Below are 72089 nucleotides of genomic sequence, written 5' to 3' on the forward strand. Positions count from 1 at the left end.
ATTCTGATTCTTGATTAAGCTGCTGGTTACACGAGAGCATTCATCTTGTGAAAATTTATCAAGCTGGGCACTGTCTGGTGTATTTATACTGTTAAGACAAAGAATTTAAGGAAACTCCACTTGGCCTTGAAATTCAGGGCAAGTCCTTCCCCGAGCAGACTAGCCCTTCCCCTTCCTATTTTATGTCATCCTTTCTGTATCTGCCTGGGACCATCAGGTTGTGTCCACCACGAGTCTGCCTCCCTGCCAGTCTGTGAACCCCCTGAGGGCAGAGATTGTGTCTGGTAGACTCCATGATCTCCCCTGCTCTCTGACCCATGCCACCACAAGTTAGGTACTTGGGAAAGCACATGCTGAGTGAAACGGCATCGTCGGAAAAGAGTGTGAAGCACAGGTAGACCTGAGTTTCAGACCCACCTCAGGGCCTTTGCACCTGCTGTTTCCATTACCTAGAGTATATTCCCTGATGTCCAGGTGGCTTCTTTCTGCCTCACTTCATCCAGATCTCTGCTCAAAATCATTTAATCAAAATACCCTTCTCTGGACCATCCTCTGTAAAATAACACTATCCTCCTCATTCCCCCAGACCCACTGGAGCCTACAGAAACCTCAAACACCATACAGCAAAACTGAACCCAGCATCTTCTCCCATGCTGTTCCACTGCCCCCTGCATTCATCATTGCTGGCTTGGGAGTCATTTTTGAATCTTCCCTCACATCTTCATCCAGTCGGATACCAGATTTGCCCACTTGAGTTCCCCAGTGTCTCTGGGGGTCCATTCACTTCTCTCCTCCGCTTCTGCCTAGTTCAGACCACCACCATCTTCCAGATGACTCAGTGCAACTATTACTGAGTGTTTCTATTAGATATGGTACCCACTGAGTTGCCACCACAACAAAAAGTGTCAGTGTCTAAAGCCAGAGAAAAGTTCATTCTTCTCTCATCTCTCACTCTTGATATAGATAGGTTGCCAAGGTGGGTAGGTGTCTCTGCTCCCTGAAACCACACAAGAACCCAATTTCCTTCCATATTGTTACTCTACCATCCACTAGAGCAGAGTTGAGCTAATTTCCAGAAGCAGACAGACAGTCAATTTGGCTTTGAAAGCCATGTCAATCTGGGTCACAACCATTCCACTCTGTTATTGTAGCAAGAAAACAGCCACAGACAATAGGTAAATGAATATATAAGTCTGTGTCCCAATCACACTTTATTTACAAAAGCAAATGGGATGTTCTTAGTGGTCCAATGGCTAAGACTGTGCTCCCAAAGTAGGCAGCCCAGGATTGATTCCTGATCGGGGAATTAGATCCCACACACAACTAAAGATCCTGCATGCTACAGCAAAGACCCAACACAGCTTAATTACTTAAAACATTAAAAACAACAACAAATAGCCAGCCAATACTGGTTCAAAGGGGCTTCTCAGGCAGCTCAGCGGTAAAGAATCCACTTGCCAACACAGGAGACTTGGGTTAGATCCCTGGGTTGGAAACATCCCTTGGAGGAGGAAATGGCAACCCACTCCAGTATTCTTGCCTGGAAAATCCTGTGGACAGAGGAGCCTGGCAGGCTACAGTCTATGGGGTCACAAAAGAGTCAGACTCTACTTAATGACTAAACAACAACATGGGTTCATAGGCAGAATTTGCCCATCTCTGCATTCATCATTATGGTTGAAGCTATCTCCCCTTCATCAGGAGCACATTCAAAACAGATTTTTTTAAAAGGAGGAAAATAGGGTAAACAGCTTCCTTTTTAAGGAGGCAATGTAAAAGTTGCACCCATTACATCCACTCACATTTGATTGGTTAGAACCTAGTTACATGGCCACACTTAGATGCAAGGGAGGCTGGGAAATGTAGTCTCTAGATAAGCAGTCTGGTGACCTGTTCAGTTTCAGGGGAATCTATCACCAAGAGGGAGAAGGGGAACTTGGAGAATGGGGGACTGTTCACAGCACTGACCACAGTTCCAACCGGCTCTCTTCTTCCTCCAAGTCACTGTTCACCCATCATTCGTCCGGAAGGACCTTCTTAGAATGCAAATATGATCTTGTTCCTGCATTCAAGATTCTTCCCTGTCTTCCCAAAGACTTCTGGAATCAAAAAGCCAGTCAACAAACACGTGCTGGGTCCTGTTTTGTGATGAACAAAGGGTTAGGAAACGAGGCCTCACTGGTGAGAGAACAGAAGACATAGTCCCTGCCCTCAAGGAACCTTCAGTTTGGTGGGAGCTGAGTACCTGGGCCCTGACTAGGGAATCTGATCCCTGCCTCACTCCCCACACCTCCTGCCACTCAGTCACTACCTCACTTCAGTCGTGTCTGACTCTGTGCAACCCCATGGACTGCAGCCCGCCAGGCTCCTCTGTCCCTGGGATTCTCCAGGCAAGATACTGGAGTGGGTTACCATTTCCCTCGCCTACTCAGTATATATCCCCTGCAAATACACACCATACCCCATGGTGCCTCTGGGTCTTTGCAAATGTTGCTCACTCCTACGTGGAAAGTCAGTCTTCATTCCATCTCCAATCACTGGATTAATACCTATGTCTTCTTTAAGAATCAGCTTGGGACATCCCTGGCAGTCCAGTGGTTAAGGCTTTGACTTCCAATTCAGGGAGTACGTGTCTGATCCCTGGTCCAGGAGCTGAGATCCCACATGCTTTGGGGCCAAAAACCCAAAACATACAAAAGAAGCAAATTCAATAAAGACTTTAAAAATGATCCACATCAAAACCAAATCTTTAAAAAAAAAAGAAGAGGAAGAAGAACCAATTCAAGCATCCCTTCCCGTTAGAAGTATCGCTGACCATTTCCTGGCTGCGTCAGATGCCCCTTCTAGTCCACGCAGCTTGCACCATCACAGCACTGATCACTCAGGGCTGTAATTCTCTTTCTCCAAATAGCCTGCAGGGCCTTCGTCAGTATAGGACTCTGATTTATTCGTTTCGGATGCCTAGGACTTTACAGTGTGGCTTGTGAAGAGCGGGGACTTAAAGTTTTGGAACACACAAAGACAGAGGAATGGAGAGAAGAGGTGAAGGAAGGAGACAGGGAGAAAGGAGGGATGGAGGGAGAGAAGAAAGGAAGGAAGGGAGGGAGGAAGAGAGGAAGGAATCAGGATACCTTCTGAATCCCTGGGCCTTGACCACTGGAGAAAAGAAATTAGTGACGTTTCCGCTGACATTCTTAAGTCTAAGAAATGACAAGTCACCAGCAAGGGTTTTGTTTTTTGTTTTTTTTTTCTCATTGTCTCCCTTTGCTTTTCTTTTTTTTTTGTCCCCCGTGTTTCCTCTTCCAATGCTTTATTTATCTCTGTCTACTTAATGATGATACAACTCACATCCTCCTTTTTTTGTCCTTAAACTTCTGAATTTTTAATCAAGCAATGTAAACTTAATTTTCTGTGTCTACCGGATATGAGAGGTCTTAGACCCTGACAGGAAACCGAGTGATGAATTATGCAGGCAGCAAGCGCCAATCTGACTTCTGTGATGTGTTGGGTTATAATTGCACAAACTATTGCATCCCCAGATTCGGGAAATGTGCTTTTACACTTTCTCAGACATCTTTACAAAAGGGTGACGGTGGATTCCACAAGTAGAGAAAAACAAGGAGACTGGACTGCTTTGTCCAGGAACGGCACGGACAGGGAGGCCCACCTTCTCCTGGCCCTTCAGGGTGTGGACTCAGCTCCCTTGCCCATGTTTGGCAGGAGGCCCCTGGTGTCCAGTCCAGCTGAGAAATAAGGAGTCATGCCTTCCCACAAAGGTGGCCATTTATCAGCTGTGACACTTGGTGACTCAGGGGACTGGAAAGGGGATATGGCATCTCCTCACTGAGATTGAGTCAGAGTCTATCCATTACACCAGCCCCAAGTAACATGGGACAGAATTCACTTATTCAGTGTTTCACTGCACTGGTGCTTATTAAATGCCTTTTTTTTTTTTCGCCAGTCACTTATTTGGGCATTGGAAATACCCCGATGATCAAGACAGACACAGCCCAGCTTCCACGAGGCATATGTTTTCATGCTGGAGACAGAGAAAAGAATAAACTGACTAGGTAACTCCATCTGGTTTGGTGAAAGCTGAAGAAGCCCAGAACAATGTAGGGTGTGGGTATGGGGGATGGGGTGGGTGGCATATTTCAGACGGATGAATAGGAAAGCTTCTTTGTGGAGGTGATGTCTGAGCTGACACCCCACTGAGTGGAGGAGAAAGCAAGTCACAGGCAGAGAAAGCATTCAGTGCAAAGGCCCTGAGGTGGGGCTGAAAATGGACTTTTTTGCTGGACAGAAAGTCTAGCCAGGTGGCTGGAGCATAGCAGGGAAGGGGTTTTTTCTTATAAATCTAACCAACATTGAGGTTCAGATTTAGACATGTCTTTTTTTTTTTTTTGAAGAAAGCATTTGATATTGCTACTTGGGAGTCACTGGATGCCAGAGCGAGGACTTCAGAGGTAGGTGATGCATTTAAGCTGTGAAACTGACTACACAAAAAGGATGGAGATGTTGACTTATCAAGGCACTGGAATTGACAGCATCCAACAGTCCAGATATTACGCTTCATGAATCGCTCTTGTACCTGTGATTTCAGTAAGACCCCATCCCCTCCCGGTGAGGTGGGCCTCTTTGCTCCCATTTTACCTATGAGAAAGCCAAGTTTATGTGAGATACAGCGGCACAACATGCTCACGTGGCTAGAAAGAGGTGATGCTGGAACTAGGATCTGAGTGTCCTGCCTCTGTGTTCCCTTCTGTTTCAAGACGCCCAAACCTCTGAGCCTCGTCCTATAATGGGGAAACTTCCATGTTGGAAATAAGAACAGTAGGATTTTGGTTCCAGCACTGTTTCTCTTCGGCTGTGTGACCTTGACCAGTTCCTTTCCCTCTCTGAAGCTCTTTCATCACCTGTATTGATAACAATGACTGCCTTATCACAGCAAAGAGATTAGTTAAGTCCTTGGCCACAAAAAAAAAAAAAAAAAAAAGCGTTAGAGGCGGGTGAGGCGAATTGAGAGATTGGATTGACATATATACACTACTGATATTATGTGTAAAACAGACAGTTAATGAGAACCTATTGTATAGGTAGGTTCTACCCTACTCAGGGCTCTGTGGTAACCTCAATGGGAAGGGAATCCAAAAAAGAGGGGATACATGAAAACATAGAGCTGATTCGCTTTGCTATGCAGCGGAAACGAGCACAACATTGTAAAACAACTAAACTGCAATAGCGATTAATACTGTTAAAGCATTGGCATTTCATGGATGAGAGCATAGTTAGGCAGACTTGAGTTCTGCTCCTTACCTGATTGATCACTTTAGGAAAAGACTTTAGTTTCATTCCTTCATATGTAAAATGGAAACGATAGTAAGTAAGTCAATGTGTAGTTACACAGGTGGAAATAATAAGTGTAGAGCTATTGCAAGAATCATGTGAAATAATGCATGTAAACCACCTGGAAAATTATACAAGTTCTAGAAATGGTATCATCGCCATCATCATCACCGCCACCATCAACCATCACCATTATCTCCATCACGGGCATCATCTTCATCATCATTATTCTCTTCGTCATCACCACCATCATCTCACCATCATCATCTTCACCATGATCACTTCTCAGTATCAAGTGCTATCTGAGTTGTGATGCGCAGTCCAGACACAAAGAATCATTTTGACTGAGTTTCTTTGCTAACTGCCATCCCTTCTCTCACACGGAGTGTAATACCTGAGAGAAGCTTGGCCATGAACTTCTGTACCCACTCATTCCTTCATTCAACCAAATTGAAAATCACCTCTGTGCCGAGAGCTGGGGCAGGCGACAGAGACCCAGCTGTGAATAAAGATGAACATAGTCCTTGCCCTCATGAAGCTCACAGGCTGAAGGGGGAACCCACGAGTAAACAATTAAACCCACAAATCAATACCCTAATTACAGGTTGCTGTGTTATTTAATTACAGAGGGTGATTAATGACTGGACTGGGAGGAACTTTTCAGAACGTGTAGTGCCTTGGAGGTGACAGGCACAGTGAGTTCTTAAATCAACAAAACATTGGCATGTAGTCAGACGACCTCTCTGGGGGGTAAGGGAAAGACCTGTATTAAAAGCTGGTGAATGTGGCTTTGGTGTTGGAGCCAAATATACCACACTCACAAGATGCACGTTAAAAGAAACCCATTTGCCTCACTCCAGCACTGCAGGAAAAAGAAGGAAGGGAAAGAATTAAATGTATCCTTGGCACTGTGTTTGTGCTGCTTCATTTAATGTTCATTTAGAAGTATTAACCCCATTTAACAAAGCAAAGAACTGAAGTGCCAAGTGGTGAAGACACCACTCCAGGCTCACACAGGTAGGCCAGCCAGAGGAAGAAGCCCGTCCTTCTGTTGACTCGGGGGTTCCAGACTGTAACCACCAAGCAATGCAGCCTCCCTTTCCTGAAAGTCCTGGATGGGTTAGTAAAGGAAACTTGCAAGAAATTCACAAGCGTACCTTTCTTCTGAGCTAGAGAGTGACTTGCAGATCTGGAATGGATGATTCTCCAGAGAAATCCTGTGGAGTCGGTGGAAGTCAAGTCAGTCCTCTCTAAAGACACACCTCCTGAATTATTGCCTGAGCAGGATGGGCATGGAGAAAGCAGGTACAAGTGTTCCTGGGGCATGGAGGGCTAGTGGGGCTGCTGGTCAGATGCTATCACCACACACATACCATCTGGGGGCATCACCATCCACCTCCTGCTGGAAGAAAGGGAAGCCCTTGGCCCTCCGTACTGGGTGACAGTGGGCATGGTAGACCAGAGCTCCCTGTATCATCAGCTGAAGCCTCAGTAGCAACTGCAAGGTGGATCAAAGTCTTGTCTCCACTAATCTTCCCTTACTTCCTTCTTTCATCCATACCCTCATTCCTCGCTTCCTCCCTTCCACGTGTATCCCCTGAGAGCACTCTTCAGTAAACCTTCCACAGGCAATCTTCCATCTCAGAATCTGTTTCCTGGCAGCCCAACCCAAGATAACCCCGTGAGCTTCAGGTTCACTCATCTAAAACTGGGGGCGGTGAGTGTGTGGCCGAGCCATAATTGGCGCTCAGGTGATATATACTAAATGACAACATGCTTAAGTGTCCCTCCTGTGACGGGTTCATTCTCTTGGGTTGAATGAGGTTGGTATGAACATTTCCGTCTAGCCTACAAATACCAGGCTGGGCTCCAGGCTGGGGCCTGGGATACATGATAGTCCTAGTTCTCGGTCTAAAATGCTAGTTTCTCCTGCTGCAGAAAGTCTGCCCTGGTTCACCGAGATCTTATTCAATATTCACATGGATGAGTTCATCCATAGTCACATGATGGGCATTTACTGAGCACCTACTGTAGATCCTGCCCTATGCTGGAGATTTGAGATATGAAGATGAAGGAAAAAAAAAAACCTTGAGCAGCTTATGGTGCCACAGAGGAGACAGACAACGATAGCACTGCATGATATATGTGGGACAAGAAAGATTGCATCAGGTGGGAAGCCCATATGCTTTGCTCTAAGTTGCCTGGGTTTAAATCCCACACCCAAAATCTTCCAGCATCCCACCTTCAGGGTAGGTTACAAATATTTATTGAGCACATGCAATGGAGGAAGACCTGTGCCAACACAGGAGAGAGAATAGTGAGCAAAATAAGTGTGGGGGGAAAAAATGGTTCTTCCCCACCTGGAGCAAAGAGTCTAATGCTTAATGCTGCCTTTCATGACTCACCCAAAGTGACAGCTCTTGGTTGCAGGGCACCCACAAGGTGTGGGTTTCCTGTTTGCCCACAGATAACAGTGGGCCAGGAGACCCTTCTTCCAAGGCCCAGCTGTGGGTCTCCATCCCTAGACTAGACCCCTAAACTCAGAGAGTGAGCACAGTGGATCTCCCTGAATGCCAAGTAGATTCCCCATCTCCCCACCTCCATACACAGCATAGCCCGTGAACAGGTCCTCATGTCAATGTGGGATTCCCATGTTGGAGTGTTCATGAATGTCTAATCAGACACTGTTCACCACGTGCTCCATTTTAACAGAAATAAACGTGGACCGTCTTAGCTTGTCAAGATGGGTCTTGATGAGGTGCCACCCGAGAGGAACTCTGAATTCTAGGTGCTCGTGGAGACCACAGTGGGGATCTAATGGAACTATCTGCCTGGAGAGCCATTGACCAGACTGCTGACAGATGGGTCCTGTTCATGAGCATTGGTTTTTTAACTCAAGTGTGACTAATCCCAGGCCCATCAGCATACTGGCCGGGAAGAGCTGCAGAAATGCTGGCTCCATTACACTTAGAGTGTAATTCACAGGAGCACAGAAGCGTAGTTCAACACTACCCTTCTCACTCTGCATAGAGAAATGCTGGGGCCTTTTGCCTCTGTACCCTGTAAGCCTGATACATGAATGGAGATCTGACAAAACAGACTTCCGATATTCCTAAGCAGAGTTTCCTTCAGATGTGACTGTTGTTCAGTTGCTCAGTCATGTCCAACTCTTTGCGGCCTCATGAACTGCAGCACATCAGGCTTCCCTGTCCTTCACTATCTCCCAGTGAGTGAAGTGAAAGTCGTTCACTCGTGTCCGACTCTTTGCAACTCCATAGACTATACAGTCCCTGGAATTCTCTAGGCCAGGATACTGGAGTGGGTAGCCTTTCCCTTCTGCAGGGGAACTTCTCAACCCAGAGATCGAACCCAGGTCTCCTGCATTACAGGCAGATACTTTACCAGCTGAGCCACAAGGGAAGCCCAAGAATACTCCGAGAGTTTGCTCAAACTCATGTCCATCAAGTCAGTGATGCCAGCCAACCATCTCATCCTCTGTCATGCCCTTCTCCTCCTGCCTTCAATCTTTCCCAGCGTCAGGGACTTTTCCAATGAGTCAGCTCTTCACCTCATGTGGCCAAAGTATTGGAGCTTCAGCTTCAGCATCAGTCCTTCCAATGAATATTCATTGTGATTTCCTTTAGAATTGACTGGTTTGATCTCCTTGCAGTCCAAAGGACTCTCAAGAGTCTTTTCCAACACTACAATTCAAAAGCATCAATTCTTCAGTGCTCAGCCTTCTTTATGGTCTAGCTCTCACATCTGTACATGACTACTGGATGGAAAAATCCAGAGGCATCTTAGAAGAGTGGAATGTTGAGGCAGGAGGTAACTAGAAAATCATCTTTACCAACCCCCATTTTACAGATGAGAAGACCGAGGCCAAGAGCAGGGAAAGGAGAGATCCAAGGTCACACAGTCCAGGACTCCTGACTACAGTCCAGGACTCCTGACTTCAGTCCAGAGTTTTACCCAGCAAACTCCATTATCCTGTATTGACTTTTCATTCTAACTCCAGTGTGCTTCCTACAAATCAATTGGAATTAAGCTTCACCCTTTATTCAAAGGAGAGAAGAGAGTGCCTTCAAAAATCCTAATGGAGAATGTACCGGGTGAGGAATGGATAAACAAAATGTGCCACAGCCATACAGTGGAATATGATTCCGTCTCAAAAAGGAGCAAAACATTGCACGTGCAACCATATGGATGGACCTCAAAAACCTGACCCTGCGTGAGAGAAGCCTGACACAGCAGGCCACATGCTGGACAAGTCCATTCACATGAAACATTCATCGTAGGTCAGTCCATAGAGATGGAAGCAGAGAAGCGGTTGCCAGGGGCTGGGCGAAGGGGAGTAGGGACTGAGTGCCTTTGGGGTGATGGGAATGTTGTGGAAATGGATAAAGTGCAAGATGCGTGTGATTGTACAATACTGTGGATACACGAAATGCCACTGAACTGTACACTCAAAAATGGCTAATTTTATGCTGTGTGGAATTTACCTTGACAAACACACACATGCACACACACACACCAGAATGTACTGAGACCCTTCAGAAGTCCCATATTTTGGAGACCTGTAAGGTGGGTGTCAAGACCCTATTTAACGTGGGAATAAACTGAGTCAAAGAGTTTTAGCATTGAGTCCAGGAAGGCCCAGCCACCAAGCGGCGGAGCTGGGACTGGAACTTGTGTCTAACAGCCCAGCAGCCTCCTTCCTCTTAGTGCCTGCCATTAAGGACTACACATCCGGAGGCAAACACTGAAGAGGTGACTGTGATCATTATCTAGAGAGTCTCAAATTCATCTCTTCTGGGTACACTTGGGAAGCTGGTGAATCTGAGAAGATGGAACATAGAAAGGATCTTTAAAATCAGAAGAAACTAAAAGAGCAAGTAGTCTTTTGATTGTCAAAGAAGGAGCAGCGTGGGGAGACAGCCCACTGAGATAAAGCTAATACTTCCCAAAGAGTTCGTTCTTTGTAGCACCTGGCTAAGTGGATCTGTTCAGAAATCTTTGGATGAAACAATATTCAACAGACTTTATCACTGCAGGCCTTCTCAGAGCCTTTAACTTCCCAATGTGCCCTGTGATTCTCCAAAAGCCCCCTACATCGTTTGCAGCATTTCCCAACTTATTAGGCCCCAGGCCCCTCTCTTCCCATTCCCTGACCAAGAAGCCCTGGGGCTGGGGTTAAGTGTCACACATTTGGGGAAACACTGGGTTAATGGCTGCCATGGTTTCAAGGGAAGAAAATAGGACGAGCAGGCAGGCAGTGGCAGGGACAGTCAGAGTGCACATAGATCCCAGCTGGCCCCTCTGAGCTGCAATAGCATATTCCATTTTCCTGCCAGAATCTCATGTTTAAGCTATTCGTTCAACTAGCTCTCTTTTTCAGGAAAAGAGAAGCGGCTGAGTGAGGGAGATACAAGGAAAGAGGGAGGGAGAGAAAGAGGCAGAGAGAAAGGGAGAAAGAGGAAAGGGCAGCTGAGGGGAAGGGAAGGGGAAAGAAGGGTGGAGCCTTACAGACAAACAGGAGGATGAGAGAGAGAAGAGGCCCCCAGAAAACCCCAAGTCAACTGGGTCCCCTCCAGGTCCAGCATCATCAATCCACTGCAGAAAAAGACCCCAGCAGCTACGGCTGCTCGAGAAGAGGCAGGCAGCTGCTAAATTAATGAGGTATTACAAGATGAAGGAAACAATTAGGACATTTAGCACCAGAGATAGAGCAAACATTTTTTCCATAAAAAAAAAAAAAAAATTAAAACTAATTCAATTGGAATAGAGGCAATGGGGAGAAAGTCTTGGAAGCCCAGGGAGGGGGAACAAAGGGCCTGCTGAGGAGCATGAAGAAGAGATTTATCCAAACTCAAATATGTGCACAAGGAGGACAGGGGAGAGGGTTCAGGGGCCTCCCCAGCTGTGCTTGAATAAACAAGTCGATGTCAGCTTCTCCTTTCGATAAGTGAGAGGGTGATGGGCAAACCGCACTTCCCCCAGTTGGCAGACTTGAAATGAGTGATCGATAGGGCAACATCACTGAGCTAATTAAATCAGAGCACCACGGGGCTGATTTCTTTATAGCCCAGGACCAGTGAGAGACGGATGTGCAGGGCAGGATGGTGCTTGAATATCTGGTCCGATCTCCTGCCTCCAGTTCTATATAGTTGAGGCTCTCCTGCCTCCTACCAGGCTTACCCTTTCCCTTTCTTCCCTGCACCACCCAAGGCAGCTCACCCTGCAGTTTGGAAACACCGAGAATAACAGTCATACATAGCCCTACACTGGGTATCTCTGAGCATCAGACTTTGAGTTTAGTGCCCCTTTATCTCGTTTATCCCTAAGACAACACCCTGCAGGGGGTACAATGATCACCACCATTTTACAGATGAAGACGCTGAGAGCCAGAGAGGTAAAGGAATTGAACTGAGGTCACACAACTGGAGAGTATTAGAATTTGTATCCAGATTTTCCAAAATCCCAACCAGGAGGTCTTGACCTCTGATTCTGCAAAAGTCCGGTGAAACTGGCTTTCTGGCGGCTTTAACCCACCAGTATGTTAATTGCCCAGTCGTGCCCAACTCTTTGCGACCCCATGAACTATAGCCCACCAGGCTCCTCTCTCCGTGAAATTCTCCAGGCAAGAATACTGGAATGGGTGGCCATTCCCTTCTCCAGGGAATCTTTCTGACCCGAGAACTGAACCCAGGTCTCCTGCATCACCAGCAGATTCTTTACTCTCTGAGCCTCCAGGGAAGCCCAATGTGCAATGGACTAACTCTGACTTACCAAGGCCATATTTTATTCATTTTTTCATTCTACACGATTTATAACCAGAGCAGATCCCACTGCCATTTTGCAGCGGTAACAAAATGGGAAAAAGGCAGACAGGGCCCTTGCCCTCAAACTAGAGTGGGATAATGGAATGGGACAAAAAGGCAGCCAATTAGTAAAAGGTGATTACAAAGTGAGGTAGGTGCTGCGTGGAACAGAAAGGCCTGTGACGGGGTGCAAAAGGGCCCAGCAGAGGTAGTGTGATCAGGGAGGACTTCTCGGAAGAGGCAGTGCTCATAGGGCGGCCCAAAGGATGAGAAGAAGCCAGCCAGGTGCGAAGTGGAGGCGGCATCTGTGAGCACCTCAGGGTGGGAATGACCTCAGAGCTCACAAGAGCAGACGGAAGCCTGGAGCGGAGAGATTGGGGCGGGCAGTGATGGGAGATAGTGGTGGGCGGGGCACCGCTCTGCAGGAACACCAGGGTGAGCCTTGGAACGTACTCCCAAAGGTGGTGGCAAGAACTTGGAGGGCCTCTAAGCTAGCTAGTGACAAGACTCAGTTTGCGCTTTTTCATCCCTACTCTCGGCTTCGAAGAGGGGAAAACAGACTCAGACACAACCAGCGATTGTCTCGGAATAACAGTGCAAGTCCCTGGCTGCACCGGCCCAGAGCCCGGGCTCCCCGACGTCCAGCCCGTGGCTCCTTCATCCGGCCCTGCAGCCTCTCCTGCCGGACGGTAAGTGCCATGGGAACAGTCACCGTGTCCCTTTTATCTGTCAGCAAATCCCCAGCACGGAGTCCTCAATCTGGTACATGCAAAGCACTCACTGAATGTTTGTTGAGTGAATTAATGACAAGAAAAGGAGGGCTGAAGAGATGGACAGAACACCTATTGAGCACCTATTGTGTGCAAGGCACCATAATCATTACGATGGATCGGAAGTGATGGAAGGGCCTCTTTATGTTTTTAATGGGATTCTTAGTTTTACCGTCTGCCACTCCCTGACTCACAGCCTCCACTCTAGCCGCACCGCCTCCTCTGGGTCTCACTATGTCTCTCACGCACGAATCTCCTCTCCAGTTTCCTCTACGCGTGCTGAACCCTCACCTGACCTTCGTTGTTGTTGTTCAGTCACTAAGTCACGTCTGACTCTTTGCAACCTGATGGACGGCAGCACGCCAGGCTTTCCTGTCCTTCACTATCTCCCAGAGTTTGCTCGAACGCCTGTCCGTCAAGTTGGTGATGCCATCCAACCATCTCATCCTCTGTTGCCCTCTTCTCCTCTTGCCCTCAGTCTTTCACAGAATCAGGGTCTTTTCCAGTGAGTCAGCTCTTTGCATCAGGTGGCCAAAGTATTGGAGCTTTAGCTTCAGCATCAGTCCTTCCAAAGAATATTCAAGGTTGATTTCCTTTAGGATTGACTGCTTTGAGCTCCTTGCTGTCCAAGGGATTCTCAGGAGTCTTCTCCAGAACCACAGTTTGAAAGCACCAATTCTTCAGTGCTCAGCCTTCTTGATGGTCCAAATCTCACATCAGTACCTGACTACTTGTAAAACCATAGCTCTGACTATATGACCTTTGTTGACAAAGTGATGGCTCTGCTTTTTGATACACTGTCTAGATTTGCCATAGCTTTTCTTCCAAATAGCAAGCATCTTTTAATTTCATGGCTATAGTCACCGTCCACAGTGATTTTGGAGCTCAAGAAAATAAAGTCTGCCCCTGCTTCCTCTTTTTCCCCATCTGTTTGCCATGAAGGGATGGGAACCGGATGCCATGGTATTCATTTTTTTTGAATGTTGAGTTTTAAGCCAGTGTTTTCGGTAAAGCATCTTCCCACAATTTGGGAGACCTGGTTTCGATCTCTGGGTCAGGAAGATCCCCTAGAGAAGGAAATGGCAACCCACTCCAGTACCCTTGCCTGGAAAATCCCATGGATGGAGGAGCCTGGTAGGCTACAGTCTATGGGGTTGCAAAGAGTCAGACATGACTAAGCGACTTCACTTTCTACTTTCTTTCTTTTTCACTCTCTTTTACCTTCATCAAGAGGCTCTTTTTAGTTTTCCTTTACTTTCTGCCTTTAGGGTGGTATCATCTACATATTTGAGGTTGTTGATATTTCTCTTGGCAATCTTGATTCCAACTTGTGCTTCATCCATCCCAGCATTTCACATGATGTACTGTGCATATAAATTAAATAAACAGGACGACAATAAACAGGCTTGATGTACTCCTTTTCCAATTTTAAACCTGTCCTTTATTCCATGTCTGGTTCTATAGCTTCTTAACCTGCATACAGGCTTCTCAGAAGGCAGGTAAGGTGGTCTGGTATTCCCATCTCTTTAAGAATTTTCCATAGTCTGTTGTGATCCACATAGTCAAAGCTTTTAGGGTAGTCAATGAGGCAGAAGTAAATGTTTTTCTGGAATTCTCTTGCTTTTTCTATGATCCAATGGGTGTTAGCATTTTGAGTTATGGTTCCTCTGCCTTTTCTAAATCCAGCTTGTACATCTGGAAGTTCTTGGTTCATGTACCGCTAAAGACTATCTTGAAGGATTTTGAGCATTACCTTCCTAGCATGTGAAATGATAGCAATTGTATGTCAGTTTGACCATTCCTTGGCATTGCACTTTTTTGGGACTGGAATGAAAACTAACTTTTCCAGTCCTGTGGCTCACTGCTGAGTTTTCCAAATTGCTGGCATACTGAATGCAGAACTTTAACAGCATCATCTTTTAGGATCTGAAATAGATCAGTTGGAATTCCATTACCTCCACTAGTTTTGTTCATAGTAATGCTTCCTAAGGCCCACTTGACTTCACACTCTAGGATGTCTGGCTCTAGGTTAGTGACCACACCATCATGGTTATCCAGGACATTGAGACCTTTTTGTACAGTTCTTCTGTGTATTCTTGCCACCTCTTCTTAATATCTTCTGCTTCTGTTAGGTCATTGCTGTTTCTGTCCTTTACTGAGCCCATCTTTGCATGAAATGTTCCCTTGGTGTCTCTGATTTCCTTGAAGGGATCGTTAGTCTTTCTCATTCTATTGTTTTCCTCTATTTCTTTGCATTGTTCACTTAAGAAGGCTTTCTTATCTCTCCTTGCTATTCTTTGACTCTGCATTCAGATGGATATATCTTTCCCTTTCTCCTTTGCCTTTCACTTCTCTTCTTTTCTCAGCTATTTGTAAGGTTTCCTCAGACAACCATTCTGCCTTCGTGCATTATTTCCCCCTTTGGGATCGTTTTGGTCTCTGCCTCCTATACAGTGTCATGAACCTCTGTCCATAGTTCTTTAGGCACTCTGTCCATCAGATCTAATCCCTTGAATCTATTTGTCACTTTCACTGTATAGTCATAAGGGATTTGATTTAGGTCATACCTGAGTGATCTAGTGGTTTTCCCTACTTTCTTCAATTTAAGTCTGAATTTTGAAATAAGGTGTTCATGGTCTGAGCCACAGGCAGCTCCAGGTCTTGTTTCTGCTGACTGTATAGAGCTTCTCCATCTTTGGCTGCAAAGAATACAATCAGTTTGATTTCGGTATTGACCATCTGGTGATGTCCATGTGTAGAGTCATCTCTAATGTTGTAGGAAGAGAGTATTTGCTATGATGAGTGTGTTCTCTTGGCAAAACTCTGTCAGCCTTTGCCCTGCTTCATTTGTACTCCAAGCCCAGGTACCTCTTGACCTCCTGCTTTTACATTCCATTCCCTCATGATGAAAAGGACATCCTTTATTGGGGTTAGTTCTAGAAGGTCTTGTAGGTCTTCATAGAACCATTCAACTTCAGCTTCTTCAGCATTAGTGGTTGGGGAATAGACTTGGATTACTGTAATGCTAACTGATTTGCCTTGGAAAAGAACTGAGATAATTCTGTCATTTTTGAGGGAGAGTAGGGAGACCTACTTTCCCTCAGTATATTCAGGGGAACAAATTAGTTCAGTCCTCTATGACCCTCCTCCTCTGTGAAGCCCTCCCTTCACCATTTCTCTGGACTCTGTCTGCATACACTATCTATGTCTCTGTAACATGTGAGGTCACCAAGAGCCCAAGCCAAGGACCCTATTTTCTTTGCAGTACTGGGCCTAGGAATGTGGATGAATAAATCCTTGCTCAACTGACTCCTAAGGATCTTGAGCAAGTCACATCCATTCTTTGAGACAAAGAATGGATGTGACTTACCCAAGGCCCTTAGGAAACCAGAGGCTTCCATAACTGAGAGATGAGACCAAACTGTAACAAGGATGGCAAATCTCTAGTATCTGTACCACTGCATCTTCTCCCTGAGTCAAAGCAGACATTACCAATCAGTCACTGACAATTTTCCCCCCTCTGACTGGATACACATTTAGAATACTAACTCCAAGCAGCCATTACTAAGATATGAAAACTTTGTGAGCCAGATGAAACCTACTTGCCGCTTCTTAATACAATAAACTCTAAAGTATTTTTCTGTTTGATCTTTGGTCATCTACAGTGAACCTGATGCAGAGAATATGAGATGAGAAGACTGAAGCATAACTTACATAAGCCTCAATTTCCTTTTCTGTGATGGGGCATATCTTATGTGTTCTGTACACCTAGCACTGCTTTTTACCTGTGGTAATAAGAAAAATCAGACTGTAACAAGGTTATTATGCTTGTTATAACTGTGCATAACTATGACATTATTGGGGCTTCTCAGATGGCACTAGCGGTAAAGAACCCGCCTGTCAATGCAGGAGACATAAGAGACATGGATTCGACTCCTAGGTTGGGAAGATCCCCTGGAGGAGCGCACGGCAACCCACTCCAGTATTCTTGCCTGGAGAATCCCATGGACAGAGGAGCCTGGTGGGCTAAGTTCATAGGGTCACAGAGAGTCGGACATGCCTGGAGCAACCAAGCATGCACGCATGCACGACATCATTAGGCTCCAAGGCAAGAAGCCTGAAGATTCTCCCAGTGAGTTTCTGTGATGTACCTTCTGTGTGTGCTCAGTCACGTCCAACCGTGTGTGACCCCACGGACTGCAGCCCACCAGGCTCCTCTGTCCATGGGATTTGCCAAGCAAGCATACTAGAGCAGGTTGTCATTTCCTTCTCCCAGGGAACTTCCCAACCCAGGGGTTGAACCCATGTCTCCACTGCCTCTTGCATTGGCAGGTGGATTCTTTACCACTGAGCCACCTGTAAACCCAGGAAGCTCCAAGAAGTCCTCTAATAAATGTCGGTTGCTTCTTCTGCCTCGGCAGAAGTAGACTGAATAGCAGGACTCCACACCTCAGGGTGGAAAATCTTCACACCTCAGTGTGAAAAAAACTCCACACCTCAGTAACGAAAAGCTATGACCAACCTAGACAGCACATTAAAAGGCAGAGACATTACTTTGCCAACAAAGGTCCATCTAATCAAAGCTATGGTTTTTCCAGTAGTCATGTATGGATGTGAGAGTTGGACTTTAAGGAAAGCTGAGCGCTGAAGAACTGATGCTTTTGAACTGTGGTGTTAGAGAAGACTCTTGAGAGTCCCTTGGACTGCAAGGAGATCAAACCAGTCAATCCTAAAGGAAATCAACTATGAATATTCATTAGAAGGACTGATACTGAAGTTGAAACTGCAATACTTTGGCCACCTGATGTGAAGAATTGACACATTGGAAAAGACCCTGATGCTGGGAAAGATTGAAGGCAGGAGAAGAAGGGGACAACAGAGGATGAGATGGTTGGTTGGCATCACTCACTCGATGGACAGGAGTTTGAGGAGGCTCCAGGAGTTGGTGATGGACAGGGGGGCCTGGCGTGCTGCAGTCCATGGGGTTGCAAAGAGTCGGACACAACTGAGCGACTGAACTGAACTGAACTGAATACCTCAGTCTCCTAAGCCCACCAGGCAACAAGTCCCTTGAGGGCAGAGGCTCTATCTCATACACAGCTGTATCCCTAGCACCCAGCCCTGGGCCAGAAGCTTCATGGATGCTCAGTCAAGATTTGTTGAATGAATGGATGGAGGGAGGAAAGATAGCGACACCATTTAATTCCCCTACACTGTGCATTCCACATGCGGAGCCTGTGCACACACACTCCTCTCACTCGGACACAATTATGTTAAAAGAGCAATTAGCAACCTTTTAAGCCTGATTGCCAACTCCTCCATTAATCACTAGCAATTATAAACCCCAAATCTTCAAAACAATTGGTCCCAGACGCCCACTAGAGAGAATCGCTAATAACCTTCCTTCTTCATCTGGAAAGCTCTGCTCAGCTGGAGTCTCTGGGTCACAGAAGGATGGAGAGGCCAGGAGCAGCCAAATAGCCTGACGTGGGAGCGGCCACCCTGCAGAAGGGGGCAGAAAAGTCACCCTACGGGGGCCAGAGGACATTCTGGGAGGCCGCCCCATTGTCCCCCTGCCTGCCTCCACCCCGTTACCACTGCCAGCCTGAGCCATATATCTCCCTGTGCTTTCACCAAGCCACTCTAATTCCACATTATGAAGACACTCTCTCTAATTACTGCAGCTAATTAGCTCCTTACAGCCACCCCAGTTGAGGTGCATGAGAGACAGAGGAGCCCGCAAGGCCTCGGACGTGGCTGGCCGCCTCCAGCCACTGGCCGCCACTTTGCTACCACTATGACACCCTGTGAGCTGACCCCCATGTTTCAGGAGAAAAGGAGGAGGAGGGTGAGAGATGGCAGGAGGCTGCTCGGCCAGTCTGAACCCCCTCTCTCTGCCAGTCCCCTGCTGCGGGCAGCAGGCAATTCAGACCTGAGTGCAGCAGCTAATTAAATCAATATGAGATAATGAACGGCAATTAGAGGTCCGGCTAGGCACATCTTCTCTTGTAAATACTGTTTCTCTCCCAACGGGGAGCTCTTTTTTAATAATCTGTTTGTGTTTCATTTCCAGGAGCCCTAATTCCCCCAAGAAGCACTTTGGGAGAGTGATTTGTTTGTCTGTATAATCGCCAAAGCATTCCGGTAGACTTGTTTGTTTTGCTGAGCGACTGCTACTACTTGAGAGACACAATTTGCTTCCCTCCTCTTATTATTATTTTTTTTTTTAATTTCTATTTCCTGTCTAAGTATCCTGATGTCGGACTAGGTCAACGGAATGCACTTTAGAAGTCTCATGAGCTGCTTCCTCTCCCCTTCCCTGGCTCCCTCACCACCATTTTGAGGGATGAATAATAAAACTTGAAACCCTAAATGATCATGGAAGGACTGGAGGAAGCCTGGTGATTCCCATTCTATAGATGGAAAGACTGAGGTTGGGTGTGGTCACCAATGACTGACCGACCGACAAGCTAACTATTCTCCTCTTCTCCATTCAAATATCTCAGAAATTTCATGCAGTGCCCAGAGAGAGGCTTGGGAGGGCATTGTATGGAACCCTCTGCCCTCAAGAAGCTTGCAAATGTGTCTGGTGAGACAGGCTGAGGCACATATCAATTAGAAAGCAATTAAGTGCCTAATTGTGTGGCACCAACAAGCTCAAAGTGTTCAGGGAAGGAAAACATTCTTTGGGGAATAGAGTATAGAAAGAGAGGGCATCATAACCATTTGCATCTTAACTCTATCTTTATCCTTCATCAATTCCTGTTTTCTCAGCTCTGGACTTTCGTGTCTTCATTTGGATTCCCTGTGGCCCCACAAAGTTCAAAATACCCCAAAACCAAAGCATTACATCTGCCTCCACTTCCACTTGTTCCCATGTCTGTGCTCTTTGCTCATAAGTGGACCTCTAGACACCCTGTTTCCCAGTCTAGAAAACTCAATTCCTTTTGTCTTGGCATCTACATCCAGTAGTAGACAGAACCATGCAAATGTCTCTCAATTTTATTTGCTTCATTGCACCCCACTATCACCACCCCAGCCCAGCCACCAACACTTGGCACTTGCATTCTTACAACATTCACCATACTGGTCTCCAAGTCTAGTCTCCTTCCTTTCCAACAAATACCCATGCTGCAACCAGGGCCGCTTTCTGCAGTGCATCTGATCAAGTCATTTCTCTTGATCAAAACCTTTTTAGGACCTTCCCTAAAAAGGTCCAGTGGTTAAGAATTCACCTTGCAATTCAGGGTGCATAGGTTCGACCCCTGGTCAAGAAACTAAGATTCCACATGCAATGGAGCAACTAAGCCCAGCAAGGATGAAGCATGACAAACTCCAAGTGAAGCTCAGTTTACAGATTACTCCGATTCTTTTCAACAAATTTTCTCCTCCACACAGTCCACAGGTTATGAAGGGAAGGGACTTTCACCACCAAAACTATCATCATCACCTCCAGTTTTCAGATCAGGGAATAGGGGCACAGATGGATAAGGAGGAAATGTTGGGTGAGCAGTTTTGAGGAAGAAGGGTGAAAGGGAAACTTTGGGGTTGAAAGATCCTTTATACTAACATTTATAAACATGCTGTTTATGGAACCTGCTTCCCTTAAATATCCTATACATAGCCATCTTGCTTGTCTCTTCAACTGCCCCCTTCTATTTACAGATGTGGAGACGGGGGCTCAGAGAGAGTAAACAATTTGTGCAAGACACAAATCTGGTCAATATTGAAACAATGATTCAATTCTTTATGCTACCCTAAGCCTCTCTTTTGTGCAGAACACAGCCTTCTTTAAAGAAGGTTTGAAGAAGTCTGCCAGACATATCCTGGTACAGAATAACTGGGTCTCATGTGAGGTTTGGAATATAAACTTGGGAACCATGTCAGAGGTTCAAGCTGCCCACTCACCTTCCAGTAAGAGCTAATGAAAAAAGCTGTTGGTAGATGATTCTAGACAAAGCTTGGGGTTGTGATATGGTTGCAGATTATTCTTGAGCATATAGGACATGCGTCATAACCTTCAGATTGTATCATGGAGAGAAAATCAAGAGGATTTCTCAGAGCAGAGGCCATGGGCCAGAGCCACAAATGGGCTCCCCTTCACAATGAGAGCATAAGACAAATGTTTCAGGACCACGGACAGCTCCCAAGAAGTAGGCTCACGAGGGCTCACCCTTGCATAGCTTACTGGCTTGCGGTAAATGTGCAGTGAATGATTGTTCAATTAATTTTAAAAGAAAAGGAAAATAAGTAAGATCTTAGTGGACTTTCCTCCCCAGAGGGTCATAATTTCTCCCTTTTGTGGAAGGACATTTACAGAGGACTCAACCACCCACAAAGCCACACCATCAACCTCATTGCCCTAGTTGTTCCATGGGGCCTCAGCCTAGATAAAGATTTCCCACAAAGTTCTTGGCTTGGGTTTCCTCTGAAGCATTCCTGACCTCCAGAGAGTCTGGAACACCAAACCACCCTTTGAGGAAAGGTGGACCAACAATAACCTGTCATCCTTGGGATCCAGTCTGTAAAAGGCAAATGTGGAGAAAACACCACCAGCTCTGTTAGCCTCCCCATGGGAGAAAGCAAGGTCCACATGGAGACATCAATTTAGCTTATATTAGGAACTGGGGAAATCCTAAATTATAACTATGACAATGCTAATATCTGCTGCTGGCATTTTTAAATATGTATTTATTTAGTTAACTATGCTGGGTCTTCATTGCTGCTCAGCTTTTCTCTAGCTGCAGTGAGTGGGGGCTAGTCTCTAGTTGTGGTGCACGTCTTCTCCCTGGAGGGACTTCTCTTGTTGCCGACCGAGCACAGGCTCTGCAGCATTCAGACTTCAGGAGTTGTGGGGCACAGGCATGATTGCTTGGGCAGCATATGGGGTCTTCCCAGACCAGGGACTGAACCTGTATCTCCTGCACTTATTACCACTTTTTTTTTACTGCATTTACCACTGAGCCACCAAGGAAGCCCACACTGCCATTTTCTATCAATACACTTCAAGCACACTTATAAACATAATCTCATTTGGTTGCTCAGTCACCCTGTGATTAAGACACCATTAACTCCATCTTGTAGATGAGTAATCTAAGGTTCAGAGAAGGGAACTGATGGGACACAAGTCACATAACCAGGAACTGATGGAGCCTGGCTTCAAATCCAGATTTTTTGACTCAAGTCCATGATGTTTCTACCCTATTACATTGTCTTTGGTGGGTGTCCTTGATCTTTGAGCCAGTAAGACCTATAACTCTAGACCTAGGAGCAAGACACAGCTAAGTAAAATGCAAGTTGCTCAGTCATGTCAGACTCTTTGTGACCCCATGGACTATACAGTCCGTGGAATTCTCCAGGCCAGAATACTGGAATGGGTAGCCTTTCCCTTCAGGGGATCTTCCCAACCCAGGGCTTGAACCCAGGTCTCCTGCATTGCAGGTGAATTCTTTACCAACTGAGTTATCAAGAAAGCCCCTAGGACACAGCTAACCTATTCCAGATGAAAGCAGGGATATTCCCTCTGGTCCTTGTGGGATACTGTATTATTTTTTCTCTCTTCATTATTGTCCATGATGCCTGCAGTAACCAGGCCAAATTTCACTGTCTTTTAACCATTCCTTCTTCCTTTCTGCTGTGATCATAGCTCAAAAACATGAAACCTAATTTTCTCAGGACAGCAAAAAGCCCCAGATAGGAAGGTTTTCATCCACAATGCACTGTTGACAAAATGCCAAATTCACCTTCCCTTCTGATTTTCTTTCCTGTTTGTGTGCTAAGGTCCAGGGTAAATCTGTAAATTCAGACTTTTGATCACACTGCCCAACCTACAACAGTAGACACACGTGTTGTCCACTTATTGTTTTCTGTATTCAATTTCTTCCTTCTCTTCTCCCTTGCAAAACTCTAAGTCACCTTTGACTTGGAAAAAACTCTGCCTGAGCCTGATGCAAAGGAACAAAATGGGCTTTGGAATCAGGTAGAGAAGGATTCAAAAATATGCTCATTTCTTCTAGCTCTGTGACCTTGGGCAAGCTTATAAGGTTTAATTATCTCATTTGTACACTGAAGATGACACCTATCTTTACCATGCCATAGAAACTAGCAATGATGTACATGTACATCTCAGAATCTCTAGTAATAATAACTTTAGCATTAATAATAAAAATAATAATTACTAACTCATTAAATGCTCACCATTTACTTGGCACTGTTTTAAATGTTTTATAGATAATAATTAAAAACTCCTCATAAAAACTCCATGTGGTTATACTAGAAATACCTCCACTTTCTTGTAAGGAAACTGAGGCACATGGAAGTTAAGTAGCAAGCATAAAACTACACACCTAGTAATTTTCATTGCTTGTAAAGAGTAGGTGTTATAAACAGCAACTCTATGTCCCACTTCTCCCTCAACTTCCATCATGCAACTCCTTTCTTCCACTGCCAGGGATCGACTACAGTTTGTCCTCCTAAGTACTGTGGGCTCCATTTTCTTCATCCATAAAATAGGTATCATGACTTAATTTTAGGAATGTGCTGAAAACCCAAAGGTATAAATGGGAAAGTGCACCACATAAAAATGTGCTTAATATTCATCAAAAACTAACCACACTCACTCGTGTTTTGTCCCACCTCCCTCTGCTTCTGGAAATCTAACCCTGTTCTCATCATACCACACTTGCTCTGCAAATAGCAGTGAATGAGAAAACTGCTATCTAAGAGCCTATTCCAGTTCTATCAGAGGCAGAGACCATGGACCAGAGCCACAGATAGACTCCCCTCCCCAATATGATGTGCTTCAAGGATGTGCTTAGTTGCTCAGTCACGTCTGACTCTTTGTGACTCCATGAACTATAGCCTGTCCATGGGGATTCTCCAGGCCAGAATACTGGAGTGGGTAGCCTTTCCCTTCTCCAGGGGATCTTCCCAACCCAGGGATCGAACCTGGGTCTCCTGCATGGCAGGCAGATTCTTTACCATCTGCGCCACCAGGGAAGTCCAAGAATACTGGAGTGGGTAGCCCATCCCTTCTCCAGGGATTCTTCCTGACCCAGGAATCGAACCAGGGTCTCCTGCATTGCAGGTGGATTCTTTACCATTTGAGACACAAGGGAAGCCCAGGCAATTTCAGCACCACAGACAGCTCCTAGGAGGCCCAGCTACTATGTGACCAACACACCTCAACCTCTCTCCTTCCTGGCTCCCAGAATCTTGCCCTTCTCTGTTTTCTTCTTCCCTCTGACCTCCCTTTCCAATTCTGCATGTTTTTACCCAAGGTTAAGTTCTGACTTCTTCACTTGCTTCTCTCTCGCCTCCAGCCCTGAGCTTCATGATCAGGTTCTGTGGGGAGGACTCTTGCTTTAGTTTGAGTTCCCCCATAAGCAGAAAGTTTTGAGTGTAAGCAAGAAACGGAGGGAAGAAGCAGGCAGAAGTGAAACAGGGAAGGGAAGGCAGCCAATCAAAGGTACAAAGTCAAGCCAGATACCACTATGGGCAACTAGAGCCAAATCCCACTGGAGAAGTAGTGTATAAATGCTCTACAGGGTTATCCCACTTGAGGAACCAGGGGGCTGAAGCAATTTATTCATGAACTCCCTCCAATCATCAGTTGAAAGTTACTTCTGGATTGTTAATTCTCAGACACATCTAGCTTACTTTCCTGCAAGCAGAGCAGGCTCCAGCCAACAGCGACAGCCTTAGGCTGTTGGCGTTCATCCCAGCCAGCTCTATAAAGGTATCTATGGGGATGTGAGTAAGGACACCAACAGTGTCTGCTATAACCCCCATATTTTCATCTCCATCTACATATCCTCTCTCAAGGGTTTTACTTTACTTGTCTCTGGTCCCAGGACACTGAGATACCTCTCTGGAGAGGTTGTGATGGAGTGTAGAATGGCCAACATACAATGCCAGGAACATTGTAGATTCCCCAGTGGCATCTGAGGGGGTGTGAGTAGGAGGGGAGCAACTCAGTTTCCCTTAGTCTTTGCATCCCACCATGCCTGCTTCCTCACCTGAGTATCATGTATTATCAGTGTCACATGTATCTTGAAAGATGCTTACATATCTTAGCACAGGAAGTTGTTATAACTGGGGACCTGGGAGCCATCTTGTATGTAATTCACCTACTGTTTAACATCACTTCAAAGGTAAAGACACAGAGGCCCAAGGAGATTATAGGACTTGCTCAAGCTCACGAGAAAAGATCGCAGCAGAGCCAGAATGCAAGCCCAGTGGTCCTGCTTCCTGGCCCAGTGCTCTGTCTTAAGTTGTCTGCACCCCCATTCCCAGGACCTTACACAGTAGCAGCCACTAGCCCCAGAGAAATCAGATCCCCAGTCCAATCAGTGGGGTCTCCATGGAGGACCCACCCGTAGTCCCTCTCCCAAGAGACATGACAAGGGGAGAAGGCTGGCTGGGAAGAAATGGTAATTTCCTGTAAGTCCATGAAGGGATGAGAAATAGTGCCAAGATAAAATATGCCCCATCTCCAACTCAGCTTGGATGCAAGCCCAGGAGATGTGGTATGCGGGGACTGGGCTGAGCTATATGGATGGGTAAGGGGAGGGGAGAAGGGCAGGCAGCAGAGAAAGTGGGAGGGTGGAAAAGTTCTCCAAGTCACCAAGATGTTTGAAAGTGAGATCCAACACCCTTGATGAGTGTAAGAAAGCCCTGGTTCCACGCTGAGCTCTGGCAGATGGAATGGGCCTGTCTCAGTCACTACAGCATCCCTACAGCCTAGAATGTTGCCTGGTACAACATATACACTCAATAAATTCCAGCTGAATGGAAAAACTTGGAGTTAGGACACCTAGAGCCCCACAGTCCTTGAACTGGGAATCCTAGATGACACTTCATCTGTCTGGGCCTCTGTTTCACCATCTGCAAATCTACCTGCCAAACAACTGGTTAAAAAATCAACTAGAGCAAGTGTCAGGAGAACTTAAATACCAAGACTCTAAAGTCAGAAGCCTTGTACTTAAATCCCCTCTCCACTCCCTTCTAAAAATGGAAAAGTTTTGCACACAATTAACCTGTGTGAGAATCTTTAACATGTTGAGTCTCAGTTGACTTTTCAGTCATTCACACTTTAGTGTGAATGAAGAGCCCACATGCAGGCTTTTTAATAGTTGATGCAGGGACTTGCGATTTGTTAAGTGTCTACCATGTGTCATGCCCTCTACAAGTAAAAGCACTTTGCATGTAAAAACATATTTGATTTTTCACAAGAACCTTGTGGGGATCAAAGCAGAGAAGGAAATTGCATAAAGCCCACAGCTTGGTAAGTGGCCAAGTCATTATTTAACCCAGTGTCTGTGTAAGTCCAGACCCTGGATTTCTTTTTTTTAAATATGTATTTCTTTATCTGGCTGTGTCAGGTCTGAGTTGCAGCACACAGGGTCTCTGATCTTCGCTGCAGCTTGCAGGATCTTTTGTTGTGGCGTACAAACTCTCTAGCTGCGGCACACAGGCTCAGGAGTCGTGGTACATGGGCTTAGTTTGCTCCATGGCCCATGGGATCTTAGTTCCCTGACCAGGGATCGATCCCGTGTTCCCTGAATTGAAAGGCAGCTTCTTAACCGCTGGACCACCAGGGAGGTCCCAGACCCTGGATTCTTCATATTGCAAAACCTTCAGATCAAAATTGCCTACACGCCATGAAAACTGGCTTGGAATTTATCCTGTAGCTCAGTTCTTCTCAGACTTTATTGCGTACAGGAGTCAGAATCCTTAAACAGTAGGTCCTGGGGTGAAAGGCCCAAGAATCTACATTTCTAACTAGCTCCCAGGGATAGCTGAAGCTGCTGATTCACATCGAGTGGTGAAGTTCTAGGCATGGGGACCACACTGACGGTTTTTAAGCAGGGATGTGATATAGTCAGATAAGCCTGCGGGAGCTTGTCTGGCTACTGTCAGAGGGTGGATTAGAGCAGGTGAGGTTAAAGGTGGGTGTTGATGCCCTAAGGTTCCTTCAAGCTCAAACACCTCATGATTTGATTCTAAGAGATGGTCTAAGCCTCTTAGGGAAACTGAAGAATGGGGGAACCTTCCCACTCCACCCGCTCCCCAGGCCCAGAAAGAACATCAGCTTTGAGGCAGCTTCTGCTTAAAAATGATGCACTGAGCAGCCACTCAGTATTCCAGGGACCACGCTGGATCCAATACATCAAAGGTTGAAGGATCATATAGCCCCATTAGCTGCAAAGTTTAATTTCCCTTCGGGGCTGGTGGTTACAATGAAACTGCAGCAGCAATTACAACTTCCCCTTCACCGACAACCTGCTTAGATCAATAACGGCCGTGTCGCAGGGATCAGCTTCATTCGTCAGGAGACTCTGGGCCACCCAAGGCCTATCACTGCCCACCACACACCCTCCCTTGTGGCGTGATGGGTGAGAGAGCACGGGGACCCCTTCCAAGATGCCAAGACTCCCTCCCTGATTTTGCAGAGTGGGGGAGCCCGAGGCCAGGAGAGTGAGAAACCACATTAATTAATGAATCCACCGTATAGTTAATAAGTGTCAACCATTCTAGGCCCTGAAGGCACCACTGTGCACAAGGCAGATGTGGTCCTCAAACGGAGACTGAGGGAAACAAGGGAACGAGCAAGCGCAAAAACTGAAGAGTGGGATACGTGTGCCTGGTTGAGTCAAGGATGGGACCGTGGTGACTTTGGAGCAGGGCCCTAGGGAAGCCAAGGAGTAACCTGTCTGTAGATCTGGAAGGGCATTCCAGGAAGGGGAGAACGCAGGCGCAAAGGTCCTGCAGTGGGAACATATTCAACTGGGAAAGCACAGGAGGGAAATCAGACTAGAGCTTCAGGAGGAAGGGGGAGAGAGGTTGAAGATGAGGCCAGAGAGGTGGCAGTGCTCAGCAAGGACCGTGGATTTCATTCCGGGTGCAGCGGGATCCAAGGGGGGGTTTCTGCAAAGAATTGGCTTAGATGAGGCCTCACGTGGAGCCCAGCCAACCTGACATAGAACCAACATCTCCCAAAGCCTTAGGTCGGGGCTCTCGTCCCCCAGGCCATGCTGCTCTGTTTTGGAGGAATATCACCCAAAGTCAAAGGTGCTCTGGTCATTCATGGACTTATAGTCAGATGTTTGGAGTCAGCAGTTACTGTCCCCAGGGTCCAGGGGGGCAAACAGACTTTGTGAACCCCTACAATGTCTTCAGGACGTGAACTGGAGTCTTCAGAATCCAAACTCCCTGTGGTTTAGTGTGGTCATCGTTTTCTAAGGCTGTCCCTTCCCTCATCAGAACCTCACAGCAAGCCTGGGACGCCAGAGTCCGGGGAGGATGTTCCATTTTGACAAGAGAAGCAGCCCAAGGCCAGGGCAACTGCAGAGGTATCACTACCCACCTGGAGGCTAGTCTTGAACAGTCTCCTCTGCCCCCAACCCCGGCTTCTCGAGCTACAGCCAGCTAAAGCCCAGTCCACCAGCACACTTCCAGGATTTCTATGAGACTGGAACCAGCTGCTCTCTCTTCTCTTCTTCCGTGCCCTCCTTTTCTTCTCAATACTGCCACCGCCCCTTGATTTATTAATACAACCATTATTAAACTCCTGCTCCAGGCTGGCCAGTAGGAAACTGATAAACAGAGGCACAAGAAAAGATTAGAGGGAAAAAAAGGAAAGATGGGGTTGGGGGGCAGTGGGGGGGGCAAAGAACACAGAGGAAAGGAAGCCAAAGGTCAAACCAAATGCCATTCAGTGTGTCCCAGGCTGTATCCCCTCTGGGCTTGACTAGCAATGCCTCTCCTGCTTTAATGCATTAACCCAGCTCTCTGGCAGTCTCCTGAGGGCAGGCTACCAGTCTCAGCCTGGGACGCAGTGCCGACTGGAGTGTCCTGCCCAGACTGACTGTTCAAACGCAGCAGTGTGCCCGCTGAAGGCACACACTCTGGGGCCGGTTTACCGGGGTATGATAGGTACCCGCTGTGTGACACTGGGCCTCTCTGGGCAGCAGGGTCTTCACCTCGAAATGGGGATGAGTCTAGGGCCTCTCTCCATGTATATCTGTAAGACTCGGCAGAAAGTGCCTGCATGGAGGACACTGTCAGTGGCAGGGAAACTGTTTCCTGGTTGCTGTGTTGCCTTGAGCAATCCTGTCCTCTCCCGGAGCTTTGGCTTCCCCTTTCATACGTCCTCATGGGACAACAGTCTAGATGGGGCACGGTGGCCAGAAACAAGAAACAAGGCCGCTCCAGCCTCCCACAAGGCTTGGCAGGAAGGCAGGGGACATACAAGGCAGCCCCCGCTGCTCCGCTGGTCCTGGACCAACAAGGCTCTTTCTTGGCAAGCCGGATGGAACCTGAGAGCTGGCTCAGCAGGGGGATTTGGGGAGGAGTACGTGGCCTGGGGAGAGGGATTAGGCAGGGCATGCACCACACTGACAGGCCCAGGTGGCTGTGATAAGACAGGAACGGAGCCATTCTCTGGCCGTGAAATATGGCCCCTGGCCAATGTAAACACCTTGGCAGAATTAATGCACAGAACGTTGATCCCTAGTTCATCTGCCAGGTGGAGGTATGTGTGGGAGAAAGGCAGGTCTGTGAAAGGCAGGGTCTGTGAATGGATTCCTAACACCTTCCAAATTCCCAGGAAACTGAGGGCAAACTTCCTACTTCACGGAGGAAACACCCGCTCTCGCAGAGACACCACAGGTGGGCAGAACTTCTCTGTCCTCACACGGCTCCGTGGGGAAGATGTGGGGTGAGGGTCACCAGGGCACTTCGTGCTCTGGGGGAGCCTCGACATGTCCCCTCAAAGGATACTCTGCCTGACTCAGAGGGAGGGTGAAGTCCACTCTGCAGATGGGAAAGCTGAGGATTATCAGTATTACACAGCAGAACAGAATCTGAGCTGAGGTTTTCCTCTCCCTCAATGAAGTGAAGTGAAAGTGAAAATCGCTCAGTTGTGTCCGACTCTTTGTGACCCCATGGACTACACAGTCCATGGAATTCTCTAGGCCAGAATGCTGGAGTGGGTAACCTTCCCCTTCTCCAGGGGATCGTCCCAACCCAGGGATCGAACCCAGGTCTCCCACATTGCAGGTGGATTCTTTACCATTCTTTACCACAGGGGAAGCCTGCCTCTAATGAGAAATTCAGGCAGGAAGGGACATTAGAGTCTATGCAACTTAACCTCCCATTCCAAGGTGAGAATCCTGCATCCAGGCATCTTTCTGCAATGATCTGTATGCCTCTGCTGAAGGCAGCTAGTTCACTCCTGGCAACACAGCTGAAGTCAGATCCCTTGCCAGTCCTGGTGGTCCTTATCTATTTATTTATCAAACATTTATTGAGAAAGGAGTAGGAGGAAGAGGAAAAGAAGCTTATGGAAGCAGGATTTTCTTGATCAATGAAGTCATTCTGCTAAAATGTAAGCATTATAACTACACCCAGAATTTGGGATCAGGTCTGGGACAGACCCTTTTACAAAAATTTTTTTAATTAATTAATTTATTTTAATTGGAGGCTAATTATTTTACAATACTGTGGTGGTTTTTGCCATACATCAACATGAATTAGCCATGGGTGTACATGTGTCCCAGACCCTTCTAGCTGAGTGACATTCACTTTTCACTTCTTTGAGCCTCAGTCTTCTTCTCCTTAAAGTGGGAATAATGTATCCACCCAGAAGATAATTGCAATGTCCACAGAAGAATGGATAAACAAACTATGATGTATCTGCACAATGGAACACTATTCAGCAATAAAATAGAGTGAACTGTTTACTGATACAGACAATAATGCCAAAGAATCACAAAAGCGTTATGAAAAATGGAATAAGCTAAAGACAAAAGGCTACATACTGTGTGATTCCAGTGTATGATGTTCTGGAATAGACAAAATCACAGGGTTGGTAATCTAATCAGTCCTTTCTGGAAGCTGAGTCTGGGAGCAGGGGCTTGACCATGCTATGAGAGAATTTGGGGGACAGGGCAGAAAAATATTCTATATCTTGATAGTGTTGGCAGTTAACGCTACTTTATATATCTGTCAATTTTCATCAAACTGCACACTTTTAGAAGGGTAAATTGTTCCACAGACAAGTCATACCGCAATAAACATGGCATTAAAAGGAAACAATGATTTAGTAAGTATTTACTAAAGTAAGTGGGGCTTCCCTCATAGCTCAGTTGGTAAAGAATCTGCCTGCAATGCAGGACACCCCACTTTGATTCCTGGGTTGGCAAGATCTGGTGGAGAAGGGATAGGCTACCCACTCCAGTATTCTTGGGCTTCCCTTGTGGCTCAGCTGGTAAAGAATCTGCCTGCAATAAGGGAGACCTAGGTTCGATCCCTGGGTTGGGAAGACCCCCTGGAGAAGGGAAAGGCTACCCACTCCAGTATTCTGGCCTGGAGAATTCCATGGACTCTATAGTCCATGAGGTCACAACGAGTCGGACATGACTGAGTGACTTTCACTTTCACTACTAAAGTAAGTAAGTGATGCATGTTGCTTGTTGTTCAGTCGCTAGGTCATATTTGACTCTTTGCAACCATGTATACCCCACCAGGCTCCTCTGTCCTCCACTATCGCCCAGAGTTTGCTCAAATTCGTGTTCATTGAGTCAATGATGCCATCTAACCATCTCATCCTCTGACACCCTCTTCTTCTTTTGCCTTCAATTCTTCCCAGCATTAGGGTCTTTTCCAATGAGTCCACTCTTCGTATCAGGTGGCCAAAGTATTAGAGCTTCAGCTTCAAACATCAGCCCTTCCAATGAATATTCTGAGTTGATTTTGTTTAGGACTGGCTGGTTTGATCTCCATGCAGCCCAAGGGACTCTCAAGAGTTTTCTGCAGACTGTGAGGTGTTGATTTCTTTTGCCCCACGGAGGTAGTAAAACAGGTAGAGCTAGGTTGCTATATCCCACTCCACCAGTAGGTGTCGCTAACACAGTATGCTGTGTTGCAGTTTGACAGCCCCGTTCACTCACACTTTCAGCCCCAAATAAGATAAAACTACCTTCAAATTGTAATGTGAACAATTTGTGTTGCAAGTAAAGGCTGTCTGCATGCCTCTGATAAACTGCCTGTAGATGGTAAGTTTGGTCCTCTCCCCCATCCAGATGAATGATGTAATAGAATTGGTCCCATTCCATGCCCCAAGCAGGGGAGGTGAGACCCAAGACATCACTGGGCAGGATGACATTTGAAGTCCTTTTCTGGCTACCCCCACTAAGCTTGGATTGATATTTCTTGAAATCTTCCAGCCCACAATTGAATCCAGCTCCTTGGAATGCTGAGGTCTCGCCAGACCTGTAGGCAGCGGCAAACTTTGAGCTTGTGTGGACACGCTCCCCCGCCAAACCCCTCACGGCTGTGCTTCTTCCAATAACAATATTTTCTCTGCTCCCTCTGAAGAGAAAGTCATGTGTTAAATGGAAGATTTGCTTGAGTGAGTCACTGGGAACCTAAGCAAAATCATATTAAGGAAGTAATATTTATTATATCCATAAAGCAACCCGCACAGCTGATGTGCGGGGGCCAGATGGGAGGCCCAGATGTGCAGGGAGCCAAATCAAGCCTGTCAAAAGGGGAGCCTTGGCCTGTGAGTTAAAGCCCTTCAGCTAGGGAGGAATTGGAGGTGGATTCGGTCAACGGAGGGGTCCTCCGGCAGCCTCAGAGGTGGGGGCTCCCAGAGGAAGATGAAGGGGTCAAGGATTCCCTGCAATGACAGTGACTGGTGAGATGGTCCAGGATAACAGAGGGGAGAGGCGGCGTGAAGGCCACAAGTGAGACTGGCCAGGTCTGCATGACATGCATAATAAGAACCAGGGCTGGAGGGTGAGAGACGGAAGGAAGAATGTAAAGGGCTGCAGAAGGAAGAAGACCCTTGGGGACAATTGTCTGAGTCACTGCTTGTTCAAGGATGCTCAGCCAATGGGACAGGTAGGGGCTGAAATCCAATTTACAGTGTAGCTCGAAGCTGTTTATCTTGGGCAGGAGTAGGCTCTATCGGGAGGAGTCCTTCACTCATTTGCACAGAGGTGCCAAGTGAATGAACCACAGTCCTAGATGGAAGGATGAGAGGAAGGTAAGAGAGAGGAGGGATCTTTTCACTCTGCATCTTTCTAAGATGACCCATGTAGTCTCAAGATGAACATTCTTCTTTTCAGCTGCATTCTCCTTGGTCCATGCTAATCCCACTGATAAATCAAAGCCCAGCTCAGTCATCGCCAACTCGCAGGAGCCTTCCCAGTTGTTCACATCTTCCAAAGGCAGCTCCTGATTCCTGCTGAGCAAACTGAAATTTCATCTATAAGCTGAGTCAACCTTGAGCATGGCTGAAGTGCCTTCATCACTACTGGTGTCAATGGTCCTTTTGATGGCACCTCTCTCCCTATTCAGAGCTCGCTGAGCTCAGGACTGTTCAACTACCCTAGTTTTGGGCACAAGGAATTAGATGTTCTTCTTTTATTATTCTTTATATTCTTGTTTTTGATGAAGACCACATAGTGGCAACTCAGATACCAGACAAGTGGACAGGGTAACTGTAAACACTGACCTGGACAATGCACAGTGAACATCTGTTATTTTTGACTCTCTAACATCCACTCCCCTGTCTTCTGGGAACAGGGTGCTTATAGTCCTTTAGGGACCCACCCTTCCTCCGTTCTCAGTCCTTGGGGCTCTAGTTGCACAGATCCCTCTCCCTGATTGGCTTAGGAATGGGCACATGACTCAAGCCACTCAATGAGAGCCAGTCCTTTGACTTTTGCTGTAACTCAAAGGGAAGACTTCCTGGGAATGGGTTGGGGCAAAAAATATAAATGGAGTTGCAGGCACTGCTGGTCATCTTACCACCCCAGAGAGAAATCCTTTCCCCAAGAATGGAGCCAACTCAGAGAAAAGCCAAGTCCAAGAGAGGAAAACACAATATTCTTGATATCACTTGAGCAGCTGCAACTAGCCATACCTGAATCTGGTGCCCCCCTCCTTTTTTTTTCTTTTCATATAAACCAACACATTCCTTTTCCAGATGAGGACAATTTCACTTGGATTCTTGGCATTTGTTACTGAAAGAGCCGTGATCAGTAAGGGAAGCTTCCCAAATCTAGTTCTTTGTAGATCATCTCTGAAATACAGAAATGTGGGACTTCAAGCTGGGGGTTACAAGATCTGAGATTTTACTCTAGTTCTTAGATTAAGCAGATAGGTGATCCTAGGATACTCATTTCCCGCCTTACCAGGACTAATACTTTCATATGTGAAAGAAAATCTGTCTTTGTTTGGCTAAATTTTTCTCTTTTTTTTTTTAACAGAGTGTGTTCTTTAAACTTTTGTGCTGAACGGTGATGTCCTTGGGTATAGGAGGACAGCACTGCTGTGAACACGTTTCATCCATGGGCTGCTCCCTGTAGTCCCTGGAGTACCTCCAACCACTGGGCACCGCAATCCCCCCATCCTGTAAGAAGCAGTGCTTCAGGAGGTGGGCGTCCATGGTAATAAAAAGCTCCTACAACTTTGGCACCAGGCAGACACTGGCTCAAGGCCAGTGTCAATCCCAGGGTACGTGCTCAAGGCGTGAGAACCTTGACAAGTTCCATCATTCCTCTGAAGGCCAGTTTCCTCCTCGTGGAATGGGGACCCTTGCCTAATCTTCACAGACAAGAGATGACACGAAATGCTGTCTGTGTATCCGTACCCTTTACCTTCACAATGCCCTTTGGAGGGCCCTATTATTATCTCCATTGTGCAGAAGACGAGACCCAGCTGCTGAGAGGTTAAGGCTCACACATAAAGTCAAGTCCTGAACTAGGATTTGAATCCACATCTGCTTGAAACCAGAGCTGTCCACAGATCTAAGACACAGCCCAACACAGAGTTGACACTCAAGAAGAATAGACATAAACGCACTATTGTCCAACAGAATTTCCTGCAAGGATGAAAATGTTTTCGTGCTGACCTACCCACTACAGTAGCCTGCACATGGCACCTAAGACTGGGGATTTTTAAATTTTACTTAATTTAAAGTTAAAGAGCCACACGTGGCGAGTGGCTAGCATACTGGACAGCATGAGACCAGACACTGTGCTCACTGAGGGAAAGACGGAATATGTTTGTGAGATAAATATATCTGGGGTCCAGCTGATCGGTGTTCAAATCCCAGGTGACTGGTATTTTGAGTTTACCCAGTGATTTCAATTTCTAGTGACAAAAACTTGACCTCCTAGGATCGTCAAGACAGGCACTCACATATTCATTCAACAACAGTCAGCATCTCCTGCAGCTGGAGCCCTTTGCTAGATGTCGGGAATCTCCTGAAGAACAGAAAAGAAAAGAATCCAGCTCTCAAAAAAAAATTGTCCAACTTCAGGATGCTGCGAGTGCAAATACGAACCACGCACTTGAGGCAAGGAGCACAGCCCTGGCACACAACACCCACATGCTCGAGAGAGGGGAGTTTGTTTCAAGCAGTAGACATCTTAAACTTCACACAATGTTATATGTCAATTATATCTCAATAAAGCTGGGGGTGGGGAGTAGGAAAGTTAAAAAAAAAAAAAAAGAAGAAGAAGAAGAAAAAGAAGCAGACGTCTTCTGGAAGAGACTTGGCAATGTCTCCAGAGCATTTTGTGTTAACTCAAGGAAGTTGGGAGGGTTATGCAAATGGGCCTGTTGAATAAAGAATATTCCTAGGTAAAATCATTATGCAGAACGGTTTCCCCTTTGCATAAGGTGGCAAAAATTATCTCCCCGGTGCCAATTATGTGCTTGTTAGCACTGACATTCTCAGAGTCATTACACCGAATGGGTGCCGTTTATGTAAGACCTACACTGGATTCTATTGTAATTTTTCCTCTGTTTACAACTCAGTATAATAAATGTCATTTTTTTAAATGTTAAGGTATTTGGTATTTAATTTAACATTAAGGCTTGGAATATGTTTGCCCCTAAAAGGCACTTGCATCCAAACACCCTCAGGAGTCACGAAAGGGAACAAATATTCAGGAATGCTTGATGAGGGTGGGGGTCAGGAGACAAGAATTCCATTTCTGACTGTGTCCTTGAACGTGGAGCTGCCATCCTCTGAGCCTAATTGCCCCATGTGTGATACGACGTGATCAGACAAAGTAATTTTTAAAGTCCTTTTGCAAACTCAACTTCCTATAACCTGACTGAGATGCTTAGCTTTTGTTACTGTTGATTACAACCATTTTAAGAGTATATTTTTTAAAAGAGAAATGGGGCAGATAGAGAGCAGAGATAAAGCAGATAGACAGACACAACCACATTAATAGTGTGTTTTTAAAAACAAATGGAGCAGAATGGAAAGCAAAGCCACACAGACAGACAGATAGATCACAGGAAGACAGGCGGAATCACAGACAGTGGGGGAACAATGAATTATTGAGTATGATGTTGAGACCACTGAACTACTCAAGAGGGAAAAGTCAAGGTGGATTCCTACCTCACACCATGTACAAAAATAAAATCTAAATACATTAAATACCTAGACATGAAAAGCAAAAAAGCATAAAGCAAACAGAAGAAAATGATAGGAGAATATTTTGTGACCTTCAACAGGAGGGGAGTAGAATTTCTTGAAAACATCTCAACATTAGAGATGATAACATAGGTAAAGGATGGAATTTGCTATGTCAAAATTAAAGATATCTGTCCCAAGAACACCATAGATGAACTTAGCACAAGGCCAATGGAATGAAACAAGATATTTGCAAAGGATAACTCTCTAGGAAACACCGAGATCTATAAATCAGAAAAAAAAAAAAAACTTTAAAAATCCAACAGTGAAATGGACAAAATACATTAATAAATAACTCACAGAAAGGAAAAAAAATTCTAATAAGTATATTACATGTTCAAGATTACCAGTGATGACTGACATGGAAATTAAATTAACCATGAAGTACCGCATTATCCCCATTTGAGTGGCAAAAGTCAAAGGGAAAGATAGCATTGTGTCTTGGCAAAAATGTGGTGAAACAGCCATTCTCACTCACAGCTGGAGAGCGTGTGAAGGACACAGCCGTCTGAGAACAGTCTGGCCAGACTTGGTGGAATTAAGTGTGCAGACCCTCCCTAGCTCAGCAAAGCCATCACTGGTGACAGAGCCGGAAGACATTCTCAGTCGGGGCCACAGGAAGATACGCACAAGGGCATTCATTGAATTCTCCTTATACTGACACAAGGTGGCCGTACTCCTTCCCCGGAGAAGCAGGTGGGTCAACACGTGGTGCGAGGCAAGCTGAGAAATGGGAAACACTCTGCAACTGTCGGGAAAGAAGAAGTCAGACCTGAGTGCGGCAGCATCAGCAGAGCTCAGAAGCGATGCTGAGGACTTCCCTGGTGGTCCAGTGGTTAAGAACCTGCCTGCCTTTGCAGGAGACACGGGTTTGACCCCTGGTCTGGGAAGATTCACATGTCACAGAGCAACAAAGCCCACGCGCCACAACTACTGAGCCCGTGCACCCTAGAGCCCGTGCTCCCCAACAAGAGGAAGTCACCACTGTGAGCAGCCTGGCACCACGACAGAGAGTGGCCCCCAGTCTCCGCAACTAGAGAAAGCCCGCGTGCAGCAGCAAAGGTCCAGCACAGCCATAAGTAAATAAAAATTTAAATGATGCTGAGAAAGAATAAAATCCAGAAAAAGAACCCAATCAATTCTGCCATTTACAAAATTACACACACCATACATTTTCCAAAGACACAAATATGTATGAATGGCCGGACTGTGGGCTGGGGGACATGAAAACTAGGATGCGTGCCAATGTGGTCAAGAGGAGGGGCATCTGGGTGGAAGATGGGGGTGGGTAATTTAAAACAAGAGTCCTTGCAGAGAGGGTCTATGCAATTCTGTGCACCTGGGCCCCCACTCCCCAAATAATCGTGGTATCCACACGCTAAGTTCCCAGGCACTGTGTTAAAAGATGAGAGATCAGCTATAGAGTGCTGTTGTTGTTCACTCACTGAAAAAAGAAAAAAAAAGTCAGTCGTGTCAGACTCTTTGTGTGCCCATGGACTGTAGCCCACCAGGCTCCTCCATCCATGGGATTTCCCAGGCAAGAATACTGGAGTGGCTTGCCATTTCCTCCTCCAGGGGATCTTCCCGACCCAGGGATGGAACCCAGATCTCCCACATTGCAGGCAGACTCTTTACCGTCTGAGCAACCAGGGAAGAGGCACTAATTTGTGTCCAACTCTCTGCAACCACATGAACTACAGCCCACCAGGCTTTCCTGCCCTTCACAAAGTCCCAGAGTTTCCGTATCCAACATTGATGTCATTTAATATAGATACTTTAATCCTCACTTTCAGCACCATTCAGAACTGGGCAAGATTTACACAGCTCAGATTGGACCCAAACCCACTTCTCCAGAGTGGTTGACACATGTGAGGCACGGCTCTACACCCAGCCCCAAGCAGACACCAGGCAGGAGTGCACGGTCATGAACAGGATATTCAGATGCTGTTCTGAAGCACAAGGCATGCTGTCACCCCATCTGCTGCTAAAGGGGAGGTGCTGGGCCCGACTCCTGACATCGACGTTACGGTGGTCCTCTTCCTTTCCTCTCTCTCTGCCCCTAAGAACAGAGTCTTACAGCTCTGTGCGACCTTGGGCTCACTGAATATGCTGCATTGTGTCCATTGCTACTTGCTGAGAGCCTGCAAAATGCCAGGAATTGTGCTAAGATTGGACCCCTGGCCTAAGGACCCACCAAGAGCAGTGACTCCCACCCTTCAGACATCAGCCCGTGGATGCCACAGCTCCAGGGTGGACCCCAGGACCTGAGGGTCTCCACAGCTCACTTTTCAGTGACTCTACAGTGCTTCTACTGCAGCCATTAGAAGGGCTCCCTGCCCAGAGAAGAGCAACAAGCCAGAATGCAGGTGCCAGAAACGAGGTCCTGTGAAGGAAGACGAGGGCCCAAAAGGAAACCAACACTGCCCCTCTCAGAGGGAAGAGCCTCAGCTTTATTCTCAGTCCATACTTTGGCTTTTCATTGTATCTGATGAAAAGAAGAGACACCCCAAGGGCTGAGATGGAGGGAAAAGCCAAAACACAAAAAGGGGAGACATGTAAGAAAGGTCCAGCAGGTTGAATTCCTGGGTCTGACTCAGCTGTCAGTGTGCTGTGTGACCTTAAGAAGGCCAGGCATCCTCTCTGGCCTTCAGCTTCTGCCTCCATAAAATGGGCAGAGGGTGGGTAGATGATCCATTAACAGGTATCTGTTGAATTCTCCAGCAGGATCTGGAAATCAAGTGATGGCCAAGACAAGTCTGATGCCTTCGAGAAGCTGCCAACCAGAGTCAGAGGTAAATATCAGCTGGAACAACGAATATCCGAGTGGAGTGAGAAAGGGCGAGAGAGGTAAGGGGTGAGGCTGAAGGGCGACAGAGACAGAGCTTGGAGGGTTTTGCTCCTGATGTCTGTGAGGCCCTGCATCTATCAACCTTACACTTCTTTTGCTTCCGCATTAAGAAAGAAAGCATCACTCAACGGTCAGACCCATGATCGCCAGTGTAGGACACTGCCCCTCCCCCAGGCTCTGCATCCAAGATGGTGCCTCCTGTTCCATCAAGTTCACCAACCCAATTGGCCCCTTCCATCCCCACCCCCACGCCACTGGACCCTGATCCCCCCAACTTCCATTTCGCCCATTTTTCTCTCTGCACTTCTCACCTTTCATTTCTGACCAAACTTCAGATGACGGGAACACTGATAAATTAATGATTGTAATTAATAAAAATTGACTCTGTGCTAATAAATTATTATGAAATGGCCTGTCAGGTTTTTTAATGAAATGCAAAAAGCTGCAGTAATGAGATGAGTGTGTGCACTTTTTTTTTTCAGCCAAGACGTGAGGAAATACATCCATGGGGTACTCAAGAGGTTTTTTTTTTTCTACAAGGAAAGAATCCAGGAGAAGAAAAGTGCAATTGTAGCAATGCTCAGAGGGGAATAGGAGGAATTATCACCATATGAGTACCTACTGTGTTAGACACATCACCTATGTTGTTTTATATTATCTTATCAGTCCCATGAGGTGGATACTATTATTATTTCTTATTCTTACTGATGGGGGCTTCCCAGGTGGCGCGGTGGTAATAAATCCACCTGCCAATGCAGGAGACACAAGACACATGAGTTCAATCCATGGGTCAAGAAGATCCCCTGGAGCAGGAAATGGCAACCCACGACAGTATTCTTGCCTGAGAAATTCCATGGACAGAGGGGCCTGGTGGACAGGCTGCAGTCCACGAGCTCGCAAAGAGTTGGACACGACTGAGCGGCTGAGCACACACACGTGCTCACTGATGAGGAAACAGGTCTGGAGCGGGTAAGGAGTCATCCTATGGTCACTCGGTAATTATGCTATAGAGCTAGGATTGAGCCTGGATATTTTAGATTCCAGACTCATCCCAAGCTCTTAACCACTCGATCATACCACCTTTCAAAAACTCTGGGTTTGGAAACAAAGGGCATGAGTTCAGAGTCTGATTCATTCATTTGACGTTGTGACCTGCAGCAGGTTCTTAACCTCTCTGAGCTTTGGGTGAGCCATCTATTTAATGGAGACAACAGTACTTCTTTGACATGCTCTTGTGTGTGTACAGAAAAGAATGAAGCAGGATGAAGAATGTGAACACACGTAGCCCTAAGCATCCTTCCTCTCTTCTTCTAAGAGTTTGGCATAAGAAGTTCTGTCCATGAGCAGGTGAAGCATCACAAGAAATGGGGTCCAACGTCAAGGAGAGGAGGCTTGGCAGCCTCCTCATTCACACCCCATCCCAGCTCTGTGGGGTGTTTAATATTGCAAGGTTGTCCCACTTCTTTGTAAACTATAGCCATGAATGTAAAACAACTGATTTTTACAACAGAATTGTTTAACCCTGCACCAATTAAAAGTACCTGTTATTAAAAAAGGTAATTATGCTGTAATTAGTTTGACACAAGACATTAAGCAGATTATCATCAAAGCCAGGGAAATAGTAACTTCAAAGCAATTTCCCTTCTTGAAAGAGGCATTTACATGCCACCACTGGAACACGATCCTCACTCGAGGCACTTTTTAATGCAGGGAAATGTGGTTCCAAGTTCTGCCGAACAGCTTGGAGCTTTATGGCAGGGAAAGCCCGCATTACAGATGAACTTGGGTGGCTGGGCTGCAGAAATTCTTCCCAGGAAATCCATGTTCTGGGTGGGGAATCGCTGGCCAGGATGCAGCGTGGCCAGAGCAAATGTAGGCAGAGGATACTTACTGATAAAACCAGGAGAAGGGCTAAAGAGAGTGCACCCAGGTGTGCCAGGTGTCACACTTGGATTTTTCACTATTCTATGAGGCAAGAATAAAGAGACCCCACTTGTGAGGGACAGAAAATAGGCTACTAACCACTAATGTGGCAAGCAGGGTGAAGATCAACTGTGCCAAAAAGCACTTCCCCCAGCAATGTTGTTTTATATATATATATATATATATATATATATATATATATATAATCAAGTCACTTTTATTTCTCCTCAGCAGCCTTTCATGAAATATCTCCTTGAAAAAGGCCCTGATTCTCTCTCTCACTGACTTCTTGTGTTCTTTCCTTTCTATCTATGTTGTTTCCCCAAGGCATCCTCTCTTACCTGTCAGATTTCTAGCAGAGGCAGGACAGGGGGCACCGATGAACAGGCATTCTAAGGAGTAGCTCAGCCCCGTCAGCCACTAAGGTTTCAGGACCAAGGTCAGCGGCATCCGTCCTTACTGCTCTCATTCTCAAGAATAAGTGTACACCTGTGGCTGAGGTCCCATCTCTGCCACTTACCAGCTCTGTGACCTTGGATGATGGATGTAATCTCTCTGAGCCTCAGCTTCCTCTCTTCTAAAATGGAATAATAAGAGCACCTAACAAAGAATCATTGTGAAAAATTCATGCCAAACATTTAGCAAGAAGCCTGGCACATAGTAAGTTCCCAATAAATGAGAACTATTATTCATTATTAACCTATATCTCCTAACTACTGACCTATGGGCTTCCCCTAGCAAATGGAGCTCTGCTCTCCAAGAGACAGAAAATATAGCTATAAATGTAAGGCAGGCAAAGAGGCAAAACCAAAAAGGCAAAACCAGATGGTTCAAGAAGTAAAGTAGATCCCGCCTCTCATGAAGCTATACAAATACAGGGGATATTTTTTTCCAGCCAGCAAAAATGTGAAGCTTCTTTTGGCTGGCTAGCCTTGTAATATTATTCTTATTATAGGGACATTTATTGAGCATTTATGCTTTACCAAGCACCACATGAAGCATTTTATATTAGTTATGTCATTCAAAAATTGCAACCACTCTATGAGGCAGACAATATTATAAATCATAAACTCCATCCATTTTGTAGATGAGAAAACTGAGACACAGGGCAGATAACAGGCACCACCACCCACTGGGTAAGTGGCTGAGCAAGAATTTGAAACCAGGTCTCTCTGACACCTAGCCCACAACCAAGATGCTCCCCTACCCTTCCAAATCACACAGTCCGGTGGAAAAGAGAGACAAGTCATTAGAAGTGAGGTAAAAATACCAGTTACCTACTATGTGCTTAGAAATATTTGTCCTCACCACTCTCCTCCTTAATACTCAGTTTCCCCATCTTTCAATTCAGGGATTTGGACAGGTCTTCTCTAACAGTCCATTGATTTGGCAGGTCCCAGAGCCTTCTTCTCCCTGGCTGTCACCCTGAGGCCCCACCTGTGTTCTCAGGGCCCCCACCTGAGCCTCTTGCCTCCCCTCAAAGGCTCTGGAATCCAGGAAGAGCTGGAGGAGCTGCTCCCGGCAGTGGGGCCTCAAGCCCATCCTGTCGTTGCCATGACGACAATGCCTGCATCAATCTTCTTCAAGCCCCTCTCTCCAGCTCTGCCTCTCTCCCTCTCCCGTGGTGTCTGTGCCTTCTGGGTGCCCCTGCAGTAGGATTCAGGGCTCAGGGCCAGGACCAAGCGTGGGTGCAGCGAAGGGGCAAGAGGGAGAAGCAGGAAGAGGAGAAGGCTCAGGACTAAGGTGGATCAAACTCAGGAAGCCTCGGGGGAGTCCTGAATCCCCCAGCAACCTCATTTCTTATTCTATTCCTTTTCCTTTATATGCATATAATCCACCTCAGGTATTATACTAAGTTTTTCACATACATTGTTGCCATTTAAAGTTCAGCTTAGGTATAACCTTCTACGATCATCATTCCCCACTGAAAGAGTTAATACTACCCACACTTCCTCCTGCCTCCTTCAGGTCATAGCAATTATCATACCACTCTACCTGAATTAATATACTGGTTATCATAACTGACTTTCTGAGGGTGACTCTAGTCTACTGTTGCCTACTATTATTCCCATTTTCCAGGTGGGTAAACTAAGGCTCATGGAGATTAAGCAATTTGCTCACAAGCAAGTGGCCCAGCCACCACTGAAACCCATCTCAGCTCAACTGCAAAACCTTTCTAGTGCACCAGGAGGCCTCAGGAATCGACTTGGCTGAGGAGACAAAGTGATATTTATGTGTTTAACTGTTGGTTTGCTTTTGAGTTTGGGGAGGAGTTGATGTGCCTGAGGGCATGGACTGGACATCAGCAGAGACCAGTCAACTTGGCCTGTGGTCTCAGGATGATCCCTCGACCCTAGCCCCTATTCAGGGTGCAGGGAGAAGCAAGGGCATTGGGGCGACCACCATCAGCCTTGAGGTCTCAAGAACATGATGTGAGGTGCACATTTTCAGAAAACCAAATCAAGGGGCTTCAAGTGAGATACAAAACCCCCCATCCCCACACACACAGTCTGAATCCTCACAAGAACGTCACATCTAGACGGATGCTTATGGGCCATCTCTCTCCACACCCATCACACGGACTGGAAAACTGAGACCTGGATCACAGTAAGAGCAAGTCTGAGGTCATCTGTCTATTAGTGAGAGACAGAACCATGACTTGTACCCAGTCCTCCTGATCCCTAGTCCAAGATCCCTCCAGTCCCTCACTGGAGCAGACAAACACATCCAGGCTAGTAGACCTGGGACTCCATCCACCTACAGCCTCACTACAAAAGAACACGTATTGTGGGCCTAGATCGTGCTAAATGTTTGATGTCTGTTAACTCAATTTTCAATACACAATGAGGCATGATTATTAAACTCATTTCTCAGATGAAGAAATGGGGGTCTGGATGAGTTTCCTACTGTTGCTGTGATGAATAACCACATACACCAGGGCTTCAAACAACACAGACTTACTGTATTACAGCTCTGGGGATCGGAAGCCCAAAGCGGGTCTCACTCGGCTAGTCACTGGGGCTGTGTTCCACCTGGAGACTGTAAGGGAGAACCAGTTTCCCTGCCTTTTAAAGCTTCTAGAGGCTGCCTGATTCCTGAACTCAAGGCCCCTTCCTCCATCTGCAAAGCTGGAAATGTTGGGCCGATTCCTCCTTGTGCTGCCCTCTCTCTAGTTCTCTCTCTTCCACTTTTAGGAACTCCTGTGATCATACTAGGCCCATTCATAGAATCCATGATGATCTCTCCATTTCAAGGTCAGTAGATTTGCAGACTTAATTCCATATGCAACCTTAATTCTCTTTTTCCATGTAACCTGACATAGTCAGGAGTCCACAGGGTGGTGAAGATGTCTCCAATCCTAAAAGGAGGTCAGTGATGATGGAGGTCAGGAAGCCAGGCCTCCAAGCCAATGATCAGAGGTGTGGAAGGGACTGGGGTAAAACCTTGCTTCTGCTGAGTGTCCAAGGAAAAGCAGACTGCAGGGTAAGAATTCTCAGACCTTCCCCAACCAGCTGCATCTCTTGACCTCCCCATTTCATATACTCCCAGCTCCTGCCACTGAAATTTGCCCCGACCCTCAATACAACTGGGCTCCTCATGGCCCCATGGCTTTGCAAGTGCTGTTCCTGCCTTCCCAACTTTCCCACTTCCTCTACTAATGAACTTCATCTCATCTTCTGAGGGTCTTCTATGATGCAAGTGAGACCTGGCTCCTTTTAACCACACTCTTCTCTCTCACTTCCAAGTATAATGGTTATAACAGATATTTCAACCAATACACATTTCCACTCGGGTTAAGAATCCACTTGGGTTAATGTCGTTACATTAGAAATTTCTGGTGTGATTCTAAAGAAACAGAACTGTCTTTTAACGTAAATTTTTAGCCAGTATCCATCCTAGACTCAGAAAACGTTAAGTTACTGTCTGACAAAGACAGGGAACAACCTATTCCTGTCTCAGAACGTTTCTAAAATTAGACCAAACGTTGTGTTCACCACCATGGCTAAAATCAAAGTGATGGATTCCTCTTAGGAAACCAATCCTAAAATGTTTCCCCTCCTGGCAGTCAGAAAACTCACTCTCCATTTGGACTATTGTGATCCCTGTAATTGCTTTTCACAATTACATTGTGACTACCCTTCACGCTGAAGGAAATCTGAGAAACACCGACCTCACCCAAGTCACTTCCTGTCTCAGATCCAAGACCGGTAGACACTTCCGGCGAGGGCGAGGGCTGGGCTGAACACTTCCGGGTTGAAGAAGGTAGCAGAGGGAGGGCGCAGATCTGAAGAGTCAACACAGAAGACCTTGTGTCTCCCACCCCTCACTGTCTGATTTCCCGCTGGCTCATCCAGATTGCATCTAAAAGAAGGAAGAAATGTTTGCCTACATGAGTGTTTGGAGTAATCCGAATGCCAAGGATTTAATTGCTGGCCACTTCCACTCGGATCTAAGTCATTTTGGAATGACTGGAATCCTGCAAAACCTGGAGTGCCTCTCATGTTGACAGCCAGAAAACTTAAATATTGAAACTTCCATCTTTTTCTCCATAGAATGCTGTACCCCTGCCCCCCCAACCCTGATTTTGAGTCCTGTCACCTCCAATTGCAAATTGTTTTCCCTCTTCAGACCTGTTTTCTTGTCCTCAGAAGGGAGAATCACAGGAATTCCTGCATCAGGGTGTCAGATCAAGTTAAGAAAATCATATGCCTACTGTTGCTGTTTAGTCACTAAGTTGTGTACGACTCTTTTGCAACCCCATGGACCCATAGCCCACCAGACTTCTCTGTCCATGGGATTTCCCAGGCAATAATACTGGAGTGGGTTGTCACTGCCTTCTCCAGAGGACCTTCCCAATCCAGGGATTGAACCCGCATCTCTTATGTGTCCTGACGTGGCAGGTGGGTTCTTTACCACTAGCTCAACAAGGCACCAGGGAAATGCTAAAGTCAGCTATGGGCAGGAATTTAATATGAAATACCAAGGTTCAGTTCCTACCCTGCCCCCAACTTCCTGAATTAGTCTGGGGCATTGTTCTCAACTTGGGCTGATTCTACCCAGGAGTTTTGTTTTTGTTTTTGTTTTTTTGAGGTTAGGGTGTTTCTGCTGGCATCTTCAGAGTAGAGCCCAAGGTTGCTGCTCAACATCCCTCAATGCACACGACAGCCCCCGACCACAAAGACTTATTCAGCCTAGTATGTCAATAGCAGTGAGCTGGAGGAAGACTGGTCTGGGATGAGGCCCAGGCATTGGTATGTTTAGAAAGCTCTTCAGGTGATTCTAATGAGAGCCACTGGGTTAATCAAACGCTCAGCAATTAGCCTTGGGGAATTAGAGTCTTTTAGATGGAGCCTCTATAATCAGCCAGCTGTTATTAAATCATCAATAGCTGTGGCCAAATTAAACCCGGAGTTGAGAGTGCTTCAAGCATTGACTTATCCATTCCGGCTAGGGAACCCAACCTTTCAGTTTTCCCAGGACAAAGGGAGCTCCCAGGGTATGAGACCTTGTGGTTTCCAAACTGGGACAGTCCAGGGAACACCTGAGATGGGAGGGGGCTCACCTCATTTCTGCCTCTCTTTTGTTTCCTCTCCTAGCCATCTGTCCATTGTTTATTGACTTTGCACAACATGCCAGGCCTATACAAACACTTCACCCACATCAGCGTGAACCCTAAGAGGCAGATGTTAAGATCACCCCACAGGCGGACTTCCCTGGTGGTCCAGTGGTTAAGACTTTGTGCTTCCAATGCAGTGGGGGGCATGGACTCAATCCCTGGCTGGAGAACTAAGATCTTATTTACCATGTGGCACGGCCAAAAAAGAAAAAACACAGGGGGGTCGAGGGGAAGGTAACAGTTAAAAAACATATCATTCTTCTTTTTAAAAAGGTATCACTCCCCAGGAACTCAGCAGTTAAAATGCTTGACCACAGAGATCCCTCAGACAGTGAAGTGTTAGAGTCAGGACTCAAACCCTGGTCTCAGGACTTTGTGGTCCTCACCACGAGACCACACTGTCTGTCTCCTTCGTTGTGACTTGATCCCATGGTAAGTTCAGGGAAGCGAACCCCTGCTTGGCAGGAATACCGCCTCCAGGTTCTGCATTACTTCTGCTGCTTCCGTTTATCCCATCGTACTGTGTTTTATTTTCAGGTGGGGGCCCTGCCAATTAAACAGAGAAGAAAGAAGACTCTGAAGATGACCTGCAGCCAAAACTGATTAGGGAAGACCTTTCAGAGCTGCTGCAGTGCTGCAGACGTGCAGGTGAGTGAAACAGCAAAGAAAGCCATCTTGGTTCCCCACTCTGATCCTCCCGCATTTCACGTCACAGATCTCTGTACCATGATGATTCCCATGGTCCAGAGAAGGAAGCTGAGGCCAGAGAGGTGAATACCATGGCCATCTTCCCGATCCGGGGCGAATCTAGTGTTAGAACCCACGTCTGTTTCCTCCAGTGCCCGTGCTTTGGGCATTTTATTCCACAACACGTGGGGAAGCCTGACTTCTGGTTGATTTAACAGCCCAGCTTGGGCAAAGCGCCCCTAACAAATCCCAGAAGATTGGCTCAGGGAGGTGTTCATGTTGTGCAAACAGCTTTACACATGTCCTGGGCCTTGTAGCATCGTTTCAAATATTGACGAGGCCCATTAAGGAATTCCGAGGGAACAGGCCGCCGTTAAGTGGAACAGGTTCTGAGTTCAGAATGGCTGGTATGATAACAGACCACACGGCTATCCAGGCACCAGGCGGCTGCTTGCTCCACCCATGTGCCTGGTGTTCTGTGCACGCTCATGTGCACACACCCGCCATCCTCTGCAAACCTCACCTCACCCCTCCCCATGTGTGCCCACCGAGGTGCGAACCCTGCAGCGCCCTGTGCATTTCTATGAAATGATATTTTATTAAATAAACAAACTGGAGCCGTTCCGGTAGATTTATGAACAGTTCCTCAAGTCTCACTTGTTCGACCCACTGCGGATTTACGGCCCTGCATTAACCTCGTGAGCGCTCATAACGTTTACTAAGATAATGTTGGCAGGAGGGAGAAGGGATTTTTATAGCCGAATAATAATTACGAAATGCAGGGAGTGCTCCGCTCAGGAACCTGTTTATTAGTTATGCCGGGTGCGTGGTCAACAGTGGGATTGCACATTCCACGCCAGTAGAGATCAACCCCTTCCTGGCAAGCTGGCTTTACATTCCTGGTTCATCTGGAGCCTGCTGTACCCTTTGAGAGACTGTGTCGCCAGTGTGTGTTAGAAACCACTGAAGACCATCAAGCATCAAGCAGCCCTTGATTCACACTTTCCTCTCCTCTCCAGAGAGTGGACCCTTAGAACCTGGAAGTGGGTGCTGCCCCTGAAGAGAGGTCAGTCCCCTGGGATTCGGTCTCTCCCCTCCCCCCACACTGCACCGAGAGCAAACGAGTGGGTCCTTGGGCTTCTTCTTGCAAACGATGTTGCTCAGTGAGAAGGAAATAAATGCGCACCCCCGACACACACACACACACGCATCAGTGTAAGGTGGCCTTGGAGGCTGAAGGGGAGTTGGGAAAGACAGGGTCTTGCAAAACAGTCGGGAAATATGATGGCAATGAACAGTAAAGTATTAATAATAGGAACTGCAATAATCTGGCTGCATATAAGAACCAAGAGGGGTGGGGGTTAAAACTTCGGATGCCTGGGCCCAACCAATTAAACTCAACCTTCAAGGGATGCTGTGGGCGTCGGGCCTTTCCGAACTGCCCAGGGAGGCGGGATACAAAGCAGAAAGCCTTGAGGACCAGCAGATCCACCCTACAGAGTGCTTCCCTGTTATCACGGCCTCGCTAGGTCCTCCGCGGGTGGGGTCCACACACCAGCGGCCCCGTCTCACCCGGGAGCTAGCTGGGGATGCAGAATCGCAGGCCCCCACCCCTGACTTGGCGGCATTGGACTCTCCATCCAGCAAGATCCCTGTGTGATTCCTAAGGATGCAAGTGTAAGACGCAGCTTCTGAACCTCGGACATTCCATTTTCCCTCCACCCCGGCAAAGTAGGCAGAAGAGCTGCTGATGGGCTTGCCGGTTCTGCAGACTCAGAGAGGTTTAGCCTCCAGCCGGAGCTAGCTCGCACGGTGCCAGAACCGGAAGCCAGCCGCGCATGCCCACCTCCGCCTGTTGGCCCTCTGCAGTTGACACACAGCACAAGGGCCGCGGATGGGGGCGATCTAGCAGCGAGGCAGGTGCTTGTGGGCAGGAGCTGAAAATGAGAGCTGGAAGAGAGGGCGCCCTGGGGAAGGGGCTCTGTGAGAACTTGTCAATTAGTCACCCGACCTAGTGCAGCTGGCAGAGCGGCCGTCTCCCGCCACCCCCTCCGCTGCCTCTGCCCTCTCTCCCTTCCCCTTCCAGAGCCTCCTTGAGATTTGAAACTCAGACAAGAGGGTATGAATAATGTAGCGCGATTGCTCCTCTCGTCTACCCCAATCCTCAGAGGGTGCGCAAGGCTCCTTGTCTGCCTCATTAGTGGCCGTTCAACCATTTGATTTCGGTAACAATGAGTGTGCCTTCCCCGGAATTTTCATACCTATTTGCGTCACTGGAGTCAACACTGAATTTTTGAATCCGCATGAAATTTTAATGGGGCGATCTGCATACCGTGCGCTCTCTCGGTCTCCATCTTCGTGGCTGCCACCTCAGCCCCGGGGCCGACAGGCACGCAGAGGGGCTGAAGACAGAGGAGTTACAGAAAAGTGGCGGAGAACCTAGTAGATGCCCAGCTTGGAGAGCCTGTCGGGGGGCAGGGGGCCAAGGGGAGGCCACCCAGGGTAGAGAGGGTCCTTCCAGCTAAGCTCCCTGCACCCAAGGTGAGCAGATTCCTGTATCAGGTTAAGAGTTAAGTCAACTTGGAGTCCATAAGCTTCACCATTTGCTGGCTGTGTGACTTGGGGTAAGTTGCTTTACCACTCTGAGCCTCCATTTGCTCATTTGTCAAATAGGGGTTATAACAGAGTTGTTGCAGGGGTTAAATGAAATAATCCAGGTAGATCCCTTAAGCCCTGTGCCTGGCACATGACAGGTACCCAGTGCTAAGTAGACATTATTATTATCATTATTATCAGTTCTCCTCCTTCTCTTCCCCTCTACACATATGACTGGAATTTGGTACTTTGCAAAACATGGTCGGGTCTGCTTTCTTCCATCTGCACGTTGGACTTGGCAGCAGAGAGACCTGGGTTGATCCTAGCTTCACCTCTTACAAACAATATAACATAGGGGAAGTGTCTTTGTCTCCCTGAGCCTCAGTCTTCTCAGCTTGTAATGGGGAGAATAAACTGTACCTTTTAGGATTATTGTCAGGAAGTGTATGTAAGGTGCCTACTCTTATGTCCCATGTGGGACAGGCACCACACACAGGAGGGAAGTTCTTAAGCACACTTTTTTTTTTTAATATGTTAGCATCTCTGAATTCAGGGTACATCTTGCCATCGCGACAGCAACTTAGGTTGGATGAAATATGATGATATTCTTTCAGTCGAGAGCATTTATTGAGTCCTCGCTCATGTGCTAGGTATGTGCTAAAAGGTACATGGGAGCTAGCTCATGGAATCTTTGCAATAATCCAGAGGGACCCATGGCATCTTCTAAACTTGCTTTGGGAGAGGGGGTTGGAGCCCAGAGAGGTGATGCAACCTCCGCTGGGTAGGTGGCACAGCTGGTGAAGGGAGAAACCCAGGTTTGCGTTACAGAGCTCCTACTCTTGGGAGCTGGGTTCTCCCAGCTCTGTCCCATCCCGACTGGACAGCTAAGGAGAAGGAGGGGTGGGGAGATGGAGCAACTGCCCAGAACACTGTGACCAGTAAGTGCAGAGCTGGGACTGGAACCAAGCCCGCGGGACCACCAATGCTGAGCTCCCTCTGCTAGGACCGCACCAGGGCAGGGAGGTGGCTGGAGCAGTCCGTTTCCTGACCAGCAGTTCAGGACACCCAGGCAGAGCCTGCAGACCGTCTTCTCACTCCCAAGTGTCTGGCACGTGGCTCCATGACTCCAAGCCTCACTTTTTCACCTGTGCAATGGAGGTGACGGTCCCAACCTTGAAGGAGCAGTGTGAAGATTAAAAGGAGCCCTGCAAGAAGGGGGCTCTGTAAGCCACAGGAAGTCCTCAAAATGCAAGTGATGACTGAGGACAGGGAAGGGCAGAGGGGCTGAGAGCTGGAGAGAGCTGGGGGCAGGACCCTCAGGGTTTGGAAAGAGCAACAAAGGGGTACCCACTCCCTCTCACATCACCAACCTTCCTCCTCGGGGGAGCCCAGTGTGGAAGCTCCCCCCTCCTGACACAGAGACCTTCCTCCTCGGGGGAGCCCAGTGTGGAAGCTCCCCCCTCACCTGACACAGAGACGGGAGTGAAATGAAACACAGCCTCCAGCCCACCCCCTGCAGCCCAGTATTTCTCACCCGGTGTAATGAAATGGAAGGAATTTCTGCTGAGAAGGGTGATTACTAACCTGCCAAGATGAGTGAGAAAAATCAATTCAGAGAGTGTGGGAAGGTAGGGACTCTGCTGAGTTGGGGAAACATTGGGGGGTGGGGGGAGAGGGTGGGAAGAGGAGACAGAAGGAGAGCAACCAGGAGGGGAGAGACAGACAGACAGACCAAAGGTCCTGTTCAGTGACGACAGACTTCGGGGGGGTTTATCCGTAATCCTCTCCCCCCATTTCTCTCTTCAGTGATAAGCAAAGAAGATTAAGGAAGTGGGTTCAAGAGGCAAACACGTGGGGACTTCCCTGGTGGTCCAACGTTTAAGACTTTGTCTTCTGATGCAGAGGATGTGAGTTCGATCCCTGGTCTGGATCGAACTGAGATCCAGATCCGGGGAGCTGAGATCCCACCTGCCTCAGGGCCAAAAAGCCAAAACATAAAACAGAAACAATATTAGAACAAATTCAATAAAGACTTTTTAAAAAAATGGTCCACATCAGGGAAAAAAAAAGAGGCAAAGGTGTGTTTCATACAGAGATTCAGCGGGAGGGGATTGGGAACAAGGTTCTGCACTTCTAACCAGCTCGGGGTGTCCCATGACACTGTTCTGGGGACCAGACTTGGCTGAAGATAGAAACAACCAACACGACAATCTGTGAATGGACACCACACATCTTTCCCAAGTGCCTACTATATGTTTTCACACCAAGAGCCTGACACTTAGCAAATGCACGGTTGGGCCTGACTGAAGTTTACTTGAGTGAAGTGTTTGGTAATTAATTGTTTGATGGAGATGTCAACACAGCTGACATAAAATTAACCATTTTAAAGTGTCCAATTTGGCGGCATTTTGCACCTTCTCAATGTCGTGCCACCATCATCTCTATCCAGTTTCAAAACATTTTTTATCACCCCCAGAAGGAGCCCACTTCCCATTCCCTCCTCCCCAGGTCCTGGCAACCACCAGTCTTCTTACTGTTTTTGTGGATTCACTTATTCCAGATACTTCATTTTACGTTAACTGTCACACGTGACCTTTAGCGTCTGGCTTCTTTCACTTAGCATCAGATAAACTTGCACAGGAATGTCCCCAGTCGCAATATCCATCAAGTGGAAACAACCCAAGGTCCATCGACTGATGGATGAGCAAAACGTGGCATATGTTCACACAACGGAATATTACCCGGCCATAAAGAGGAACAACGTACTAACGCATTCTATAATGCAGATGGACCTGAAAACCTTCATGCTGTATAACTAATTATTTGTGGGCTGTGGCATGCAGCATTCGGCATCCTAGTTCCCTGACCAGGGAAAGAACCTGTGCCTCTTCCAGGAGAAGCACAGAGTCTTATCCACTGGACAGTCTGGGAGGTCCCATGCTGCATGACTCATTTTTAAATGATGTTTCTTGCCCTTATGGCTCCTTTGTGACCCAACCCAAGTGTCATCACTTCCCACTCCAAATAAATAGAAGCTGAGCATCCATGACAAGCGAGATGCTGGACACACCAGGGTCAAATGTCAGTCAGACCAAGGCTGGCGCTTGGCTCCTTACTGATTTATCCAATGACCTTAGGCAAGTCCCTTGCCTTTCCAGAAGCTTGGATTTCTCATCTGTAAGATGCGATGCAAGATTTCTCCCTGGGTTGGCCCCAGAGCTCCACTAGGTGAGGGTGAGTGCTCTGGGTAAGCTGCAGAACTGGATTGGGGTCAGTGACTGTCACCAGGGGTTGAATAAGGGGGGACCTCAAGCCCACCCACTGCCCGCAGTGTTTGGGAGGCAGGGCCCCAGTGACAGAGAACTCGCAGCATGAGGAGAGTGCCAGTCGTAACAGACGATCTCGGGGGGTGGCTGCTCTCACACAGAATCCAGACCCCTGTTCCCAGCCCGTCAAGAACATCTGACCAGCACTGTCCCCCTCCAAGACTTTGGCTGGAACCTAGCACTCCTCCAGCCCAACTCTCTCCTTTCTACAGGTGAAGAATCGGAGACCCAAGGAAGAGAAGCAATTTGCCCAAAGTCTAAACTTACAGTTCACTTGTTACTGACGTCCAGTTCAGATGGTGAACTGAACAAACCCCTTGAATATATTTCCCTCCACGAAACCCAATAAAATTACAGTAAAGAAATTTTTCAAGGCATAAATATCTAAGGGCAGGGTGCACCGAGGGAAAAGACAATAGCCATAAGGTTCAGAAATTGGAAGGAAGGAGGACAAGGGTAATTGACTTAGCAGATCCAACACAGCTGATGATTCCCAGCCATAGGAATGCTGGGGACCAACCTGATTGGAACCCATTTGTTATGGCATCCAATTATCTTTCCTTTGTCAGATTCTCCGTGCAGACCCAGCACAAGATGAATGCATCTCCCCAGACCATTCTTTGGGGAGGAGGCAACAGAGAGCAAAGCCAAAAAGGTATTGTGAAAAGTCCTTTGATGAAGATAAAGATAAATAGATACTAGAGGAGGACATGGCAACCCATTCCAATATTCTTGCTGGGAAATCCCATGGACAGAGGACCATGGTAGGCCATAGTCCATGGGGTCGCAGAGTCAGACACAACTTAGGAACTAAACAACAACAACAACAAAAATATCTAGATACATACCTGGCTACCTACTAATATATCTAGACAGGTAGATATGGCAGGAGATTTCCCCAAAGAAGGAGCAATCAATTCTCTTTGGGAAGATAGAGGGGTGAAGGTTGCAAAGGACAGAGGACTTGGAGCTGGTTACTGAAGAATAACCAGCAGAAGAGGGATCGGGGGCACTTCCAACTGCAGAACAGCAAAAGCAAGATGCAGTAAGAATATGAACATTTCAGAGCGTGGCAAGTGACTCAGAGAAGGCGAGACAGAGACACCCTCAGGTGGCAGGTCTTGACAGACCTGCTGAGCTAGAACTCAAGGGTCCCGGGGAGCCATTGAAAGGTTTAGAGAGTGGAGTGACTAGGGTCTAAAAGATCACTCTTACGAGAGTGGAATAGAGGAGTCACAGGAACTCCTGTTTATGTCTCAAATTCCTCTTCTTCATTGTTTCTTCCACATGCTTTAATTGAGCCCTCCTGTGTGTACAGCCCCATGCTGGGTACCAAAGACTGGGGCAAGTATCCGCGCGCACATGCACACACACACACATGCACACACACACACACACGCACGCGAGCATGGCGTGATCAGGCCAGAGCAGTGGTAATTGGGCTCCGTCTGCATCTGCCATCTCCTGTTGCTTGGAAAAGACATCCCACCGAGTGTCAAATGTGCACCTGCCGGCTGGCCAGCACATTCGCATAAAAGTCTGTGAAAAAAAAAATGGATTATATTCATTCTCTTAACCTCACCCCAACCCGAACATAAATCGTCTCTGTTTATAACACTCCTGGCGTTTTGTGCATTTTGCCGAGTGACATAAAATGACAATAAATTTCGGCCCCACCAGCAGAAAAGTACCTAAAATGCCACATGTCACTAATATTGACAGGTTCTAAAAGTAAAACTTGGAAATGGTTCAGGCGACATAAATTAAAATAAAAATATATACTTTGTCCTTGAGAGAGAATCAGCTAAAATTAAACCTCCGTGTGGGAGGGATGTCCAGGAATGTGAGGGAGAGAAACACCAGGGACGCTGTTTCAGAACAGAGCCGCAGACTGGGAGGCTGAGAAGGACTCAAAGGAAGCCCAAGCTGGACCCCTGATAGAAGCAAGAAGGACTATTCTTAGAGCAGGACTCCAGGTATGCAGCCGCCACCTTCAGATGACCGTTCACGTTTAAATATAAATTAATACATTTAAATACATGGCTGTTCGCATTTAAATTCAAATGCAGTTAAACTTCCTCAGTCGTGCGGCCACATTTCAAGGGCTCAGTGGCCACAGAAGGCGAGTAGCTCTTGCGTTGGCCCTTGGATGGAGAAGTCTGTCACAGAAGGTTCTATCAGACAGGTCTGTCCGGGACCAAAAGCAGTCCTACTGCTCTTCCCAGGGGGCGACTGACACCTGTGAACTTTTTCCTTCCTTCTGCCTTTCTCAGCCACCTCCCCTTAATTTCCTCCTCTTTCTGGCCATCTGTCTGCCTGCCTCTCTCTGGCCCCTTCCTTGGCCTCTCTCTTCTAGGTTCTTTTTTTTTTTCCCCATACTTCTCTAATACACAAATAAATCCAGAAGGCTGACTAGGATTTGAAACCAGAGCTCAAAGCCCTGCTTGACCACTGTGAGGTTCTGGTGAGTGAGAACAACATGCCTGTCCTCCAAACTGGTACTTATTGGAGGGGTAACACCTACTGTGAGTGCTTGTGAAACGAAATCACATTGAGTGGCGCACAGTAGGTGCTCAGCTCGGTGCCACTCTTTTCTTTCTTCTCCTTGAACGCAGGTCATCAGAGGCATACAAAAATCGACCAGGTCTATTTCAGCCTCTTTAGCTCAGAACTGAAGACTTCATGAAATTTTTCCCATTTCACCTCTGGCTCTAGCCCACTCATCCCTCTTCCCATGTTCTAAATACTCCATGTATTTTTCAACCTCCCTATCTCCCCAGCCTGGGAACTTTGCCCTCTGTCTACCTTTTATTATCCTACTTCCAGTGGAGGGTCCAGTTCAGAGAACACCTATCCTCCTGGGTAACTTCACCTTGTCCATGGAGGCTCAAACACAGGACTGGTTGACGATTACAAGAAAGAAGGTGGAGGTGGGGAAACCCCAGACAAATTAAAGAGCTGGTCTGTTTCATTTCAGGCCGACAGGAACCTGCTCTCCATCTGTGGCTGAGGGGACTTCTGTCACTCATCCAATCAACATTTACTGGGTGCCCACTGTTGCATGGGGCTTCCCAGGTGGCGCCGGTGGTAAAGAACATGGCTGCCAACGCAGGAGACACAAGAGACTCGGGATCGATCCCTGGGTCGGGAAGATCCCCTGGAGGAGGAAATGGCAACCTGCTTCAGTGTTCTTGCCTGGAAAATCCCACAGAGAGAGGAGACTGGCCGGCTGCAGTCCGTGGGTTCCAAAGAGTGGGACACAACTGAGTATGCATGCCTGACACCACTGTTTGCATGGCCTTGCCCTGCTGGATACAGTATGCTTCAAGCACATCCCTTTCCTGGAGGGGTCCCAGCCTGATGGGGCAAGGGTCCCTCCCCGGAGCAAGTACTAGGCACCATGAAAAGTTCTGGCCATACTAGAGGGGCTTCCATCCATGGCAGGAGGCTGCAAGCTGTGAGGAAATGCCCTAAGAGCTGGGGCGGGGGGTGGGGGTGGGGAGTGTTTGGAACCAGGGGGAAGGGTTTGTCACAAAGAGGCTGGCTTTTGTAGGAGGACATTCCAAGATAGAAGCAGAGGCCAGGAAGAGAAAAACATGCTCAAGGACCCAGGGGTCCTTCAGGGGGCCTGAGTGTAGGTATGAAGAGGGAATCAGGTCAGGGGAGCTGGAGGGGTCAGTAGGCTAGTTATGGGTAAGACTTCAGTCCTGGGGGAGCCCCAACAGGCTTTAAGCCAGGGAGAGCTGTGATCACAGAGGTGCTCTTGAGGACTGCCCTGGGGAGGCGGGATGGTGTGGGGGCAGTTCAGGCCTGGGACATGCCCTGGGGAAGCCTGGGGGAAGGTTGCTGTAGGGTGGGCCATGGTAGGGACAGACAGGGCAAGCAGGAGGCCCTGTCTTGGGTCTTGGGCCTTGCCCTTCCCCCTTGGCTGCTGCCGCCTCGGGCATCTAACCAGCGCACCACCACCACCACCCCCCACCTTCCTGCCAGCCCAGAAGCCTTCTGGGCTGCACAATTTGTGAAGAACATTATGTAAATGGGCTTTATGCAAATCCAGCCTCCCCCTGCTCGCTGGACTCCTGAACCCTAATTAACTTGCCAGAGCCTCGCGTTGCCGTCCCCTCTACGCCAGCCCCGCCAGCCCAGCCCCCCAGCCCGCTCCCCCAACCAAGAAATCCATCTTCAGAGGCGAGCCCAGTCTAATCGCTCCCTCATTTGGATGTGCGGGCTGTCACCCACACGTTAGCCGGCAGGAGAAGGCGGCATTTCAGCCAGTTGACACTTCTGCTTCCGATACAGCTCCAAAATAAATGCCTGGTTTTTTTTTTTTTTTTCTTTTCTTTTCTCCCCCTCCTGCTTTATTTTTGCTTGCTTCGAGAGCCAGAAACAGCTCTGGGGAAAGTTGATGCAATTTCTCATTATCTTCGAGTCTTTCTTCTCCCGTCTTGGGTCATCCTCCCCTCCCCGACTTCAGAGTCAGGGGTTCCATAACCCTCTCCCCTGCCTCTCTCCAAAGATGCGCTCTGGAAGGAGCAGGCATCTGTTGTTTTTGAAATCAGACCATCAAGGATTTATTCCTCAAGGCGCTGGTGGTGAACGTGTGTATCCCTCAAGGTATGTTTCCGAACTAGAAAGAACCTCAGGAGCACCTCACCCTGCCTCCTGGATTCCGAGACAGTGGGACCTGGGTTCAGGGAGCACCAGGGACGCCTCCGGGGTCACACAGCAGAGAAGGAGTCACACCCAGCCCCCTCGCCCACCCCGCCCCCTGCCCCCACCGCAAGGCTGGCATCGTCCCCCTCCCCCATCCAACCTAACATCCCCTGTGTCCCAAACAGCTCAGCGAAAGGAGCTGCTTTTGACAGGCTTGTGCCTGCTCACTTTCAAGTGCAGAACAAAGCAAAATAAAGGCTGTCCCAGGAAACAGGAAGAATTGTGTTGTCAGCCGGTTCCTGCTGCTGCAGCAGATTCCCTGGATGCCATTCTAAAGGCAGAAATGGGTAGGGTGGGGAAGTGGGGAGGGTCGTTTGTGCCTCTGGAGCTCTGGAGGGCAGAGTAGGCACGATGTTTAAGGCTCAACGCTGTAAAGGGGTATTTTTTTTTAAAGATGTAGTCTATAGGATATTTACTCGAGTCTGGTCTGACAACGCAGAGCAGGAACAAGCAGGGTGACTGTTTGATCATTCATTCATTCAGCCATCATTCATTCTGGAAGTGTTTATTACCGGTAGCATGCAGACCAGAGTGGACCCCCCAAATTATTTCTGCCTGCCGAGCCTGGTAACCAACCCACTTGCCGCCCACGAGGAGCCCAAGATCACCATATGGAGGCAGCCGTCTGACACCACGTCTGTCCCAGTGGCCAAGTCTCTCTCCCTCCACCCTCGGCATCTGTGCGTATGAATTTTTAAAGGGTCCACATTTGGAAATCCCCAAAATCATCTTGTCCTTTCATTTTTGTTTCTGAAAAGGAATGATGTCTGCTTGTACTTAACCCTGAGAGGAAGTTTATCACAGAAGAAGGAATTGGGAGTGACACACACAGAGGGTTCAAATCTTATGACTTTAGGCAAGGCACTGCTTCCAAAATCTCGTTTTCTCATCTGTAAAATTAGGACCATAACAGTGCCTACTTCACAGTGATTAAAGAGGTGATAGATAAATGTAAAAAATCACCTTCTCTCTGAGATAAAAGTCTGCTCACATACCCTCTATTAAAGCCATCGTCAATTTCTCCTTAGTGTTTCAAAAACAAATATAGGAAATCAGAATCCTTTTAAGAATTTTATGATTACAATTTTATTACATCAGAGATGCCATTGAAGATGTCTCCAGAAATCATGTGGGTCTAATTAATTCACCTCTTAGAGTCTCAATTTTCTAGCTATAAAATGGGAATAATAAAATTATCTACCCCCTAAGGTTGTTGGAAGGAAGAGTCTTAGTACTGCATGAGTCATATAGTTAGGGCTCAGTGAATCCTGGACAAAAAATATAGACAGGCTTCCCTAGTGGTTCAGTGGTTAAAAAAAAAAAAGATCTGCCTGCCAATACAGGAGACATGGGTTCGCTCTCTGATCTGGGAAGATCCCACAGGCTGCCAGCAATAAGCCCATGAGCCTGTGCTCTGGAGCCCGGGAGTCACAACCACTGAGCCCATATGCCGCAGTCACTGAAGCCCACGCACCCCAGAGCTTTGTGCTCCACAAGAGAAGACACTCCAGTGAAGAGCCCGGCGCAGCAACCAGAGAGCAGACCTTGCTCGCAGCAACTAGAGAAAACCCAAGCAGCGACGAAGACCCAGCACAGCCAGCACTAAATAAATAAATACAGTTTTAAAGAAGAACATAGACAGAAGTACATGCGTAAGTTATGTGCAGTGACAGGGAGTTTTTTAATCAATTAATTTAAAAGTAATTACCTAGGCTGTCTATAAAGGAAAGTTTCTCCCTCCAGACTTAATGATAGATGATTTGAATAGAAATACTGGGTTACGTTCCTGTTTCTATTTGGAAAGAAAACACACAAAAATGTTTTGAAGACTGTAGAAATTAAATGAGTTTGCTCATTCCAACAGAAGACAAATCTATCTCTGAGAATAAGCATTCAGACTTGGATAGGTGGCAATTCTTTATATCTCAGGTTTCCAAACTCTCATCTTAAATACATGGCAGACATGGCCCAAATGTCACTCTTGATGATATACTCGATGACAAATGCCAGGATATGCACGGTGCACTTTACAATTATTATAGAGCTTCTCAACCCTCCTCTGCTTTGGAATTTTTTCTTGGGGGCATTGGAATGTCGCTATAGATACTACCACAGCTCAAGTTCATGGCCAGCCATCAGTCTCACTCTGAGATATTATTTAGTCCTATGAGGCAAGAAGATCTCATTTAGCACACCAACTCCTGTCCATCTGTAGCTGCAGCCTGAAGTGCTGTGTTAAGAAGGATTCTGATGTCTTGTCTAAGCTTCATGCCAAAGAGTGCTTTCAGGATTAGTGATGTCTGCGAAGGAGCTCGGTGACGGTCAGTGCGTGTGTGCCTCATATGTGCTCACCCTGAGTGAGTGTAACCCTCTGTGGATGACAGCCAAAGAAACTGAAGTTCAGAGAGGGGAACTGACTTGCCAGGGTCACACAGCTATTTAGTGGCAGAGGGAGAAAGGGAATAAGTAACTCCTGGCTCCGTGCCCAGGTCTATTTCCTCTCCATGATGACACATGCAAGTTCCTAGGAGATCCAGTGGTATCTGTGAGGCAGTCATACGTTTGGCATTTGCTATCCTATTTACCACTCCCATATGGTTCCAAAAAGATCTGCGGTGATTACACTCCAGAAATATACACATTGGAGAGAAATACACACATTAACAGAGGATTCAAATAAAATAGACAAGGTAAACAGGGGAAAGGAACCAGGAAAATGAGAATAAAAAATAAGAGAGAGCCAAGAGTAAGTCTGACACACAAAAACGCATCCCTACGCAGGTGCCAGGCACCTGGTGGCCAATGCAAAGAAGTAACCAGGAATCCAGGAGTTTGGAAAAGGGGGATTCAGTCATTCAAAAGGAAGAGACTTCTGTGAAGTTCTCCTGGGAGAAATACCTTCATGGGTGCTCATGCCTAGGCAGCTGTGAGGCATTGCAGGGTGTTCCTCAAAGACACGTCTCCAAGAAACAAAGCAATTTTGATACCACTGACTCTTGGAATGTCTCCCGGTGAAGGTCAGTGATGAAATGTCAAAGGGTGGTCCAAGAACTCAGGATTTTTAGTGTCAAGGTCACCAGTGACAGCCATGTTTCCAAAGCCAGCAGTCAGGTTCCATTGTTCATCTTATTTGACCTCCTGGCAGTCTTTGATATAGTTGGTGGCCTCACCCTTGATTTTATTCTCACCTGCAGGACACCACATTCTCTTGCATCTCCTTCTATGTCAATGACAACTCCTTCCCCACATCCTGTGTGGAACATTTATCCTCTCCTTCAGTATCTAAATGTTGCAGGCTCCAAGGCTCAGCCTACAGGCCTCTTACACTTCTCTGTCCTCAGCTCCTGGTGATCTCATGGCTTTAAAGCCATCCTCTGACTGATGACTTCAAAATTTATATCTCCAGCCTGACCTCTCTCCTAGACTCCAGACTCATACATCCACCGGCCCCCTTGACACCCCCAGTTGGACACTAATGGCATCTCAAACTTCAGACATCCATAGCCAGAGACTCGATGCCACCCCATGCTTTCTCTAACTGGTACCACTCCCTCATCGCCCCCATTTCAGGGAATGGCAACACTGTTCCCCCGGTTGCTCAGGCCAGAAACCTGGGACTTGACCTTTACTCCTGTCTTCTTGTCTCATCCGATATCCAATTCATCAACAAGTCCTGTCAACTCAATTACAAAAACTGCTTCAAATGTAACCCTCTTTCCCCGTCTCAACCACAGCCTCCCCGTTTGAGCCATGTTACCTTCACAGCTAGTGGACAGGAAATTCTCCAACCTCACCTTTCTGATTCCACTCCTGCCCCCTACAGTCTGGTCTCCAGACAACAGTCAGAACAACCATTATTTTAAATGCTGATCTGATCAGATCTGGCTCGGAGGCCTCCATCACTCTGCTCCAGTCACACTGGGCTCCTGCTGGGGACACTCTCCTCTCAAGAACTCTGCATTTCCTGGTCACTCCTCTTGAGATGCTCTTTCCCTAGACAGCCCATAGTTTAGTCCCTTACCCATGACTCTGATAAAATACCATCTCCTCCAGGAGGCCTTCCCTGACCACTCTGTTTTAAATGGACCTTACCAGCCTCCCTCCCAACTTCTTCCAGCGTCTCTCCCCATTCCCCACCAGCATCCCTCCCACCTCTTACTATCAACCGTCAGACCCTACCAACTTCCCTCCCACCCTCCCGCTTGCGTCCCCACCACCACCACCAGGAAGAGGCCTTGTCTGTCTCTTCCCCACCCCGCGCTACGAGAACAGGGACATTTGCCTAATTTTCAAACCACTGTAGCCCCATATCCTGCGCATAATGCTTGCTAAGTCGCTTCAGTCATGTCCTACTCTTTGTGACCCTATGGACTGTAGACTGGCAGACTCCTCTGTCCATGGGATTCTCCAGGCAGGAATACTGGAGTGGGTTACTGTGCCCTCCTCCAGAGAATATGCACATAATAGGTGCTCAATAAACACATTTTGCACCAGTGACTCTCTACTTATTGGACTTATTCAAGATGAATCCCTGAACTGAAAATTCCAAGGTGATCAGCCCATGGGGGAAGCAGAGTGGACTCGGGTCCCTCATCGGCAGCTGAGCTGGCAGAAGAGTTTTACCTTCGAAGGTGGCACATGGAGTCACATCTCTCCCCTTGGCTGATGCCACTAGGGATGCCCCCAATGATTTCCACAGCATCCCCCTACTCATAAATATCTCCCCTTGGTGTCAGCTGACCCCTTGGATCTCACCAGAGGGAATACTGTCATCAAACCCCAATAAATTGCTAAAAGCCTAAGCAGATTGGGCCAATTTACAGCAGGTTTTGACTTTAATAATGTTTTGTCTTGGATTTGGCCCTAATTATAAATCATTTGCAACTGTGCTTTAAACCATAAGCAAATCTTACATGGCATTCTTATTATCTACTTAATATCGTAGGAAGAAAGATTTATGGAATCACATTCTGGGAATTAAGCAAACGAGGAAACTTTCAGGTGAAGGAGAAGCACATGAGAATTATAGTTTTGTCACAAAATGCTGATCGATCAACGATTATTGTAAAACTGCAGTAACTAAGCTGGCATCAACATAAATCTGTGATTGGCTGGATTTATTCTTTTTCCAAAATACTGTATTTCCTACAGTTTTGACCATCGTGTTAATCTGAGCCTGTCAGATTTACTGTAGTTTTAACTTAATTAACTCCATTTAGCTTATGCATATATGTGTGTGTGCAAGTGTATGTAGTATGTGCGTATGCATGTGTATGGTTTAATTAAATAGGTAGACAGATGGATGGACAGAGATAGATTAGATGAAGCATAAAGAGATAGAGAGAGACTAGGTGGATGGACAGAGAGAGATCGAAAGAGCAACAGATAGATTAGACGGATGGATAGATAGAGAGACAGGTGCGTTACCACTAGTTGTTTGTACTTTTCAATGCTGTGTGTTTTTCTTTAAGTCTAACTTTTAAAATATTTGAAGAAAACACCCTAAGCTATATGAAGCCAATCCTGCTGCAGAAATGGGTCCAAAGCACTACTTCCTACATCATCTTCCTGAGGGGTGACCACGTAGGGTCATAATATTGCATCTTAGGAGGCAGGGAGGACTGCAGAAAGCTCATGATTGACTCAGATCTTGGCTCTGCCATTTGCTGGCTGTATCACTCTAAAGAAGCTACATCATCTCACTGAGCCTCGGACTCCTACATCTGTAAAATGGGAATAATTAGAGCCACCTCAGCAGCTGCTCTGAGGCTTAAATGAAATGACAGATGTCAAGTGGTTAGCCCTGGGGCTTGCACATTGCGGATGCTCAGGACCTACTGTGGAAGCTCCCTTTTCCTCTCCCCAGTCAGGGGATGGACTTGTGATGTAGGAGCACGGGGAGCATGCCCTAAGGAACCAGGTCCAGGAAGCACTCTAACCCTCAGAGGGACCCTCACAGAGAGGGTTGTCCTCACACCAGGGGGAAACCAGACTGGACCTCAGAATCATCTTCTATCCCCACAGGACCAGGGAGATGGTAGGTCCAGATCAAAACCACATGGGGGCTCAAAGCCACATGCTAATGTAAAATCAAGTGAGTGAAAGTCGCTCAGTCATGTCCGACTCTTTGCATCCCCATGGACTATACAGTGCATAAAATTGTCCAGGCCAGAACACTGGAGTGGGTAGCCTTTCCCTTCTCCAACCCAGGGATGGAACCCAGGTCTCCCACACTGCAGGCGGATTCTTTACCAGCTGAGCCACAAAGGAAACAATAGTAGCCCCCACTCAGTCCTTCAGTTCAGTTCAGTTCAGTCGCTCAGTCGTGTCCCTCTTTGTGACCCCATGGGCTGCAGCAGCCAGGCCTCCCTGTCCGTCACCAGCTCCCTGAGCTTGCTCAAACTCATGTCCATTGAGTCGGCGATGCCATCCAACCATCCCCTCCTCTGTCGTCCCCTTCTCCTCCCACCTTCAATCTTTCCCAGCATCAGGATCTTTTCAAATGAGTCAGTTCTTCGCATCAGGTGGCCCAAGTCCTTACAGTCATACTTTTGTGAAATCTCAGCAGAGCCAACCACCTCTGAGCTAAGAATGGGGATGTCAGAGGTGTAACTTGCCCAAGCAAACAGCAAACAGTGGCAGAACCAGGACTCCAAACCCACAAGCTGAGCTCCAAGTTTTGTTGCTTCCAAGCATCACTGGGCTTACACATCCCTTCGGGGGCGGCCCTCTCTCTTGGAGGGGAAGGGAGACCCAGCGGAGCCATTTCGGTCTCTTCTCCCTAATTGCTGAGGACAGACCTGAGAAGCAGCCAGTCTGAGGTGGAACCTCCCCCCTCTCTTCTCACAGAGTAGTGCGTTTGGGTTGAACAGTGCTCTTTTTCTTGACGCAGCCAGTGAAAAATATTTTCTGAAACTATTCTGAGCCACTGATTCACACTGTCTGTTTTCAAGTTGCCCAGGGTCAAGAGAGTCAACCGTGGCTAAATGAACCCAGACATTGAATTTCACCAAAAAGTAAATATTCTGAGCCATGAAAAAAAAAAAAAAAATGTTGGTTTCAAATGTAACTTTCATGTGCAACCTCCCTCCCTCTCTTCATCCCCATCTCCCTCTCCCAACCGCTCTCCTCCTTCCTTCCTTTTCACCTTGATTTCTTCTCCTCTTTTCTCCACCTCTTTATTCTTCAGTCTTTCTCTTCTTCCTTCTTTTAATCTCTCCTTCTTTCTCCTGTTCCATTTTCCCTCTCTTCCTTCCTCTATTCTCTTCTAGCCTCCTTCCTTCTCTTTTGTTTTAAAATATGCGCAGGAGTTTTTTGTTTGTTTTACAATGGTGATCAAGAGATGACTGCCATTGAAAAGGTGGTTTGGACTTCCCTGATGGGCCAGTGATTAAGAATCTGCCTGCCAATGAGGGGAACAGGGGTTCAATCTCTGGTCCAGAAGATCCCGTGCGCGGTGGAATAACTAACCCGGGGAACAAAACTACTGAGCTGGAGCTCTAGAGCCCAGGAGCCGCAGAGACTGAAGCCAGTGTGCTATACAGCCTGTATAGCAACAAGAGAAGCCACTGCAACGAGAAGCCTGAGCACCGCAACTAGAGAGTGGGGTCCCAGCTCGCTACAACTAGAAAAAAACCAAGAACAGCAACGGAGACCCAGTGCAGCAAAATTTTTTTTTATTTTTTTAAAAATTAGGGGAAAAAAAGGTTGTTGCTCACATTTCCCAAGAAGAGGGGCCACAATCAGCAGGGCCATGTGGGGAAACACCGGGAGGGGCTTCTGGTAGGGAGGCAGAAGGAACAAGAAGAAAACACATGCCAGAGACCTGATTGCGATTTTTGCAGGAAGGACAGGTGAGGCAAGAATAAGCTGATCTCATGTTGGCTAGTTGCAGAATTTCGGCAGACTTAGGGCTTCCCTGGTGGCTCAGCCAGTAAAGAATCTGCAATGCGGGAGACCTGGGTTCCACCCCTAGGTTGGGAAGATCCCCTGGAGAAGGGAACAGCTTCCCACTCCGGCATTATTGCCTGGAGAATCCCATGGGCAGACAAGCACTGCTGCCAGTTGCAGGGCCTCCCCTATGGCTCAGATGGTAAGGAATCCACCTGCCAGTGTAGGAGACCCAGGTTCAATCCCTGGGTTAGGAAGATCTCCTGGAGAAGGAAATGGCAACTCACTCCAGTATTCTTGCCTGGAGAATGCCATGGACAGAGGAGCCTGGCGGGCTGCAACTTCAGGGTTGAGTGGTTTTTGGGCTTCCCTGGTGGCTGAGACAGTAAAGAATCCACCTGTAATGTGGGAGACGTGGGTTCAATCCCTGGGTTGGGAAGATCCCCTGGAGGAGGGCATGGCAACCCACTCCAGTATTCTTGCCTGCAGAATCCCCATGGACGGAGGAGCCTGGAGGGCTACAGTCCACAGGGCTGCAAAGAGTTGGACACAGCTGAGCAACTAAGCACAACTGGGCTATAGAGCTGATGGTTCCCCTGTCATCGGGGGCCTGGCCCCTGGGTGACTCAGAGAGGTGGTATCCTGAGCTGCAGAAGCCTGATAAAAGGAGGTGTGTGGCCTTTGCATTGGTCGGTTTGCATATCAAAGGTGTGCTGGAAGGCAAGGCGTGCTCCCTCCAGGAAACAGCTCACCCTGGGAGGGGCAGTTAGGGGGTCTGCAAGGTACCACCACCATGCCAGAGCATCATGACATCCAGAAAATGTTTTTAAGACAAAATGAATACATCTTCCTTTCTCCCTTCTTCTCTCTCCTCCCTTCTGCCTCCCCCGAGTCTGCAAAGAACTCACCACAAATGTTGGGGTGAATGTGAATAAAGGGCTGGACTGGGTGGGCAACCAGGAGCCAGGAGAGGAACACACAGTCTCAAGAATGACTGGGGAGACAGAGCCCTGGTTTTCAGAGACTGAAGGTGCCTCCCGCCAGCCAGTGGAGGAAAGAGCTTCATGCAGCTCCTGGCGGCCTGAGCCCTACCCCTCTGCTTCTCAGAAACCGTCCCCTGTCCTGACAGCCGTGGCCACCGCTTCCTCACCCTGCCACCGTCCCATGGGTTGGTTGTTTTGCCCAGGCCTGGAATTACCCAAATCCCCTTAAATACACGCTGCAAATGAGGACACTGGAAAAAAAGGCAATAATTGTGACAGTAACTCACAGGGCCAGGCCTGACACGTCTCTAATTGCCTGCTAAAATTGTCGCTGTCTCCTAAAGTGCAAATTATCACCCGAAATGACAAGAATAATGAATGAGTAACTCTGATGTAATGCAACAATTAGTCCTCAAAGACACTGTCTAATATGGTAATTCAGAACACCCACTCCTTGTTATTAAGTGCCTGATAATTATTTAATTATCTATCTGCCAGCATGATTTACTTGGTTTATTTAGCTGCAGATGTGGGCAGGAGCATTCGGGTTTAAGGTCAGGACGAGCTGGCCCCTCTGTCGGCCGCCACATCGCTTTGCTTGGGTGCTGGAGGCCACCGTCTGTCTGACGCCCCTAATTGACTCTGGCAGTCCAGACCCAGAGTCAGAAAATCCTCCTCTCTCCACTCCTGGCTCTGGCCTGCGGTCACTTGGGGGCTGAGATCCATGAAGACCAAGACTGAAGGTCTCTACTTGCCTCTTGCCCAGTGGACCCCCGAACAAGTGATCAGAATATTTAGGGTAAACAGCTGCCCCACCAAGATCGAGATGAGTGTCCACTCTGTGCCAGGCTCAGGGCCATGTGTTTGCCCAAACATTAGCTCATGTAATCTTCTCAGTAATGCCCGGAGGTAAAACAGTTGGTATCAGCGTGTGACAGAGGAGATCACTTGCCCAAGTTCCCACTGTAAACAAGTGATGAGGCCAGGACTGCCGGCCCAGGGCCACTGTGCGCTCCTGGACCCCGACACCTGCCACAGTGAGGCTGGCCCCAGAGCTCCCGGCCACTGCTTAGTCCAGGGCCAGGGCACAAACAGGAGAGTCTATGTCAGGATTCAGGAGGTCAGGTCTTGGTCTCCAAACAACAAAATGACTTCTAGAAGAAGAAGGAAGAGGGTTTAGTCTGTGTTGGCTCAAAGAACTCAGAGTCAAGGAGTAGAAGCTGCTACAGAGAGACAGGCTTGGGATCTAAAACTGGACCGCTTACTAGCCAAATGCACTTGGGCACATTACTGAACTTCTCAAAGCCTCAGTTTCCTCATCTATAAAATGGGTGTGATCAGAAAGTCTCTCCATGACCATCCTGTCAAAAGTATCCCTCATTATCATCAGATACTCTCCATTCAGCACTCCGTTGGTTTCCTTTACCACATGTATGTGTATCTGAAATTATCTCGTTTATTTATCTAATTACCTACTAAACACACACACACACACAGAATATAAGCTCCAAGGACAGGGATCTTGTCTGTCGTCTTATTTTTTTTTTTATCTTGTTTATATTGCTGTATTTTGAGTCTTTGTTACAGAGTTTAAGTATTATAATTATCCTCCAATTAAAATAAATTATTTTTAAAAAACTACATTAACTACCACAGTATACATAGACTGAAATGATTCTTTTTCCTAAAATTTTACTTATAATTCATTGTTTACAAAAGTCAAATCAGAGATTTGACCTGGCTATTTCTTGGTGCACATTTTAAATAAAAATTGTACAAAGTAGTCATAGTCCACAAATTTATAATAAAAATCTAATTGCTCCCAAAATATTATTTCAGAGAACATTTACATTGTCTGTCTTATTTATTCTTCATAGTCCCTGCACCTAACACAATGCTATACACGATATGAATCATGGCATATTACAGGCCCTCTATAAATACCTGCAGAATAAATGAATGAGTGAATGATCAGAATCCTAAAGTGTTCTCAGGCCAGCATGGCCCTCTCTGAGTGACGTTCCAGCGTCTGCACACACGGCTCTCTGTCCCACTCTCTACCCAGCCGTCCCCTCTAACGATGCCTCAACTCACACCCACATAGCTTCCACGTGCAAAAGGCCATGATGGCCACCCAGCTGGGACCCTGTGATTCTCCTGGGTGCTCTGGCCAACGGGCCCCATGCTTCCAGCAGCTTTCCAAGTCCACACATCTGAGGGCTAAGTGTGGTTGGCCAGGCCGTCTGCAGTGGGTGTTCCTGGTTCTCACTTATCCATGTTTCCTCAACACTTCCCATCTCGGGGCACACTTGCCCAACTCTCACACTCCCGCACACAGGTCTCACTGCCAAGAACTTTGTCTGTCTGCTGGAGCTCTCCACGGCCCCACACAGGTCAGGCCGTGCTCCTTCAGGCTGGGAATCAAGCTCCCAGGGAAGCAGCCTTCATGAAGACTGACAGGAGTCGGTGGATAGAGAACCTGCTCTCTCACGGGGACGTGCAAGTTCCTTACTGTCTCCATCAGTTTCCCAGGGGGATGAAGCTCCAGTTTCCCAGCAGCACATACTCTCAGTGCCCTACTCAGGTTCCTTGGAAAGGCCAGTACATCCAGTCCCACCTACTGTGAACCTTGACTGCTCACACTCACAGCTGTGCCCTACAGCTAAGAATTGCCCTCAGCCAACAAGAGCCAACTTGCTTGGAAATATCTGGGAGACTACACCCTCCCTGAGGGGTGTCCCACTGCCACTAACTAAGGGTACAAAAGGCCAGGCTCGTTGCTCCCGAGTAGGACAACTCTATGGTGCTATTTATGCCCCAGAGTCCCTGGGGGTCACCTGGAGGGTGGACGTCAACTGAACCACACCTTTTCTGAGGTTCTCAACGGCGGGACATGTCTGACTTGTTGACAAAGCACCATATTTCTTCACTTAGTGAATGAATGAATATGCACATAATACATTCAAACATACATACATGAATGATTGAATCAGAGCCATTGGATTCCCCAATCATGACCAGAACCCTCTTTTCTAAATCATCAAATGTGCACTGAAGTGGTAGAAGGCAGCGAAGGGGCGCTCTGGGCTGGGAGTCGGAAGACCTCAGCTCTTGTCTTTGACTCACTCGGTAAATTGAGACCCCATGCTCTGGGTCTCCATTTTTCCAACTGTCCAAGGAGAAAAAGAACATTTTTCTCCACATTCTCTTCCAGCCAAACACAATGTACATTTCACGATATATTTTTAATTTTCTATTTTGAAGCAATTTTTATCCAAAGGTAAAAAAAAAAAAAAAAGGAAGAAAACCAGTAACACAAAGAGCTTCACCCAGCTTCCCCGAGTGTTGATGGTCTGTGATCTTTAAGCCTTCAGTTCAAATGTCTGGGGGATTGTCTTAAGGGTGGGGGTGTGGCGGGAGCGACAGAAAGGAAGCTGCCCTGAGCAAATGCAGAATGAAAATGCACCTTGCTGGGCAGCCTTGGAAAACCTGGTGGCCGCAGACAGACAAAACGCCTTCCCTTCTCCTTTCTCTCCACTGCTCATGGTGCGTCCACTGCTTCTTTTTATTTGTGGTCTCTCACCTTCCATGCCATGGCAAACAAGGGACTTTATAAATATTTCAAGCACTAATAATTTGTGCTGTCCCTGCTTAGACTTTTAAATGAACCTAAGAGCATTTCTCTCTGAGAAATCTGCCAAAATGCAGGCGGGTGAAAGAAATACCACCACCAGCCGCTGCCTGAGCTGGATACCTGATGGAGAGATGGCTCCAGAGGGTGTAAGACACCAGTCTTGGCTCCCACCCCCATCCCCTACCCCAGCGTCTGCTCCAGGAAAGCTCTGCCTGGCAGGGGAATTAGCCAGTCTAAATCCCCGGTCCACAGGGTGGGAAGACCCCCACTGCCCCAGCTGACAAAGAGAGAGATAGAGGACAGGTTAATTCCGTGATTGGTGTTTGGTTTTAGAACCAGATATTCTTGGGTGATGCTGGAAAAGACTGAAGGCAGAAGAAGGGGGCAGCAGAGAATGAGATGGCTGCATGGCATCACTGACTCAATGGATGTGAGTTTTGAGCAAACTCTGGGAGATTGTGAAAGACAGGGAAACCTGGTGTGCTGCAGTCCATGGGGTCGCAAAGAGTCTGATACAACGGAATGACTGAGCAACAACATCAATTGCTGGGTTCAGATCTCAGCTTGTCTACTCATTAGCTGTGTGGCCTTGGGCAAGTAACTTTACCTCTCTAAGTCTTTGCTTCTTTATCTATAAAGTGGATATCGTCAGGATTAAATGAAAGTACGCATATAGAGTATACAGAGCATGGCTTATGCCATGCACTCAATGCTCAGTAGCTGGTATTTTCGCTTTCGATATTTCTAAGATTTACTTCCAATATTTATAATGGCTCAGACATAATATGTTAGTTTCTCGTTCACACAGACTACTCGATGAGGTTCTTGGCTCAGGAGAGTGAGTAGGAGGGATATTATTCTACTTTGCCCAAGTTAATGGAGATTCTGCCATAGCTTCCAAGATTTTCCTGGGGACTCACCTCCCAGCCAGCGGAGAGGAAAAGAATCAGAGGGAGGGTCACAGAGAGTTCCTCCTGCCCCTCTGAAGGTCACACACAGTCTAGGAGCAGGAGAGCTATGGAAACCACAGCCTATAAGATGCAGGGCGGATCTTCAAGGGAGGAGAGTCCAGGGCACCCAGGAGAACAGAGAAGAAGGAGATGTTTTCAGGAGGCAAACCCAATCCTGGCACACCTGCCTGAACCCCTTCAGAGGTTCACCCTGCTCTTAGGATGGAGACTGAACTCCTTCTCCAGCTTTCAAGCCCACCTGGTCCAGTCCCCCCAGTCTCTCCAGCCTTGGCTCCTCCTCTTCCTGCAGTCCCGACATTCTGGGCTTCTTTTTATTCCCCAACAGGCCACAATCACAGGGCAACCATACAATTTATCTTTCAAGGTACGCCACTTTGGAAAGAGAAAGAGGATGCTACTAATTAATAACCCAGGACAGCTGGGGTTGTCTAGGACAGACATGAATATGTGGTCACTACA

Source organism: Cervus elaphus, chromosome 5 (genome assembly GCF_910594005.1).
Source record: "Cervus elaphus chromosome 5, mCerEla1.1, whole genome shotgun sequence".
In the NCBI taxonomy this organism is placed as follows: Eukaryota; Metazoa; Chordata; class Mammalia; order Artiodactyla; family Cervidae; genus Cervus; species Cervus elaphus.